This window comes from Neopsephotus bourkii, unplaced genomic scaffold (genome assembly GCF_033783945.1).
Source record: "Neopsephotus bourkii isolate Nb327-2 ecotype Australia unplaced genomic scaffold, CSIRO-AGI_Nbou_v1 NB_1780, whole genome shotgun sequence".
NCBI lineage: Eukaryota > Metazoa > Chordata > Aves > Psittaciformes > Psittacidae > Neopsephotus > Neopsephotus bourkii.
In genome coordinates, this window is record NW_026902254.1 from 6,075,724 (window position 1) to 6,137,988 (window position 62,265).

General features: G+C 38.0%; 1 protein-coding gene across 1 annotated transcript; it reads right to left on the bottom strand.

Annotated features, from left to right (window-relative positions):
- Positions 1 to 1,719: 1,719 nt before the first annotated feature.
- ADGRA3 (adhesion G protein-coupled receptor A3) lies at positions 1,720 to 57,291 on the bottom strand. Its single transcript, XM_061379940.1, has 19 exons — positions 56,696 to 57,291; positions 41,205 to 41,276; positions 33,545 to 33,616; positions 32,165 to 32,236; positions 31,254 to 31,325; positions 29,540 to 29,700; positions 28,503 to 28,716; positions 27,244 to 27,408; positions 21,976 to 22,177; positions 18,720 to 18,869; positions 15,800 to 15,961; positions 15,293 to 15,496; positions 14,036 to 14,249; positions 13,671 to 13,879; positions 9,187 to 9,311; positions 8,520 to 8,643; positions 7,412 to 7,557; positions 3,497 to 3,592; positions 1,720 to 3,303 (listed from the first exon to the last, which is right to left on the bottom strand). The coding sequence occupies exons 1-19, from the start codon at positions 56,965 to 56,967 to the stop codon at positions 2,061 to 2,063; spliced, it is 3,975 nt and encodes a 1,324-aa protein (XP_061235924.1). The 5' UTR covers positions 56,968 to 57,291; the 3' UTR covers positions 1,720 to 2,060.
- Between the last annotated feature and the right edge of the window lie 4,974 nt (positions 57,292 to 62,265).

The window sequence follows — 62,265 nt, forward strand, 5'->3', positions numbered from 1 at the left end:
CAGCTCAGTCACCTGGTGCAGGAGAGCCTCCACCAGGGAGCACCCAGTGCAGCCCTGCCCATTGTGTACCTTTCCCTCAGCAGACCAGTGCAGGCACTCTCTACACCCCGAAGTCTGCACTGCAGCCTCCCCTCTCATCGGCTCTGTCTGAGTGCCTACGGTGGCCACCGCCGGGCTAGCCAGAGCAGAGCTCCCAGACCGGGCCCTGCTCATACGGCGAGGGCTCACCATCCCGCTCGAACTGCCTCCACCCGCTCTGTTCACCGCGCTCCTGGTCTCTTGCGCTCCCTGGGGCAGGTTTTTAACCAATCAGGGCTGGCGCCGATCCTCCTGGCTGCGCCCCCTGCGAGTCCCTGCTCGCGTCAGCTGAGCTGCCGGCTCCTGGGCAGGTCCTGTCAAGGACTTGAGGCTCCCTCCGTGGCTCTTGTCCTCACATTATAAATTATTTAACACATCATTTCAGTACTGAGAATTAACCCTGTATCTGTATTCAACCAGATACACTTAACTAAAATATCCAACAGTGACAAGTCTAAAAGAAGTAACCAGGGAGTCATACAATCCAACTCCCCTTGTTGCTTAAAAGTTATCAGTATTAGATTACATAGAAATATGTTTTGCTATTTAATACATATGTTTTTATCAAGACAGGAATCAATACCAGAAACAGACACAGCATTTCCCTGCAACTGCAGCCTCAAATTTGTCACTGCGGCAGGATGACATAAAATATTACCTTGCTTACATTACGGTGTCAACAAGTATAGAAAACTATACTTGTAATTTAAAAAATAATTCTGTAATATTTCATTTTACATGAAAATTTGACCTTGACACTAATTTTTGTAATTATACTACTATTAGAAATTTGTTTTTAAACTATAACTTTTACTTTTCAAGATTTATTATAATTTAAACATTACATGTTTTAGCTATTCCTAACTGCTGGGATTCACATGCTTTTAAAAACTGCTAACCTTATTAACATAGCTCTGCTACTGGAACTGTTTTGACACGGATGCTGTATAGCATGGGAGATTATTCTCCAAGTTGTCACATACAGGTGAGTAAAAGTGAACTTGCAACTCAAAACACAAGAGTCAGCCTGTACAGAGACTGAACCTGAAGCCTCTGATTTTGCACACTGATCCTACTCCTAACAGATTAACTCATTACCACCTAACAAAACACCTGTGCTATTATTTTTTCCTCACCATTACAACTGAGCTTTTACTGGCTGTTTACTGCTGATGACCTTTGAAAATTAACACCTATTGTCTGTGAACACTCATAATCTTCTCAACTATGAATTAAAACAAATTAACAAAAACACCCCAGGCAGATCACTTATGAAGGCAAAATAAAGTATTATTCCAAAACCATTACCAAGTACACGTGCATTAAAATAAACTGCAGCCATCTGAAAATACAAGTAACTTATGAAACAAGTAGCAAACGATTATTTTGGCATTAACAAATTACTTGTATATTAAAAATATCTTTAAAACATTGCTTCATTTCCAGCAAATTCTAGGACTTAGGCAAGTAATTGAGCTATTTCCATTGCCTATTTGAGTCACCAAGTATTTTCTTTAGTAACTAAAACTCCTAAGTTTCAAACACTGAAGTAATAAGACCAAGATAATGCTTCAGGGCAGTAATCCTCAAAAACCCAATAAATAAATGAAACACTGGGCAGATAACCCTTCTCATCGGGGCTGCTGGGGAAAATACTATTTATTATACATTTAAATACAAATTTGAAATGTGTTGTGGACACATCTGCAGGGTTACAGGTAAAAAATAAAAATGTACAAAGTTGTTGTGTTCTGCATCCCTCAAGACTGATGCTTCCAAAAAAATGTCAGAAAACACCAAGAGTTCATCTGTGTAAAAACAGCAAAGAGAATAAAGCATACAATCTCTTGCTTGGCAGATTATCTTTGTTCCCTCCCTGCATAAAGTACCTACAGTTTGTAAACAGTCTTCAAAAGTGTTAATAGCTTTAAGGAATGTGTAATCACAGTTCATATGGATTCATCCCTCAATGAATTATGCCTCTACACAGTAGTTTCGTGTTTCCATAACCCAGTTCTAATATTCCCGGTACCATCTGCAGTGAGCAAGGGTCCATCCTGTCCACTGCTTTTAAGTGGTCCATTCTGAATGGCTAAATTTAAGCCGTAAGATTTTTGTTGATTTTCAAGTTCAACCGCTATGGGTTTCCTTAGAATATCTTTTTTGTTATTGGTAGCTATTGCTTTTTCAGTATTTCTGCTACTTTTTGGAAGAGTACTGCAAGCATCACTGCTGTCTTGTTGGGACTGGTTATACTGACGTTCTCTGTATGCCAAGTAGGCTCTTCGGCTCCTTGAATGCCCTTCAATGTTGCTTTGACGACTTTTAGGTAAGCCATTTTGCACACTTCCTTCCACACTTGTGGGAACATCATATGCGTATTCCCTCAACACAGCAAGCCTGCTAGCACGATGCCCCTTGCTTCTGTTCTTATGGTGCCGACTTTGGTGTCCGTTTGTCCGGAACTGTACCTCTAAGGGAGCTACATGCATTTTGATATCATTATCCACTGAATGTTCAGTGAGACTGTTATCAAGCTGAGGACCTGTGTTCAATGGCAGGGAAGTAGGGTGGCACTGAGCTGCTGCAGCTTGCAAGTTAGTTAGTTTACAACCTTGAGAAGAATTTTTTAGGCTTGATGCACTTTTATTTGTGCACGAAGATTCTGCACTACTGTTAGTGCACTTAGGGGCTTCCCCATTGGGTCCACTGGAACTGGATGGCTGCACATTTACTTGCACTGAATATGTACTTCTTCCAGGGCAGCAAGTCATTATCCAAGCATGCCTGACATCTTCCCTGTTAATGCAATGATGCACCATAAGGAAGGCACTGAAGCTTAAGCACGTTGCCCCAAAAAAACAGCTGAAGACCAGGTCCATGGGATAATAAAGGGAAACTGACATAGCTCCAAAGACCCACAGAGCAACATATAAAAGCAAAGTAAGGCCTACTCCCAGCAGCTGTGACTGAAAACTGTGCTCATTCTCCAAAGCGGATGTGGAAACTAGTGACACCGACAGTGAATCTTGATGAGCCAGTTCTCCGTGTTCATTGGTGGCCAGACGCTGCTGCTCCTCAACAGGTTCCTTAAGTTCGTATTTACGTTCAGGGTGACGTTTCAGTTGTATGAATATACTCAGAAAATACATACAGTTTATGAAAATTATAAAGCTCGCTGGTCCATAAAAGGCTCCTAAACTAGGCTCCCACGTCATCCAGCAACTGGAAAAGAAACAAACCAAAGAATCAAAATTAACATCACAAGTCACTTACGCTTTACCAGTTCATAAAGGTACTTTGAAATGCTCTTGGCTGTGTTACATTTTCTGGAAGAATCAGGATTAATGGCAACAAGTACTAAGAAAAGGAAACCCATGAAATCTTATGACAGAGCTCCCAGTTATTTGGTACTTACTAAGGAGCATTAGGTCTGCTGCCATAATTTCGGATGTTTGCTGCTGCTGTTATTCCACAGACTATGATAGGGATCCCTCCACCAATAAGGTAGAACCTAAAAAGTAAAAGTCAGTATATTAGCGGCTGCTTAATGGCAATGGAATTTATTCAGCACGAAGAAAAGTAGAACTTTCCAGGATTCTGAAACTCATAAAGTTCTTTGAGAAAATAAGTATGTTTGGGCTTTGGCAATATGATTTTTTTCCTAAGCCTTCCTCACTACAATTCATTCCTCCCCGGTAAACCACCTCTCTGACTCACCTCCCTCGCTGTTGCTAAACAGAGGTACACACAGTTAGAAGGAAGAAGCAAAAGTTGGCAGTCAGAAGTTGTAAACTGCTGGAAGAAAATATGGAAACTTAGAAGGAAAATAGCAATCTCTTGTTCCAAAGATAACTTGCCCATATGACAGACACTATGTTCAGAAGATCAGCTGCAAGAACTCTTGTACCTTGAGGTTTTTTGGGGTGGAGGTGTTGGTGGTGGTCATATTTATTTGGTTTTAATAGACCCTGTAATCTCAAAGTATATACCCTCCTGCTTCCCTGTGGTAGTGTTAATGAAAACTGCCTTCACAAGCACGAGGGCATTTGTTGTTGGAGTATCTTACGTTTCATTCCAATTTCTATGAATTCACATTGAGTTCATTAGTGCAGATCAACTATTATTGATAATTGCTCCAATTAATGGCACTCTGTCCTGGATCTTATGCTAATCCAGCCCAAATTCAGATCAGAACATGCAGTAAAACCTACTACTGTGACATATAGATTCATAGTTTAGTTTATCATCAGGAGACACCTATCCCTATGATCCTGAAGCTTTCCACCGTGTTCCAGATTATTCACCAGGAGTTACCACTGTCCCCCTTGAGACACAAAACAACAGTCACATAAAACCTTTTTCTTAGAAGTCTAGGTACACTAAATGTATTACTCAGTTGCTGAATCCTACCGAGATCAAATACCATGATGGGTTTATTCCACATCTTGATGCAGCAATCAGGACCTGGTCAAGTGAAACAGATCTTTGTGGCAGATTTTACTCTACTTCTCTTTAACTAAAAATAACTAAATCATTGCCTCAGTGACACACTGCTACTCTAACATGGACAGGTGAAGGTGGTTCTACACAAGGCAAGTTGTTACTGGTGGGAGAGTGAAGCAATATGGATTGCTTGCAGCTGTAGTTCAGGTTGCTGTATTGAAGGAACATGTTTACAGCTGATCTTGGACCAAACCAAGACACCAAGCACCAAAACAAAAAAAAACCCCAAACCCAAAAATAAACCAAAGAGAAAAAAAAACACCTGTGCAATTGTGTGTTGTTGAGTTTAAGTCTTCAGCAATTCCTAGGAGTCCAAATTACAACCCCAAATTATAAGGAGGTCTATGAACAGAATAGTAACCAAAAAACATACACAAGACATGCTGCAAGGCCAGGCTGGATGGGGCTTTGAGCAAACCCGGTCTAGTGAAAGGTTTCCCTGCCCATAGCAAGGGAGTGGAACTAGATGATGTTTAAGGTTAAGGCCCAAACTAGTCTGTGATTCTATGATCCTCTGCTACAGGATATACTATGACTTGGAGGTAGAATGCTGTGTGAACTAAAACTTTTCTTTAAATTAGATCAAAAAGAGAAAAACAAATCCAATGACATGGGTACACAAGAGATGTTATGCTGGCAACAAACCATTAAATAGCAAAATGTGTTCCTAAGTAGAACATTCACCCAGTATTTTTATTATAGTAATACAAATATTTATATTTATATTTTTATTTTATGTCATGCTTTACATGAAGTACCCCATTATTAAGATCTTCAGTAAGATAATTTGCAAAGCAGTTCTTTTACGTAAAAGAAAAATTGACACTGTTTTCTTTTGTCCTGTTTGGGGTCCGTTGAACAAATGCTATTTCTGCATGACAAACTCCATTTACTTCTTGTGACTGGCATCTGAGGACCTCAGGTTATTTTTACACTCTCTTGCCTGGCATGGCAAGGCAAAATATTTAGTTGGCATAGATTTTTCCCAGTTAAGAAAATCCAGCTGGTGCCAACTGTTGCACTATCTTCTCCACTTGGCTACAGTGAGCCACAGCAACTCCTCTTTAATGTCTATAACAGCTTTCTGAAGAAAACCAGACCCATTTCAAAGTTTTCATCCACCCTGTTTGTGACCTGTGACATAGTTCCATCAACACTGAATGACTATAATCACTACCACCAAAACTACCTCAGTTCCAAAAATAAAGAAAAAAGCTTGTCTATGCTAGAGTGGAAGGAAGCTAAGAGGTATGAAGTGCACCTTCAGAAAATATATATAGAAAACTGAAGATTAGTGTAAAGATCATGCCTACCTATCACCTGCAAGGTGGACTTCTTCAAATCCCCAGACCACAAAGCAGAATAAATCACATATGGCACCTAAGTAGAAAAATGTGTACTTACACACGCTAATCAGGGCTTTTATTTATAATGGTCCAAAAGACCTTTTGTAATTCTGAAAAGGCATATAGAAGAGGAACATAAACAGCGTGGAGGCAACAGAGAATTGGTTGTTTTGTCCCTCCAAGTTCAAGAAATAGGAGACCTGGTAACAGTGGGTGACCAGTTCTTGCACAAAACTTTGTCCTATGTCACCACAAATAGTTTTGTTTTGATCATAAATTTAAAAGACAACTGAATTTAAAAAAAACCCAAACCAAACAAAAAATAATCCTGCTGTGTCTGTTCCATGCAAAAACATCACACATCACTCTGACTGTGGAAATCCCTGATCTGAAAGAAGTTGGACACTGAGAAAAATCTGAAGAATATGAAGCCTTGCTGCTCTGATCTGATACTTGTCTCAAGGGTCACTGCCGTTGTCACAGATGAGGTGTCCAGATCTTAAATGGTATGTACATGTAGGTGTTAAAAAAGCTACTCAGTACCCTGCTAGAACGCACACAGGTGGCAATGGGCATGATACCCTACAGTGAATACAACAGATTGACTTTTCCTTAAAAAAAAAAAAAACAGTAAAAGTTAAGCAAAGGGAGCACTTAAAAGTGGTATGAATATTAACCTTCTACCTTTTAACTTATCATTTAAATATTTCTATACACTTATATGTAATAATGCAAATTTTATGATGTTCAGAATATCATTTTTGATTTTCTGCAATCTCTGTACTTGGAAATCAAGCTTTCTACATATTTGACTATAACTAATCAAAGTTAATCGCCTTCTGCCACCTTGTGGAGGACTCCAGCTTAGCAGTTCTTAATTAACACCCAGAGGCTCACTGAGCTACATGAACAATGTATGTTACTCTTTTCTATCAAAAATACTTTACCTAGGATGAATTTCACAGATCATTAGTTTGTCCTATTTTGGTGATTTCAGAAGTAAAATTTCTAAGAGGAATGCTTCATGAAGAACACTTTTCATTTGATAAAGACTGACATCTATTTTTCAAATTGTTTGTAAGGAATCTTTGGAAAACATATTAAACTTTACTTAAATTGCAGTGTTTATTGTTAACTGTGTGACAGCAGTTCTACACATTCTTTTTTCTCTGATAATTTCGTAGGAACTGTTGCTGTCTCTGATAATTTCGTGGGAAGTGCTAATCAAAGCCCCACTGATGATGCCAAAAAGCTACCAATTTCTTATTTTGCAAATCAGACACACAGCACCATAACAGCAATAGTCTAAGACCAACTGTCCTTCACCTCATCCTCTTTAACACAATGCTGAGGAACAGAAAAATCTAGAACGAACTTTATGGAACTTCTGGAAGGAAAAGGAAGCAATGACCTGTTACATTCTCTGGTCAGAATATAAACTCAGCAATCTGGGAAATAATGAGTTGCAGAAACAGTCCCACCTCAGCATTGGTCTGGGTGGAGGAGGTGGCTCATCAGGATCTTGACATCTTTTTGCTTTTTTGGTTACTTGCTTGTAAATATTACGAGAAGTCACTCCCAACCACAGTACTGTTGCAAGAGTGGAATAATGAAGAATTATCCCAACCTGAGAAGAAAAACGTAAATGAATGCCTAAACATTTCCTTAATAAGTTAAAAACTAATCATTTAATGCGCAACTCACATAAAGCCTGAATTTTCAAAAGCTCATTTCAAGGTGAGAAAAAATTCCTTATTGTGACTGTTCTAAATGCCAATTCATTGTGAAAAATAAAGTACGTTGTACAAACCCGTGTTCGTATCAGCTGAGTCTGTAAAGGCTACATAACTGCAGCTGCCTCTAGTGGAAGGAAAACTTAATAACACATGAAGGAAAAAAACCCAAACCAAACCAAAACCAAAAAGCACTATCGAGTATTATGGTGAGGGATCAGAAACTCCTATGAATCACTGGACGAAAAAAAAACAACCAAACCAAACAAAAATATTAAAGAAAATTTCACTGATATCATTTCAAAGTGGGAGCTGTCATTATACTGAAACACTGCAACTGAATTAAAGATGGTCAAATCTTAGAAGAACAAGTCATTAATAAATGATGAGTCTCAATAAAGCTAGTGATTGTCTAGCGAAAGCATGGGTCTCTGACTTTAAACACTTGTCTCTCCCTCCCTTTAGGATATACTACCAAGCAACTGGAAGTAATTACTTTAATACCTGTGCAAATCAGTTTTCACATAGTCAGTAAAGGCCAAATAAAGGCCTATATATGATAATGTCATAGTAAGTTAGTCTCAAAAATAAAACTAATCACTAAAACTTGGGGTTTGTGACAGCAGTTTAGGAAAAAAGAAATATTCTAGTTTTCAAGTAATAAACTAGTTTTACCTCCATGGCTGACTGAAAATACAGAGAAATCTTAAAAAACCCACCTATTTTTTGTCTAAAATTTTACCTTCTGATAATATGTCTGTATTGTACCGCTCTGCAGGCAGAAGAAGGAGTGTATACATATGTAGCAGCATGAAACCAATAACTGATTTTTTCAAGTGTTTGCATGTTTACTCACTGCTTGGCAAATGCTGGCATTCCTGGTCTGAGTTATGCCTCCAATAAACATCACGCATGTCAGGAAAATATGAAAGCTCAGGTTAACTAGCATATGCCAGCTTTTCACACTGATCCTGATCACACTGTTAAAGGAACAAATCAGACAAAGTAAAACACAGCTACGTTATAGTCTTTAATAAACTAGCAAGATTCACTTGTGATAAATAAGCTGTAATTACTATGAATGATCATTTGACTACCACATACTTTGTAATCAAATAGAATCTGGTCTTCATCACAAGAAATTATAACAACCTCCTATTAACTAGCTTTATACAACTATTTAAGGCCCGATTCAAAAATTTTAGCCTTCAAGTTTTCACATCAACAAAAATGTGAAGTTGAACAAATGAAGAGTTTGTTAAATTCTACCAACATTCTTGAGTGGTCTCTTCTTTCATCCTGAATCAAAAGGGAGATACATGGTTAAAAATATTAAAGAGATACATGGCTATGAGAGCTAAACTGTCAAACTCAAGAACAGATAAAATGGCTACTTGCTTAACTGTTAGTTTGCATCAACAAATGTTGCAGGGAAAAACCTCAACCAAATGCAAATTACAGTATTGTGTTTCCATCAAAAAGTATGTATGCAACTAATTTTTCAGTTAAGTTTTGATTCATACCTGTGATGGTATATGTAACTGACTATGATCATCAACAGACACATTAGCAAAACCATGGCAGTGGCATAAATTACTGGATGCAGAAGATCAGCTGGCTGCGTATATAATTCAGCTCCCGTCAAGTCCTGACAACAACAACAACAAAACTAGTATTAGTTCACCATATCTATTGTTATTCTGAGGGCAGGGGAATGGCAGAAGAAACACAGGTAGTAACAGGAACCTTTTAGGTGAAATATGATGCAATATGATCTGACTTTGAAGGCGATTAAACTTTGAGCAGGTAAATGGACCAAATGACACCCACATATTCCTACCAGACTGTTATTTTATGAGTACTGTTTGACCAGAACAGATAGCTGATAACGCAAACAGAATTCAAAAGCTCTTTAGCATAGTTCAAGTTTTCCGAAGCCAACCATCAAAATATTACTCAAGGAATAAGCATGAAATGCAACCTTGGACTGTTAATGCATGGAAGTGTTTCAAACAACTAAAAGGTGACTTTTTCATTTACTAACAACAAGAGTAAAAAAAAAAAAAAAAAAAAAAAAGAATTCTGTTTGGATGCTGTTACAATTTACTAGAGTTCCATTTCCATAATGGTAATGGACACTGGGAAGTAAACAGAGAAACAGAAAAACACCCTTCAGGCCATTCCAGCACAGAATAGGCTTTGCTACTGATCACAGGGTTGCAAAGGACCTTATGATCATTCAGTTCCAACTCCTAGGGACACCTCCCACTAGACCATGTCACTCAAGCCTCTGTCCAACCTGGCCTTGAACACTGCCAGGGATGGAGCATTTATCACTTCTTTGGGCAACCTGTTCCAGTGCCTCACCACCCTCACAGTAAAGAATTTCTTCTTTATATCTAACCTGAACTTCCCCTATTCAAGTTTGAACCCATTACTGTCCTGTAACTACAGTCCCTAATGAAGACTCCCTCTCCAGCATCCTTGATAGACCCCCTTCAGATCCTGGAAAGCTGCTATGAAGTCTAACCCCGATCTTAGGCAAATCTTATGAAAAATAATTTTTCAGAACAGACAGGATACAGAAACTTCTGTCACATATAACTGAGTAAGTCACTCTAAAACCTCTAGAGCTGGCAAAGTTCAAAAGCACGCTGGTAGAAAGGAGAACAAATTTGGCAACCATAAAGGAAGGTAGAAAATTAGGAGGAAGCCTCAGTTTGTTTTGAGAAAAAGCACAGTGATGTAAAATCTGTTGTTATGGTTTAAGATGGGTAATCTTATTTCATGGAGAAGAGTTCTTGAATCAAGGCTTATAATTAAATTAGAGTCAGCAGTCTCTTCACCACTCCTTTAACTATTCTTTCATCAGAATATAAATTTGTTATTCCTAGCTAACTCACCAACCTCATTTCATACTAATTTAATCAGATCATCAGTTTCAGTTTTATATACTTGGTTTGCTTTGGCACCTGGAAAAAATACCGCGGGAAAGATCATAAGATATTATGCCTCAGGCAGCCAGTCTCACATGATTTCAACACTACCTGTAGGTTGGCTGATATACAGCCAGAGATCCCTAGGAACTCACTGCTGTTACAAGCATGAGCAAATATACTGCCACACAGTCAGTGAGTATTGAAGAACTGCAACTTACAGAATCATGGAATGATTTGGGTTTGAAAGAACCTAAAGATCATCTAGTTCCAACTCTGCTGACCAGGGCAGGGACCCCTCACACTAAACCATGTCACCCTAGGCTTGAACACTGGCCTTGAACACCGGCAGGGATGGAGCATTTATCACTTCTTTGGGTAACCTGATCCAGTGCCTCACCATCCTCACAGTGAAGAACTTCCTTATACCTAAGTTGAACTTCCCCTGTTTAAGTTTAAACCCACTGCCCCTTGTCCTATTGCTACAGTTTCTCTCCAGTATCCTTGTAGGCCTTTATAGTATTTTGACTGCTGCTTCCAGATCGGTGACAGGTAACAAGATGTGATGCATGTACTGGTGCGAACTTTGAGAACAAGATCTACAAAATCACAAGATTTACAATAGTCTTCTGAAACACCTGAGAAAACTCAGTATGCCTAGCCTAGCTAGCACAGGCCTTGACTCAATACCCACTAAGCCAATGGAATTCTTACCAATTGCATTCACATTTTTAATCTGACCTACGAAAAGGCGTGAGGGGAGCTAATAATGCTACTTATAAGATAAACTGACCCTATATAATATTTCAGTTAAAAAAATGACAGTCAAATAACAGTAGAGTTGGCATTAAGAACAACACTGGGGCATTTACAGCCAACTAGCAGAACTCTTGACTACCAGCGCTGTTTTTTTCCTCTGCTACCGTCCTATAATAATGAGACTTCAGCTGAGCCTCCTTGTTACCTTATCTATTATTAAACAGTGGTTAAAATAATTTACAAATTAATGCAAATTTTTACAACCCTATCTTCCCAAATCACTAGATTAGAAAACTAGGCACTCCGTTACAAGTTTCCTCATGAGACAAGACTTTATCTTATGCTCTAAAACGTATGAAGACAGGTCAGTACATTACAGCCTGCTTTCTTCTACACACATACACACTAAAGTAAAGTAGACCAAAAAAAGAGTGACATAACTCTGGTTAACTCATTCACCATCCAGCCAGGATGATGAAGCACTGCATTCAGGTCTCTCCTGACACTAGTGTTCACGTATCTGACATCAATGACAACTGCTGAATTAAAAGCCAAACGTCTAAAACAGAACCCAAAAGAATCTCTTACGAGCCAGGAACCAGAACCCAGACTTTCATAACATTGTAAGATTTTACAAATTAACTAAGTTATTACATGTTTTTTAATTACTATACGGATAAGCATTATGAAAACCTTTTTCAGTAGCCACTTAAGACATCTAGAGCTTTTGCAGTGTATTAACTGTGTGCAGGAAATATCTATTGGATGAGTATTACCCTGTTCTACTTCACCTACCCCCTCTACTCCAGCCCCTACAGCCTAATTATTTTGGAAATCCGTTAAATATTTAGGGAATACTAGTTTTTAGCAAGCATAGAATGAGAGCCACACACAGAAAAGAAAGCTGCCCCTACCTTTGTTTGATTTCCGATTGTCAATAGTTCTTTATGTAACTCATAATAAAATATTGATATAATCTTACCATCTATTAATTTACAAGTATTCATTTATAGCAGCAGACTGAATCTGCTTTTCATTTTATTTCCTCCAGATGACAGAAATGTGACCAACCTAAAGCATAATCTCTTTAATGCATACTACATACAAATGAAGTTTAATTTTGAATTTTAAAGAATGATGTTATGTTTCAGAAAAGGATTATATATTTAAAAAATATCAAAGAAAGTAACTATAGGATTATAACAGTTTGAAGTCATTTAAAACAGTACCTTCAAAGGTAAAGTTGCCGAGTTCTTTTTTGAAGCTTGGCATGTAAATCTTAATATATTTATGCCTAGCTTTTAGGCATTCTGTATGTAATTCTCTTAAGAGGAATATTTTTGAAAACTTGGGTTACAAAACGAAAAAGTAGCTTCTAATGCACTGATCATCATAAAGGAATCCTCTTTCTTCCACACACAATTACATGACAATATGTATTTAATTCCACACAGAGCATATTAACTACAACAAACCCCATACCAAATTAACACTCCACAGTATTTCCTAAACCTCTTACTATTTCAGTCAGCTTTCTACTAGCCCACCATTTTTAGGTATCACATTTTATCATTTAGCATCTGTGGTGATGACTGATGAGCAGGATAGCAGACACCATCTGTAAAAGGGAAGCTTCCGGGCCAAATTCTGAAACGAAGAGCTCTGCGAACAGAGAGAAGTAATCCTGCTTCATAACTGACAAGCACGAAAAGAAGGTGTCTTGTTCCCTTCTCCTTTAACTATTACTACATTTTAGAACTGGTTAACCATTTTATCGACATTGATTTTTTCCTTTTTCAATTGATGTCTTCTGGTAACAGACTTCTACACTAGTGAATGAATAGCTAATTTGCAGTGAAATAGCTATCTCTGCTTATAGATCACAGAAAAAAAGAATACTTGGGAAAACAACTGTCAACAGACAAAGCTAACAACTTAAAAAAAACCTATCTACTCTGTGTTAAACTTTTTCAACTTTATTTTAAACTGCCATTATTAGACTTAAGTTCATAGAAGCCCATTTGATTAAGCAGCTCATTAAAATGGCTTCCTACAATACTTTTAATTAGAAAATTCTTTTGTATATTCAGCAATTAAGTGCATTTTAACAGATTTCTATTTAAACCTCATCTTACATCAATATTTGTATCAATGCGAGCAAAAACTGAACATTTCTTATGCCCAGTTTTGTGAAATGAAACACAGGAATGCTTATTTCCTTTAATGCAAGTAAAAAAATCAAAACAAAACCAGAATTGTATTTTGAATATTTTTAAGTTCCAGAAAGAGACAAGTAATTCTAACTGTCATACCATTAAAACAGCATAGTTGCTGAGGGAGTAGCACTGAATGGTGGTAATGTTTTCATCGGACAGAAGAATGCGACAACCATCAGATTTCCATCCCCCTTGTCCGTTAAGTAGATCAAAGTCCCACTGAGCTGCAACAGCATCTGCTCCATGTGCAATGCGCCGCAGTGTCACATTTATAGGAACGTGGTGACTGGCTAGGTTTAAACCATCTGTTACAAAAGAAATGCATTTGCATGTAATTTTCTCAACACATAACATACGAGATCCTAAAAACCTTTTATAAGATTGACACTAGCTGAAACAAAGAGGTCAAAAACGTTTCCTACTTTTTAAAGATTATAAAACAGTAATAATAAAAAACAAACCTATCTTGGTAAGAATAACTGGTGTTACAACTGTACGACGTTTCCCATCGTCAGCCAGGTTTGTGGAATTTCCTGTTGCTGGAAAAAGCTTTCCATTGCGAAATGCAATAAGCTGAAGCTTGTAGACAGATTCATCTGCTGGTCTGATTTCTCTTTTTTGCTTCTGGGCGAAGAGGGAAGCTGGCAACTGGATAGAAGCCTCTACAACTGTGTTCTAAAAATAATGAGAATTTAAATTTTAAGAGAAAGTGAAATTCTTTGCAGAGATTAAATTAACAACTCCTCTAACTGCATTTAGCAGACTATGTGTTGTGACAAACCTATCTGACAATGCTGCCAAATAATCCACAATAAAATTATTGAATCAGGTTACTGAAGTCTTAACAGTTTTTAAGAAAGAAAAAGAAATTAAATTAAAATTCTGCAGTTACCTTACTTATTAACTTCAACTTTACTCTCTGTAACATCAGAAAAATATTACCAGTTTTCCAGATTAGACTACTGGCAACTAGAAGTAGCAACCAAGACAAGCAAAGAGAAGTGCTGTAACTGTGCATTAGTACCATTCAAAATGAAACACTGTGTACAAACAGGTTTTGACAACTTGTATATAAATTATACTTGGGTAGAAAAGCATGCATGTAATTTCATAGGATTATATAAATATAATTTCAAATAGACACCCTACAGTGACATTCAAGCAAATTAAGTGATAAAAGCAAGCCAGTATGTTAGGGAATGTAACTGAAAAATTACCTTTACAGAATATGAGGAAGTGTTTCCATTCTATACCCAGCCACAAATATACACTCACACACATTCAAATAAAATTAACCTTTTAGTTTCATTTTCTACTTCATACTTAATTACAGCATCACTCTGAGCAGAATACTTCAGATATTTAAAGAGACTGCTAATATTTTAATATGTAATGAAGGTGAATACACAGCAAAATAAACACAAATATTAGTATGACCTAGGGAGTATTCCAATTTCCGTACTTATGAAAAGGCCTGAAAGCATCTTTCAACTTAGTAAGTTTTAATAAAGGAAGCCACACCTGCTCATTAGAAATCATGCCCATTAAAAAATATTCTATAATTCCTTTGACACTTTAATTATATATTGCCACAGTCATTCTGAATTATGTAAAAATGCTACTTTAATATTAGAAATAAACAATATAAGGTTGCTTTCCAAATGACTCATATTTAAGGTATTTTTCCGGAGTCAGTAGGGAAACAATGAGTATACAACCTTTAAAGCCAGACTTGACAGTGTATTTGAAACGTTGCACTTAAAGCTTAATTGTTTATCCAGATTTCCATCTGGATCTCTTCTCCCATAATCATTGAGTCCCGTACGGTCTGATGTAGCCACTTTCTGAAATACAGTGCATGTCATCCCAGTGAAACCAGCAGCCTTTATTACGTAAGCCTCAAGAGCAATATTTGGAGAATACTGTGATGACAAAAAAAAAAAAAATCAAACATTAAATAACTTTACATATCCCAGAAATAATAATAATAATCTTAGAAGGGATTCTCTGCCTTAACAAAATAAAAAACCCTCCACAAAACAAAACAAAGCAAAACCCCGTAAAACTGTTTATCTGGCAGAGATAAATCTGTTCAGAGTATTTCTCTTCTCCCTACAGAAACAGTAGGCATTTCAGATAATGCCAACATCTATTAAGAAAAATAAAAAGCTATTGAAACTCAAGAGGCAGCAAAATGTCTTCTAAATAAATAAATTTATACTTACAGTAGAATAAACTTGAGCTCCATTTGCAAGCCGATACATAGCAATTTTCTGTAGACACTGTACAATTCTAGTGCAAGCCTTGGCTTCCCTTTGCGCCATCCACAGTACACGCTCATCAGCTAACATAATGTTACTTGCTATGTCCACCATCACGTCACCAAGCTAGCAGAAAAGAGAAATAAAACTATTTTATATCTCTGAAAGCATTCATCAGGTAGGATCATTCTAAGAAAATTCAAAGAGACTTGTCAGCGCAAAAAACAAAAGGAAATTGGTTGTTCCTATTTCGATCACCTGCTTATCACATTGAGATATTGAAATTCCTTTGACTCAAGCATTTACCTTCTTTCAAGAAAAATTTTATACTAATGTGATTTGTCTGTTTATATTATACTTAGAAAACAAAAATGTGAGAAATAAAGGTATTTTATTAAAAGCGAAGAGTGTAATACTTCACATTCTACTGTAACAATTACTTAAAAGGACTACTTATAATCTACTTTATATATTTATTAAAATAAAATTAAAATAAAAAATAAACTATAAGTCAACAATAAAGCAGTTTGCATGTATGGGGGAAGATAAGAGTAGTACAGGCAAAGATAAGGATGCAATCCTTCTGCTTTTCCTCCTTTTGCTGTGTCTGCCTTTTCTTTTACTGCTTCCTTACTTGCCTTCATTTTTGCATGACCTGTTTTAGGTCACAGGTTGTACATGAGACAGCAAATACCCATAGACACCAGAGCTGCTTTCAAGCCATCAATTATATTGTTGTAAGTTTATGCTCACAATTCCTACTCTGTCTTCTGTATGACAGACAAATACAAACTATAAAGGGAATTTATTTAGGCCACAACTCCACCAAAATTAATGAGCAGCTACACTGACAACACTGACCTTCACTGGATTTTCATGACATTTAAGAAACAGTGGCAAATACTGGACAAAAGAGAAGGTGAATGTATTTTCTAGCTGAATGGACTGAAATGCAATTCACAGTGACTAAACTTAATGACCACGATTTTCTGCTTAAAGAGAAACAGGGTGGGGTGTGGAAGACAACTCCTTTGCCATCCAGATCAGTTTCTTTTCAGAATATTACTAGTAGGGACAGAATACAGTCAGTTGTTGTGATTTTTACATCTTTAAAAATAAAGCAAGAACTAAATATATTTACTGTTTTAGGAACTGCCTCTTGTAAAGGCAGAAACTAGTCAGTAAACACTCTCAACAGCTAACAGAGCCTCAAAGAGCATTTGCAGGTTGTAGCCCTTTAAATTCTCAAGAACAAATCAAACTTAAATTAATTGAAGATGTTTATTATGATATAATGACTTAAAAAGTGGTAATGGTTTACACATCAACAAATGGTGGGTTTACAATAAAGTATCAGTATTAAGATCCTGAAGTCACAGGACTCAAGTTGTTTCATACTGTTAAAAAAATAGATTACACATTTCTTTCCCAGCTTATCAAGGTACAGACAAGTTTTTTTGCCAACTCTATTCTAACTTAAGACTATCTGCCAAGAGCTTTCTGAACATTTGTCTTCAGTTTGCTGCTTCTGACATGAAAAAGCTATTAAATTAAGCTTTTCATAAATTATAGTATTTATCTTAAAAGAATATCCACTGTAGCACAAACTAAAGAACAGTAACATGTTATATGAATACAATAACAAGAAAAAGTTTGCAGAGCAATACTCTAATAATAACTAAGTCTTATTATAGATACTAAAAATTACATGAAATGGTATTCATGTTCCTTGAATATACCAGCAAAGCAAAGGTTGACTTCAAATCAAACCAATTAAGACCAAAACTACCTAAGATTTTTTTCATATCATCGATATACCTTCAGACATGGCAATGTAATGCCAGATTGTGTCACTCTACAGCCAACAAATCACAGCCAAGAATATCCCTATAATGTAACAAATCATGCAGCAATCTAAAACAAATTTCTATTTTCAACTGGGTACAAAAGCAGCCATTTAATTAACTGCTTGTATAATTCCAAAATAGACCAAAAATCCAAGCTTCGATTGTAAAAAGGAAGTATGGTTTGACAATTCTCCAAGGAGTTCTACAAAGAATTTGGAATTAGCATTTATGGTTTGCTGGGGATAGACAGGAAAAATTTGGTTGGGTTTTGTCTGGGGTTTTTTTTTGTTTGCTTGGTTGTGGTGTTTTTTGGGATTTTTTGTTGTTGTTGGTTTTTTTTAGTTATTTTGGTTTGAGTTCTTTTGGGTTGTTTTTTTTCACAGATTTAAAATTGAGGTATTGTGGTCTCCAACTTCCCAACATGCACTGTACAGTGAGATCAATATAACCTCTGTTCAGCAGTGAAACAGAGAGTTCCTACCCACAAGTGGTACAACCACTTGCATTTTTCTCCCCAACAATGAGCGTTCTCTAAGATTTTATTTTAATGTCTTATATCCTGCAAGATAGAGGAATACTGAAAACCTTAGAGATACAGCTCAATACTGAATAAAGCCAGCCTACCGTGGTGGGAGGGGAGAACATAAGTCTTGTTTTATTCATTATTGAGAGGATCTCTGAGGCTTTCATTACTTGTACTTTTATTAGATAAGAACACACCAATGAAAACCTGTGTGACCCACTCCATATTAAATAAAAACAGACTTACTGTACCTATCTCCCTGCTCCAGTGCTGACCAGAGGTGTTACTCACATTACAGGTCCAGTGAATGCTGGATCACCTCAGCGCGAGTGCAAAGTCTGTGACCATGGGTCAGCAACTTCAGGGACCTACTAAACAAACAAAAACATGGAATAGAATCTGATAATCCACTAACTCAGTGCCTGCATCTAATGTTGAGAAGGTTTCACTGCTCAGAATACTTAAGGACAAATGCTTTGATTATCTTTAAACTGATGGCAAATTATCCGGTTACCTCTTTATATTTTTCAGCGAATCTTCCAAATTTCTCTATCATTTCAGCCACAAAAATAACATCCATCTTATCAGAAAAATTCGCTGCTTCAACAGTGTAAGCCAAGAGCTGTCTTGCTGTTGCCACTGCATTAGTAAGGTTGAGAGGCATCTACATAGAGAACAAACAACCATTTTAAAGAAGTGAAAATTAAGTGCAAGATAAAGACAACAATTCAGTAATTAATAAGCATTTTCCCTGAAGAGGACAGCAGTTCCCACAGGGATCACCGTGCTTTGAAGTAGCTGGGGACTACCACCTCATCTGTTGGCAAAAAATACTTCCTATAACCCAGGGAATCAGCACTTGTGCCAGCACCCAGAAACTGGGTTTTGTCCTGTTGCCCTAGCAGGGCAAAAGGTGTTGCACCAAGAAAAGGAAATGGGGGAAGCTATTACTGTAAAGTGCTTATTTTCCCTTTTACCTGAGCCTAGGCAAGACAACACAAAGCTCCTAAAATACAGCATTTTATAGCAACAGAAACCAAAAGACATTCAAGCACACCATTGCTGTAGCATTCACTCTTGATTCTGTAATTACAGAAAGTATTCGGGATTCATACATACAAACACACCACAAACAAGACAGATCCTCTCTATGGCAAAGCTCATTATTTCATTCCTGAAACAAGCACCATGCTGGAAAATTGTTCACTAAATATCAACATGACTGAGCCAGCAGGGCCCAAAAATGGGATATTTCACACAGGACAGTAGAAAGCTGCGTGAATGTTATCAGCTCATATTCAGATGCTGTTTATCCATGATAATCCAAACCAGAGTTGCTCCATCTCTCTGTTTTCTGGTGTACAGATATCTGGTCTGTCCTACCAAATTTTTAATTTGCCACATAAGCACAACTGTGTATTTGTTCCTGCTGGTCTTAGCACTTGTATGTAGATTTGAATGCAATTAATGGAAGATTTTTTTTTTCCCCAAAGCACTAGAAATCACGTATATAAAGAGTAAACAAAGTTCAAAGTCATAACACACACTTTGAACAAAGTAAATTTTCATATTCAGATATTCTGTATGATTTCTTTGAACTTCTTTTTTTAAACATGAATTTCTTTTCACCTAAAACTTTATCTGTATGATACACAAACAAGAACAGTGAAGTGTAAATGCTCTTGCATAACTGCTACAAAGGTTTTACTCGATTTTAAACTTAGACCTCTACTTCATTTAAATTACTTGGCAGAGTTCTAATTTTCAGAACAGCTCAACTACCTTTGTGTTCAAAGGTGTTAAAGGTGCTTATAATACTATTACATTTATTATTAGTCTCGAAGAGACAATAAATTTCTCTGCAGAATACTGTTAAAAACTCTAGGCAGACTACACATAAAAATAGGAAGGGTCTAGTAAGTAGAAACAACTAAAACAGAAACATGCCACTTCTTTGAAAATAAAAAATTAAATCTATATTTCAGTGTAGCACCACTGTATGCATGTATTTTTAATGACTGCTTCACACGTGGAAATTATACTTCAGCTCTTTCTGAAGATACTGATCTGACCCTCACCTTTTAAACTTAAGTTGGCAACATTCTTTCACAACCTGATAAATGCTGGCTAAACAAAAGCAGTTAAGCCAGACTTAAGTAATCCAGGCTCTTGAGCAGTTCCGACTCTACATTACATAGCCAGGAATAGTTATATGCCCTGACAATAAAATTACCAGGTGAGGAAAAAAACAAACCAGCAGCAGCAAAGTTCTCAATAAGCAAACACTCAGCTATTGCAGTCTCCTACAAAGGGATGCCCAGCATCATCTCCCACTTGATCAGTCATTTTGCACTACCACTCTCCAGGCCTCAAGTATGTTTCTTGGAGCAAGCCACAGCATGCACCTCTAGTGCCTAGAATGTAAAGCAGCAGAGAACAGTTACGTCAATCCCTAAATTTGTCTTGGACCAAAACAGTTAGTCCTTTCCCCTTCCCTCTCTCTCCCATACTTTTGATCTTCCTTACACCACTGCTCATTGGTCCTCAGGGAATCAGAGCATGAAGATAAAAAGCTATGGCTGCATTCAGTAAGTAACAGAATACAAAGGAAGCAAGTCAGCAACAACCTATCTACACAATATGCAGTACAATGCTTTTGCCTCAAACAAGATATAGCCCAAGCCACTAGATGTCAAGACCTCACTACATGTATAAATCAGAGACATCCAAGTGCAAACATCAGTTCAGATCCAGATTGTCTCAGAGCATATGGCGCCTCTGATACAGTGTGAAGTTTTCTCTAAAAGTATGTGAACTCACACCCTGATCACACGCAGTAATCCTACCCTGAGATCAGACAAGCACCAGAACTTACATTAAACATGGGCAGTGCTACCAACATCAACTCAAGTGGCATAGGTGTATTAGTAAAAAACAAACAAACCAAATTAAATAAACAAACAAAAACCCCAAAACACAACAAAACCCCCCAAAACCCAAACCCCCAAGACACACCATACCAAAAAACATTCTCACATCTCTGTAGTTTCATCAGCTGCACTGACGCTAGTGATCTGACAGCATGCAGTGGAAAACATCAAGCTTAAACCAGAGGCTCAAAACTTTGTGGAGTATTATACACCTATACATACAAGGCTGGATATATCACTGTAAAAAAGCATTTGTGAAAGTATGAGTTAACTAGACATAAGCCTCAAAAGGAATCTGGAGACAAATTTTGTTTCATACCTACACTTAAAATCGAGAATACCCTCCTGTATCCCAGTAAGTACTACCAGATTACAGTAACTACTTAATACTACTTTCACTAGTTAACCGTCATTGCCCAAACCAAGTCTATTAGAGGTTTACATCAACAGAGGCAGAGTTTGACTACTCTCTGTTATGATAATGGAAATAGCTGTTCCACCTTACAACTTCAGCCTGCCTTATTTCTTTATAGCCTGTGGCCAGGACAGGGCACGCAGTTGACAAAACCAATAATGACAAGTACCATTCTCCCATGCTTTACAAAAGTACACCAAAGCATAAAATTTCCTTTGCACTTTCAATCTGGGGGTGCTCAAAACAGATATTAAACCAAGCTCTTAACATAACCCTACAAATTCTAGTGTTGCATTCAGAGGCATGTGTTCATCAGAATTTACCTACACCACCAGCATTACCAGCTTAAAAAAACGTCCTAGAAACAGACTTCAGAGCTTTTATTTTCATGAAAGAATTTGATTTTCTAGAAATGCAAAAATTACCTGATTGAACATATAAAGGACTCGAGTCACATCATTTGCATACTGGCACCTGGAGTAGTCCTCATCGGCCCAGTACCCTCCCCTGTCACATCTGCGCCAGGCTCTTCTCTCATCTTGTGAGTTGCCAGGATATATCCCACTGCCAGCAGAATAGCGTGTGCACAGCAGGTATGCTGTGATGCCTGCCAATGTTCTAGGCCACCTGAGGAGGTAAAAGCAAAAAAAAAAAAAAAGAAAGAACAAAAAACCATATTAGACAAATTTACATGACAAGTAAATAAAAGGATTAAGCACCACAACGTGAAATAAAGAAAATAATGAGACACTCAAAACTAAGCATCTCTAAAGTATTTAAAGGGCCTCCTTGGCTCACATTCAGTATTGTCAAGCTGTTCATATTTGTGTACTATTAACAAAGTAGTTCTAATGCTAGCATGCTTTTTTAAATTCTTTTATGAAGTTGCAGGTGGAGAGAAGGTGCTTATAGAATTACTAAAAATAGCTGACTTTTTTATAAGAAGCCTTCCCTACTTCATGAGAAATTACGTATTAACACTATAAAACCAGTTAAACACACAGTAAAAGCCCGGCAAGCATTCTACTTGTCCTGTTCACATGCATCAACGTAACTTTCAAACAACAGAGTTAAGACTAGAAGAGAATTCCTTTCCACGGGAGGCATGTGGAACTAAGCACTTTTTAAGAAAACTTCTACGTCTCTCAGCTTTCTCCTCTGTAATTTTACCACATATTTTATCAGTATTAATATATGCAGAGATAAAAATGGATTAAAGAATAAAAACAGAAAATTAAGTTGCAATACAGCTTTAGTGCCCTGATCATTCATTAGATCAGAAATGATTTAAAGGAAACTTAGGAATAGAAGGCAACCATGCCTAATCAAGCTTCAGTGCTGAGAACAGAGAAAGACAGGGACAAGGAATGCCATTCTAGAAGGAATGCCAGCCAGTCTGCCTGCCCCTGCTTCTGGCACTCTCCCTTGTTAATACATGGATAAGCAGTAGTTTATCATTCAGTAGAGTAATAAATTTTAAAAGTAAAAACGCATACATACCTAAATTGCAGAATGCTAAGCATCTCAAATACAACAACCCAACATACAAGGTTTAACTAAAACTGACAGCAAAACAGAGCTTCATTTGATTGTACCACACTTTCTGTACCCTAATTAAGCCAAGTTCCTTGAACAGTCTTCAGAGCTAACATACTTTTTTCTCAGTTTTAAGTCTTTCAAAGGGCTTTGCACAAAGCAGTTGTCTCCAAAAACTGAAATGGTCAAACAAAAAATTCCATTAGATTAGACTGTGATTTAAAGTTTGCTTTTTGTATCTGGACTGCATTTCACTAAGTGGCCATTTAGTCACAACTACCACGTATTACGGTATGCCCCAACTATATCTGTATTTGGAAAAAAAGAAAAAAAAAAAAGAGAAACAAATATCTGTGTTTCCAGAAGGATGGAGTAACTGCCTAGAAGAATGTTCCATCTCAGGAAATTAAAATCTAAGTAATATTGCCAAAACAGTTAGCTCCATTTTCCACATGGCCACATGGCTTTAGAATAGCTTAAACTCTGTGGTACTGACAGATGTTCTATGACAGCTTCCAAAACAAATATTTTCACAGAAAAAAATGGCACTCACTAGTCACACCTAGTGCTAAAACATTAGAAAACTAAAAAACAGAGTGGAACATCAGAATTTAAAGAACATGGTTTGCAGGAGAGCTTTAATTACTGTATTTTTAAATGAGTATAATTTATATATATATATATCTGTATCTTCTGGAACTTTGGTAGCCATTGAATGGAAAAACTGAGAGTTTCAGTGTTGAACACTACTTCAAAGGTTATTAGATTATCACAATATTATTTGCCTTCTGTCCCTACCACTTTCCCTATTTTTAAATCCACCTCTTCCCCTTCTGTTACTGTCCTTTTATTCCTACTGCATTTACTTTTCATTTATCTCTCTACACAGCATTTTATCTTTTACCACATTCTCAAAAGTATATTAGCAATGCCAGTCACAGTCTGTACTACATTTATAAAAGATATCTACAGAAAGATTTAACTAATAAAATTCATATATTATTTGTCTTGTTTTAGAAAGCTTCCCACTAAACCAGATCTAAAAGGTGGAAAATTTAAAACTCGCATCTTTCTACTATAATCTCGCATCACAAAAACAACATAGGCAATGTCACCAAGAGAAGTGCTTTGTGGGGAAGTGCCCCTTACCCTCTTTCCTCTCCCATACACAATACACCTTATGGAGTTACACAAGTTTCTTTGCAGCCCAGTGGTGAATGAGACAGAGGAACTGATTCCAGCTGCAACTACATTCACACTTCCCTTATTCTTTATTTTTGCTAAGAACGTTAACCTGAGTCTTTTCCAGCCATGAACCGTTTCCTCCCAATACTTGTATGAGATGAGCTGATGAGGAACTCTCTGCTTTCCATGAAGCTAGAAAGAACATCAATCCAGCAGGGCTCAAAAAGATGACTAATAATGTGAAATTCTCATTATTCAAACAAAGGCTACTTCAGTTTGGCTGTATTCTTATGAGCTTAAGCTAGAATGTATTTCGCAGTTTATGTAACTGCTAGGAGAAGTGCAAATCTGGACTGTATTAACACTCTTATTTCACTGCCATTTATAATTAGATGCTCAAAATTTATCACATGTACATGGGAGTAGACAGCTGTGCAGAAAAAGATAGTTCATTTACATTTAAGTACTGTAATTTCATTTCAGGGAAAAAAACCCAACATCCAGACCATGAGATTATAAAAGAATCCTTTTCTTCATGCATATTCATTCTGTTTTGAAAACATTCATTTATTTAAATTAACAATACTTTCAGTCACAATGAGTTCTTATGTCATCATTTCATTAGCTTACAGGTAGTCTAATATTTTTTCTTATTATACTTTAGCAATTCTCTAAATTCAGCATGACAATTACAGTTTTAGGATTAAATACGTCCAGTGAGTAATAATTTTCAAAAGGACAAGTCTTATTTAAGAAAGTTTTCTATCACCTACCAGCACAAAATTATTCTAAACACAACAGCTGGAGGATTTACTGAAATAGAAGCATTAGGTTACATTTTAACATGCAAGCTGTGTTTTCAATTTAATCATGGATTGTAATATCAGGGATATTATCTGAGTAAGACTTAAAAGAATACTTTTTTTTTTTTAAATTGGTTCCATGAGGAAGACAGTTTTTGCCTAATCTTTGTAAATTCATGCTAAACTACTATTACTGCCAAAGACATTGAAGACAAACATCCACCTTTGCCACACTTTGCTATCCCATCTCTGAAGGGATAAAAATCTAGATGTCAGTTTTGAAACAGATTCCAAGATAAAATGACTAACCAGTTCCAACTAAAAAGCTATAAAATCAAATTCACCTAGGATCATTTACAGCCATCTGCTCAGAACCATTTTCTCACTAGTCAAAACCTTATTTCCATATGGTCTCAAAGGTGAAAAATTACTCTTTATTATTACGCTACCTAAATTACAAATGGAAGTCTGTTACAGTAAACCCAGACACAGTGAACTTTTTGATACACTGAACATTTCCTGAAATCTTATTTCTTTCTACTGAATTCCAGAGGGGGTAAATCCTATTACACTGAACAGTCACTGAACAGCACAGGTTAATTTAATGGAAAACACTTTGAAATAAGCCTTCACCATCTGTTTTCACCTCTAATGGCAAATCAAAGAAGAGCGATTCACACTTGTATCATTAAAAAAAAAGAGCATAAGTGATTTAAATAGATGTGTTCTTTGATGAATACAGCATGCATCTGTTTGACTTTCTTCACCTTTTATCTTATGCAGGAAGTTCTCATTTTCTAATGCTCATCCCTGCAATTGAAACCACCACGGTGTAAAAAGAGGATATGCACAAAGTTTTTTATACAAATAATTCCTTACAATGTCAAAGGGAAGTTCTTCGGTAGCTCCAAATTGCCTCTGTGGAGCAGGTTATCTTAACACTGCTTCCCTTACTAATAGTTCCACATACTGGGCTACCCTTCCCAAATTGTCCAACTGATAAACATAAAAAAGATGAAGTCAGAACAAATGCTCTCGCCCAAGACTTTACCCGAGTTCTTGCTACAACTGGAGAAGACCTTCTGTACTTGAAAACTCATCTTCTCTACCCCCAAAACTATGTACCAGCAACGTGCTTTAACTTACTTTTAATTTCTTGAGACAAAACATTTATGCTCTTAGATTAGCTGTATAGAAATAAGGCAACTTTAAAGAACTCTAATGTACACAGGGAACAGAAGAAAAGTTTGTAACTGTAAATAGAAGATAAAGTAGAAGATCAGCACAGTCAAGCAGCATAAGGAAAGTGAAAATAAATAAGCGTGTAAAAGCAGTTATTACAACATTAAGAAATCCTACAGACAGTAGTGAAAACACATGTTATGACATACACTAATTCTCAGTAGGAGCTACTGCAGGGAGGTACAACACAGAGTAGTTATAAAGGGAATTACCTTACAGATAGAGAATCTATACAGAAGCTATCTGTTACAGCTGGCACCTCCAGGAGTAACGTGTTGTTAGAGTGACCAGCAGCAGAAAGATCAGAAAAGGGAAAACAGGTGAAGAGGTAAGAACAAAAGATAAACATAATGGAACATCAGAGCTACCACTACAGTCTCAACGATCATTAAAAGCAGCACCATTCACCTTATTTATTCTAACACACATAAGGTGTGTGTGTGTAGAATATCTTGTGTATATTTATGTGTGTATATATATATATATACACACACACATAATTTTTATAAAAATATATATAGAACGTTTTTCTTATATAGTGATTTTGTCATACAGGAGCAGGAGGGTTTTAAAAACAGAATGATAATCTGATGGAAAGCCCCAGTCAGTACGCAGTCCAACTCTAGCTTACAGGTCATGTATTTCATTCATATATTCAAATTTATATATTCAACTTCATATATTTCAAATTCATATATTTCAAATACCGTCACTTACTTTCCATCTCTTTCAAAGATGTGAGCTAACAGGCTCAAAGTCTAACATCCCATGGTATAGTTGTGGGCACTTCCTCCAACACATACTAATTTAGTACAGTTAATAATCTATTACACATCATTTACAATATCCACATAACTGCCTTTAAAGCATAATACTAATACCGTAGTTAAATAAAAAAAAATAAAAAAAATAATGAAGTTTACAAACCTGAAATCCCCTTTATTGTTCACAATCCTCTCTGGAGGACAGTACTGCGCAGAACTTTCTAACACCACAATGTCTACTGTCCTTGTGTTATTCCCACGTCTGGTTTGTACATGGCAACCCCAGTTTCCTGTGGAGCCAGCCTGAATGTTTGAGATTGTCAGTGCACTGGGAAGATAAAATAAACAAATAAAACCCAAAAGTCTTGCAATAAAATTTATAGGAACTTTTACCAAAAGATATAAGGAGGAAATTCTTTCCTATTAGGGTGGTGAGGCACTGGAATAGGTTGCCCAAGGAGGCTGTGAATGCTCCATCCCTGGCAGTGTTTAAGACCAGGTTGGACAGGGCTTTGGGTGATGTGGTTTGGAGTGAGGTGTCCCTGCCCGTGGCAGGGGGGTTGGAACTGGATGATCTTAAGGTCCTTTCCAACCCTAGCTATTCTATGATTCTATGATTCTATGAATAAAGTACAGAAAGACAATGGAAGAAATAACCAATTACATACAACTGTGAGCAATCTTACAAAATGAGAGCTATCTATGAATCCATGTACTGTAATTCACAGAGAAATTTATACTTCTAGCTTTCATTTTTGCCAAGGTAGGAAAGGAAAAGCACAGCCATGTGAAAAAGTTCCTTGACTTCAGAAAGAAGTCCAAATTCCCCAAGTGTTATTAACATTGCTCTCCAGCACAATTTTTTTCTAGTTGTTCCAGAGAGGCCAAACTAAAATAACTTCCCAAATGCATAATTTGTGATAAAGTTTAGAAGTCCTAACTTACTAATACAACTACAGGATATATAACACTTTGTAAATGCTGAATGAGTCAAAAATCTGCTGCAGGGAAAATAAATTATACTTACAGATCTCTGCTGGAGATCTTCAATATTACCAGCTGTGGTATGTTCAAAATGAATAGGAAAAAACCCATGAGCAGTTCAATTAAATACCTTTCTTTCATAATTGCAATGTTCTGCAAGTCTCCTGGGTAACTTGTTCTAAGCAATCCTGTTGTAAGCAGGTGGGTTTGACTAATCAAATGACTAGACCTCCCTCCACAAACTTGGTAGTTAGCAAAGGTGACCAAATCCAGGCAATTTAAGAGATGTGTGAAGTTAAAAGACCACTTCCCTAATTGGGATATTTCTGTCTACATATGTTCTCCCAGCAATGATATAAGAGGGCCTTACTTACGGAAAGAGTCACTAAACCAGAGCAGAAAATGAGTGTGAAATGCATTTTCTCTTTATGGATTCACCTTGCAATCAGTGAGCAGTTGTGAATCATGTTCTTTTCAACAAAAATACCCTGGGACTCATCAGTTTCCACTATCTTTCCATCCTGATACCACAAGACTTGCATGTCTTGATCAATATATGAAGCCATACACTGGAAGGGTAGGCTATCTCCTTCAAACACAACCTGACGGTGAGATGGAGTCATATAGAAAGATGGTAATTCAAGTGGTGGTTCTAGAATTCAAGAAATAAATGAACAATTAATAGCAAGAATCTGTCATATACATGATTTTTAAAAAAGGAGAAAAATACACTGAGTGCAAGATTTACATAAAAGCTTTCCTTCACACACTGGATATTGAAAAACACAAATTCTCATCATATTCTTCTTCAAAACATATATTCCTTTAATGTAATACGCTTCAAAAAATCTTTTGCTACCCCACATCCAAAAGAATGAAGAACATAAATTTGAATGAAAAATATATGTATGCATTTTGTTTCTTTGTAATTTCTCACTATTAAGATTTCAAAGCCACAAATACATGCTTTATTCTTTTGGCAGAGTAACTCTAAAGCAGTTCAGCAAGTTGGTCATTGTTTCATCAAAACAAAAAGGCTAATCAACAACAGAATCAGCATGTAGAAAACTAAGTCATAAAAGCAAGACCTTTAAACTTCAGAAATTTGGGCTTGGAATAATTTACACATCTTAAGTTGGATAGCTAGGCTTTGGAACAGAATTTTCAATTTCCGACTCCTCTTGTGAAGTTTGGGTAAAAAACCCTGAAAAACATGGATTACCAGGAAAAAGGAGTTCATCTCCACAGAGTACTACCCATCCCTAGGTTCTACAAACTGACATCCACAATTACCAATTTATATATTTCCAAAGCAAACACCACTGAATCACCACTAAAGATTCAGCCTTTGAAAAAGAATCACTATTACCACTATCATATAAGTGCTGCATTTTAGGGAAACAAAGTTTGTTCACTGATATTAGCAGAATATGGAATATATTAGACAACAAGTATCCATTGTCTGGAGTGCTTACCGCAGGTTAGAAGCTCCTGCTTAACACCAGTCACTGTCTGTGACTGAAGTGACTTGGGATATGCACATTTAGTTTCACGTACAGTTATATTTCTTTCCTTTAACCACTGATGCATCCACAGTATGTTGCAATCACAAAGAAGATAATCAGTCTGAAATTCTCTGGAACACAAAATAAGTGCTCACAGTGACAAAATGCAACACTCAAAGGTCTGAAAGCTTGACATCAACAGCTGTGCGATGCATATGTCACACATACAGAGTCCATCAGTCTGACCCCAGAATAGCCTACCACTACATATATATATACATATACTTCTGAAAACTGTGGTCTAAGAACAAAAGTACACACTCCCCGAGAAAAGGAATCTTCTCCATAAATATGAGCAACATCTGTGCATGAAAAATTTTCTATTAATTTCTTTCATGGAGTAAGTTCAAGTATTTAATTGAGCACTCACAGGGAATTGCTTGAATACGCATCAACATAACTTAAGAACACATTTCATCACTTCATTTTAGCAATCAAATGCTTTAACAATAAACAAAAATATAGTCTTTCACATATTTCTCTTTTCAGAACCACTATTCACATGATTTTAATGATAGCTTTATTCTGCTTTATACAAAAATCGTAAGCCTTTTTCACTGATTCTTAAAGTCTTCTCTGTACAATTTAATACTTCCTACTAAAAAAACATCAAACATCCCCACAGGTGTCTGATGCAGTCAGATAAAGTAAAAAAGAGTATAAATATTTTCTCTGTTTAGAAACAGTTAAAAATTTATCAAACCATATGGCTTTGTCTATACTGTTTTTTATTTCTAGTGAAAACATAATTTTTCTTTTTTGCAAATATCTAGAGGATAACACAACATCACAGACAGAACACTTCAAAAATTAAATCAACATTCCTGTGAAACTCCATTTGGTCTTTGTTCACAGGAATTCCTCCAGACACACTTTTAATAGCAACAGTTATACCCAGGCTCTTGTCAGACCTGTGATGTTCTTGGACAGCAACCTTTCTGTACACAAATAAAATACCAGGAATAACAACTTAGGAACAATTAAAAGAAGCTGAAGGAGGGAAAGAAATATATGCCTTTATAAACAAGAAACTCAGTGTCAAAGCCAAAAGAGAGCTCTTGACAAAGTCCCAGTACAGTGAGCCAACTGTCATAAGTATCAGGGAAAAATGCAAGCTACTCATCAGCACTGGTAACTTTTTTCATTTACTGTCTTCCTTACACAACACTACAACTCTCATGGAATTAAATGAGAGAAAAGTAACATGAGGGTGAGATGTACACACCGTTATATGCAGCAAAATTACTGCTCTAAAGGATTAAGATCTTTCTTAAAAGTATTTGTTTCCTTCGTCAAAAAAAGATGTGAACACTGTATTTATTAAATACAAAGTAATAAATGATGCACACAGAATAAAGCTTTTGGAAGCCCAGATGCAGTTACAGCTTTGTTCTCTCAGAACTAAGTTACCAAATATTGAGTAACTTTTGAAGGAAGTTATATAAACATACAAATATCTGTACATACATTTCTTATGCGCTTATTCAGATAAAGAAATCACTGTTAAGAGACTTAAAAGTAAAAATGCAGAAATGTAGTACAAGCAAGTATGTGAAATGGTTTTTGTTAAGAACACAAATGATGATGTAAATTAAGATTAGATGCAGTAGATGTAAGGACTTACAGAGACTTTAGTGAACCAAGATGATCAAACGTTCCCTGTGTAAGCGTAGAAAACAGATTTCCAGAAAGATTCCTATGAAGCAAAAGCATCATGATTCGAACTCATGCTCAAGCAGCTGACATTTGAAATTAAAAAACCCTCTTCAAGATAACATTATTTTAAAACTCACAAGATACTATTACAACACTGTTACAAGACCGTAAGGACAATAATGAGGTCTGATAGCCTACCAAATCCCCAAATTATATGTTCCCTAGTACTTTTTTAGCTGAAGAATTTTAAGATTTGGAACAGGGATTGAAAACAAATACTTTATTTTTATTTAAAGCAACAACTAGCACATGTTGAGCATACATTTCAAGAAGTTTAAAATTAACTTTGTTGTTCACAGTGAACTGATGCTGCCATTAACATGCTATTAAGCAGTATGTTAGAGCTAGCAGAATGTTTTTTAAAAATATTATACATCCCACGTTCTCTGTTATCAGTGACAACATTGCCTAAGACACTAACAACCAGGGCAAAGAAACATTCTGTGATCTTACATGTTATCTCCTTAACTTAAATGAAGAACTACAAACCATGCAAGAGAGCCAGCAAAACACAATCACATGGATGCCATGGTATAAGGTGTGGATTTTAAAAGATTCTATAACCCTGAAATATTTTTGTAAGGAAAATACTTTGTACAGTCTGCTAGTCCCACCCCTTTGCCCTGCTACAGCTAAGAAACTGGGAAACGTCTGCAAAGCACACAAAGCACTGAGTAGCATGGTTTGGGTTGCCCCTGCTACACACTCTCACGGTCACACTGCTTGTCCTTCAAGCACATGCTTAAAACAAACTACTCCCATTGAAGAATGTTAATACATATAAGACTAAAGAAGGTATATACATCAAAATATACTTACAATCTAATTAGATTTACAAGTCCTCTAAATATGTCTGCATTCAGGCAGCCTATTCTGTTATTAGTTAAGTCTCTGTAAATAGGAATAAGCAGAACAAAATAAAGAAAAACCATTTTCTTTCCCATGACATAGTCTGCAAACAGAATCATGAATTTTAGTTGAAATACTTAACAGACTGAACTGCATTTACATTTAATCTTTTTCGGCAAAACCCAAATGGTACTGCTGTATGGGTGTACGCAGGCACATAAGAGTCCTTATTCCATTTCTACAGCAATAATGGCTTGCCCATACACAGTTAAATGAGCCTTGTCTGACCAGTAAATCCCCTTAGAACAGGTTTGGCTTACAGCACTAGAAGTAAATTTTCATATTTGTACAGTATATTCATTACATGTACTACATCACTTAATTTAAGATGCCAGAGACCCCTATAATGGTACATTTGTTGTACATAAGTTTAGGACCACTTCTATATTTACACTTACATAAATATTTAAATATTACATGTTTTACAATGTAGGTCTTAAATCAAATTGACAAAAACATTTTAAAGGAATAAAAATTAAGCTTGCAAGCAGTAATGGTCCAGAATTGGTCCTTCACCTTTACTTTTCAGGTTTCCAGAAGTGCAATTACCAATAAAATTTCCTTTTAAGTGAGGCAAATCATCTAATCAGTGACACATGAACACATACACTATAAAAACTCAAGAAGGAAAGCTGTATGCTGACTAGAGGAAGCAGAGGAGGGGTAAAGCAGCAAAATCACTAAGACTTAAAAGCTGTCCCAGATATTCTGAAAATCTGGAGTGAAAGGGGGAGACTAGATGAGGGGAGGCCATCATGCCAGTATCTTGTTTTTCATGTTTCATCTGGGACAGAATTTTTACAATGAAGGTATAAAACCTTAAACACAAAAAATGTGTTAAGGGGAATGCTGGCACAACCTTCAATAAAGCAGCATTAACAATGCTATAACTCAATGCAGTATTAATAGCAAGGGACAGTATTTTCCACCATGACCTTTTGGGGGGAAAAAAAATCATAAGGAGTTTAACATTTAACAAAGCAAGACTCAGTGGCACCAAAGCTCTGAATGAATGTTCACCCAGTGACGTTTCAAGTCACAGAAACAACAGAAGAATAAAACAAGACTGTCCGTAAGAACAAATAAGACTGCCAAGCCATAAGCAGTGGATGTTCTTAAGTCGTAAGACTGAAAGTAGACTTTTTTAATACATAAATATATGTATGTGTATAGACAGCAAATACATACTCAACTTTTAATATTTAATAGCTTAGCTATCTAAATTTCCAAAACTTAAGACTTACTCCTCAGTTGTTTTGTTTAGACTGACTAGCTATATATACTACTTACAGTCTTTTCAGAGATGAAAGCCCCAGAAAAGCTCCTGGATCTATCGTACTAATAAGGTTGTTCTTGAGGTCTCTGTGGAGAAAAATGAAAACATTACATTTACCACAAACTACCCTTTAAAACAGATACACAGGCATGAAGATACACTTGTTTGAAAACTGAATAAACAAACACCCCAACCCCCTCAAAAAACAACAACAAAAAAAACAAACCAAAAAACCCAACAAACCAAACAAAACCAAAACCCATGCAACACATTTCTACTTTTTCTAACAGTATTTTTCGAAATTCGAAAATCTGTGTTTTAATTAGAAAGAAGACTATAAACAGCATGTGTATTTCATTAAATATTCTACCAGTTCCTATCACATGAAAGATTATAGAGATAAAGATACTTTGCCACAGTTTCACAGTAGGTTACAGCTGCTCAGGGTGTAACATTTGCTCATCACACAGTACCATACTGTTTAGCACAGTTGCCTTCTTCAGCCTACCCACCCATTTTCAAATACTTTAGCACTGCCCAACACCTACCAAAAGAAACAAAACGAGATCCTAAAAACACACCAAAGACACAGCATCAAAAGTTACTGCTGGTTACTGGCACCAAAGCAAAGCCCTGGCTGCAAATCCCAAGTAAAGCTGGTGAAAAACTCAGAGCACAGATTTTTAAGTCTTAAGTTTCCAGACTATGACATTTTAAGGATAAATCTGAGGTAATTATGTCATTAAACTGCTTAATTAATTGTGTGATACAGAAGTTTTAACTCCTAGTTCAATGTATTTTGCAGATACAGCTTAATTTGAAAGGTCACTGAAAGTATCTGTCAGCTTCTCCAGTTTTGAACAAACGTTTATCACTGCACAAATGTTAAAATTATTTCAACTTCCTTATGAAGCCAAGATTTTTACTATACTAATATCTGAAACTTTGCAGGCACTTATTACTACCAAAAAAAAAAAAAAAAAATCATTCCTTGGTAATATCTGAATGTTCTGCATTTGAAAAGAAAAATCAGTAATTTCAAATAAAGTCAATGTTTTAGTATGCAAGAGGGTAGAAAGTACATCTCTTAAACCTACCACAATGTTAACAATTCTGGCCAAAAGAGAACAGTACAAGATTATGTCTACCATCATACAGATATGCATGAGTGAAAACATAAATTCATCCCAAGATTTCACAATACCAGTTCCTGCTGACAGATTAAGAAGTCATGATAAAACAGTCATGTTGTTCCATGTCATGTGATCCATGTCATGGCACATGGATCACACTTACATGCTGTGCCTAATAAACATTTTTAAATACTTGAAATATGTGAAACAATTTAGATTTACCTTGCAGTACAGTAAATTAATTTTCAATAATCACACTCATCTCAACTTGATTTTCTTGCTCTGGGACTGCCAACTATTTACAGAGCAGTTTTAGGAGCCTGAAGAACTGTCATGCTTTTAAGCCTCTTTCTGCAGGCTTATAAACCCAGTACCAAGACCATGACAAATCTGAGAATACTAAATGTTATTAATCTCTTATTTACCATCAGTGTTTGGGACACAAAGAAAAATAATACTTATTCTGCACATTCAAAATTTTAGTTTAAAATCATGTAACTCCCACTTAAACGTAAATTCTCACTGTGGAAAATACTCAGGGAAGAAAAACCTGGACAACATGCCTTGGAAATCCACTAGCCTATAGATTATCAGTGAGCATTAAATTAATTACTTAAATCCAAAGCATACACCCTGATACACCTCTTTCTTAAATCCACTGCTTCAGTGTAAAGTTTTAAAACTAAAAGCAAGAGTTTTACTATTTCCACAAACTGTTTATACATTTTGTCAGATTAGTTTATAGTACTTCCTACTCTCTTCTTTACGTAATTTTTTGCCTTTTTGTCTCCTCCTTAATACCAGTTCTAGAGGGATAATTTCACTAGAATGTATAAATACTCTTTTAAGAAGAAATTCCAAAAAATATGTGTTTACAAAACTCAGTGTGTATTCTGTATTTTCAGATAGCAAAGCACTAATGACGCACCATGCTAAAGTAATTGTTAAAAAAAAAAAAATAAACATCCTGAAAGCCCAAATTGTCAGCATTTTCTCAATCAGCATCCACAACAGTTGAGGAGTCTCTGGGGATTTTCCAGCCCTCCCAGCAGCAGTTACTAGTAAGCACTAGCTATGTATTCATCTATCAAAAAGTATTAGCAGATGAATACTGGGAAATAAGATATTTAAAGACCTCAAAATCAACATCGAGCTGACATGTCTGGCAGCTCTTCTGAAACAGTAAAAGCTGTTGATACACAGGCTGGTGTAACTGCCAGGATTCCAGATCTAGGACTGTTTCTAAATGAAGAAATGACAAACGTGGGTAAACCAACAGATGGAGAGGATTCTCATATAAAAGGGAGGTGGGGGAAACAATCTCAGAGAGTTGTGTTTGGCTTTCTAGTTTCCATTGGTTTTAACACTTGTAAATACATTTATACAAACTATTCATTTTTAGCAATGGGACTTTAATCAGTTTTCTTTGGAAAGCTCAACCAACAGGATACAGTCACAGATACCAATTTCTCCAAATAAAAAAATCTGTCCAAAATAAATCCATTAGAACAGTGTTTCAGTTAGGGTAACATTACAACTCCACAGTAGACAGTTCTGGGACCTGGACATTTTCCAAATGGAAATTAAAACATCATTATTAAAATAATCTCTTAACTTTCTGAATAGTTCTTACATACGCTTCTGAAATCCCCTAGCATCTAAAAAATTCAACAGCAACTTAGATCACTTCATTTTGCTGTTTTGTGCTTACCCCATCAAACCACCTGTGACATGCACTGATGATCTACAAAAGTAAGAATTTCTTCAAGATGTAATGCAAAAAAGTTTTAAAAACGGAAATGTTCAAGCTGTTTCTACAAACTAAACGAAAGCTAAAACCTAGACCAAAAAACCTTTTTGTTTCCTTCAAATAATTTCTGTAATTACTTCCAACAGTACAGAATACTCCAAAGCATTCAATTTCACAGCACAGAATTTTTTACCAGAGACTACAAGCCTATTTCCCACCAGCACCACTCATCTTTTGGAAATTACTGAGAAGGTGAGGATGGGAAAAGCAAGTATTTTGTTAGCCTAACACTCTGGGTCTTCTCCTGAAAGAGCCACAGCTAACAAAAAGATGGAGTTTTCAGAACCAAAACCAGAACTAAAGTTAGAGCAGAAAAAAACTTCATGAATATTCCTGAACTGTTTCTCTGCTCAGTAAAATTCAAACAAGAAATACTGATACTTTCCAATCTCTTTTAACAACTTCAAAAAAAGAAAAGATTCAGATAAATCATTAAGAGAACTCAGGTCTATCTTTTCACATGCTCTGCTGCACTGTCACAGAAAGAATTAAAATCAGAAATTATTACTCTCTGAAAAACTATTAGATGCTTCTATTTTTACTTAAAGCATCCATATATCTGTAGACTGGTGCTGTAAAAACAGGAGACAAAAATAAGACTGTCTACAAATAACCTTCCTTTCACACTGCGTATTTCCCCTTTTCAAAGGTATATTAGTATATCCTAAAAATACTTTGGTAAGCCCTCACCATTATTTATAGTTCAATAAATACCAAACTCCTCTTCTGCTATCTAAATACCTTACTAAATCCCAAGCCTGTCTCTTCCTCTCCCTCATGTATGATTAAAAACAGTACCTCACAAATACATAATCTTCCTTACCCTTGGAAAAAACAACCGGCAGCATTGACTAGCTTCCAGATGGAAAGACAGCAGTTTGCTTCTAAACTGTTGAAGCTTGAATAATGCTGTATACATTCAAGTATCTACTAAATGAAAAATTAGCTGTCATAATTCAGTTGTGCAAGAAGTTACTTCAGCATTTAAACTGCAGGAAATTCATAGCAAAACATAGCATTAACAAAGTCAACGGAGAATAAAATATTTAACATCTTTTTGTACAGATACTTTAATTATCGGTCTTGTTTAACATCTTCGTCGCTGACATGGACAGTGGGATTGAGTGCACCCTCAGCAAGTTTGCCGATGACACCAAGCTGTGTGGTTTGGTTGATACGCTGGAGGGAAGGAATGCCATCCAGAGGGACCTCACCATGCTTGTGAGGTGGGCTGATGCCAACCTCATGAAGTTTAACCATGCCAAGTGCAAGGTCCTACACTGGGGTTGGAGCAATCCCAGGCACAGCTACAGGTTGGGCAGAGAAGAGATTCAGAGAAGCTCTGCAGAGAAGGACTTGGGGCTGTTGGTCGATGAGAAAACAAACATGAGCCAGCTTCAGTGTGCGCTCGCAGCCCAGAAAGCCAACCGTATCCTGGGCTGCATCAAAAGGAGCGTGACCAGCAGGTCAAAGGAGGTGATCCTGCCCCTCTACTCTGCTCTTGTAAGACCTCACCTGGAGTACTGTGTACAGTTCTGGTGTCCTCAACGTAAGAAGTACAGGGAACTGTTCAAACAAACCCAGAGGAGGGCCACGAGGATGATCAGGGGACTGGAGCACCTCCCATATGAAGACAGGCTGAGAAAGTTGGGGCTGTTCAGCCTGGACAGAACAGAAGGCTGCGTGGAGACCTCATAGCAGCCTTCCAGCATCTGAAAGGGTTCTATAGGGATGTTGGGGAGGGACTCTTCATTAGGGACTGTAGTGACAGGACAAGGGGTAATGGGTTAAAACTTAAAACAGGGGAAGTTTAGACTGGATATATGGAGGAAATTCTTTCCTGTTAGGGTGTGAGGCACTGGAATAGGTTGCCCAGGGAGGTTCTGAATGCTCCATCCCTGGCAGTGTTCAAGGCCATGTTGGACAAAGCCTTGGGTGAGATGGTTTAGTGTGGTGTCCCTGCCCATGGCAGGGGGTTTGGAACTTGATGATCTTAAGGTCCTTTCCAACCCTAACTGTTCTATGATTCTATGATTCTATAGAATGGCAGTTAAGATCTTTGATCTGCTTACTGTTATTTGCATGATATTTTCCTATAAGAGTAGATGTTGACATAGGTGAAAATGATTGTACTATAATTAACAAACATCTCACCCTCCAGTAAAACAAAACTCTTGTTTTGGTAATCTTATCACCCCATTTTCAAAATAACCTATTACCAAATTTTACATCTTAATAAATTAACATACATACACAAAAGTAAACAAACAGATTTGAAATTCTTACTTGGGGGCAGCATTTTTAATGTGCTTCCATATAATTTTGGGCATACAAGCAACTAATAAAACAATGTCTTCCTTGCAACAGTATCAGTGAATAATTGTCAGAAAGGGATGAGGTCAGAACATAACATGTTTGAGTAAAACAAAAACCTAAAGGGCTGCAGATATCATATCCCCAAGTTTATTTGAAGAACTGATAACAGAAACCATTTAAAAATACATACGGTTTCATTAAGATCCCCAAGAACTAAACAGGAAAAAAAGTTTAGTGTGTTAACACATGAATTATGAAATAGTGAATGTGCATTTGAGGATTCAAATACTGATTAAAATGCAATTAAAAACAATTATTATGCTGATACATGTTCCTGATAATAGTATGATTTATTTTGTTTTAAAGGCTTTGGTTAAATATATCTGTACATCTAAACTCTATCCGAAAACCACTAAAGAGAAATGGCAAAAAATATTTGTTGGCAAGTATAATGTTACAAGGAATGAACAAGCAAGCATTAAATGCATTCAGAATCTCTCCCCTAGCAAGTAGTAGTGTTAAGTCACAATGCTAATGTCCGAATGAACTATTTAAATGCTGAGTGAACTTCTTTATGTCTGTTTCCTCTTAAGAGTGGGGAAAAGAGCGTATCTACAAAGGAAGAAAACACTCAAAGAAACAAGGGGAAGTATGAGTAGTAAGAGAAAAAATAAGCAAGAAACTGGCAAAAAACTGCAGTTTTGAAGGCATGCAAGTTATCACCATGTACATTAACGAGCGTAATTTGAATCGGCTTAATAATGTTAAAATTTAAAAGAGTTACAGTGGCTTTCAATTTTTCTTCTAAGGATTAGCTATTTAAGTTTGAAAAATTATTTTAATTACAGTAGTAGCTTCTGTTCAGGGTCACAAGAACAGTTAAAACAGAAAACTTCAGTTTACTGTGGTTAGATACTGTGTTTAAATAAGTTACGCACTCACAAAAAAAAAACAGAAGAGAATGTCATTAATGACTAATGTAATGCAAGTTATTCCCTTTCTTCATGATGAAGCTGCCTGATCACTTAGAATCATTTGTTGATGTATTAACTCTCATGCCAGTGTACATAAAGCATGTTGTCTCCTTCAGATGACAGCACCACACACTAAAATACTATCAAAGATCACTTTAAATGCTCAAAACATGGTAACTGCCTTACTGTTTTTTCTTCATTCATAAAAAGGGAAGATATTAAAAAAACCTAAAAAACTTTACAAATGACAGGAGTTAAATGGAACAAAGGTAGGTTCTTATGATTTTAAAGAAAATTAAGATTTGGATTCATAGAGCAAATGTAAATTCTCACCTCAAACTAATTAGAGTTTCAAGTATTTCCTGTCTGAAAATTGCAACGAGTTATAACAAATAACAGCTGTCAGCAGATGCCTTTATTACCTAAGCAAGGATGTCAAAAGAATGTGTATAGATCTATAATCCCATCACTCTGATAACCTTGCTTCTCTGGCATGCTGGTTTATTTCTACAATAAAGCTCACCTGCTAGGGCATAAAACAAATCTTTCTTCTGGCATGTGGAGGATGGAGCGGTGTAAGTGTTTGAATTTACTTAGGCCAGGTGACCAGGATTGCAGCCTTCAAGTTTTAGAGGAAGAATAAAATACTTCTAATCCCCTGAAGCCAAATTTCATTTGGAACACTTCCTAGATGTTGCGAGATGATTACGAAGCTGGCGACTTTCCCAGTCAAATGGCCTAGAAAAATCCTTATCTCTAAAGTTTCTGCTTGCTCCCAGGTAGATCAACCTGCCAATCCTGACCTTCTACCAGCTGAAAAAAAAAAGCTGACTGTAACAGAAGCTAAAATGCTTCTTATGCCATAGGCGATATATCATCTGAAAGGAAAAGTGAAAACAGGAAGCAAAACATGTCCAAAAAGTTACTCCCATCAGATTTGCCCCCATTCTCCTCCCCCATGCATTCAGTATATACTGAAGTTGTGAAGAAGCAAAACTGTTAAAGTAAACGTCAACAACAAAATTCAAATGAATTTAGCCTTCATCTGCTTCCCATGCAAATATCCCTTACTATTGTTCAACAAAGGGTCTGACACTTCATAAGAAATTAAAGAAATTGTTCTCTTTACAACATAAGGTTTCATGTTACAAGACCAACAACAACGAAGCACATCCAGTCGGTGTAGCATTTCATTGAACTTCCTACAGAAAATGCCCTAATCACACCCACTGCTCAGATTATCCCTTTATGCTGTTACATGACATTCACATCCTTGAGGAGAGAATACTTAATCTGTGTTAACTTTTCAAATACAGACGAATGAAAATACATCAAAATAAAGAACACATCTCTTAAGACATCTTTGTTTTCAGAATTATTAATGAAACATGAACAGTATATCACTTATTTTTAAAGTGAAAGTAGCTTAAGAAGTGCTTACAATCTTTCAAGAAGGTGTAATCCAGAGAAAGAGCCATTCTTCAACTCTGTTATTTTATTATTACTCAGGATCCTGTAAACAAAACCAGACAAGAACAACATTTTAAGTTTGGTAACAAATTATTTGCTGCAGCTTACACTTCTGGGGTACATCTTTCTGTTTAACAGCCTTTACTACAATGCCTGACTCATTATGTAAGGTGTATATAATAGCACTGACTGTGAATGAGGATTTTCTGTTATGTGCCCCAAGTAGCATGCAACTTTACATAATTAACATATGAAAGTGCCCTTATAAAAAAAAAATCATAATAAACCACCAGAATTGGCATAATAAATAATGGTACAAAACATCCAGTCTACACATTCAACATTCTGTTCTTTCATGCCCATTCTGATTTTCAAAGCCATGTAGCATATTGCCTGTTTCCCCTCTCCTCTGCTGCCACTCTCAGCCGCTTGCACAAGTTCACTTCTCCTGTCATGTCACCCTTCCCAGCCATCATCCCAGCACATTGATCCTTCTTCTCAATGCAGTCTTCTTAAAACATCTGAAAAAAGAACTCTGCAAGCACTCCTCTTAAGTATCATTTTTTCTTTTAAAGAACCACACAACTGCAAATTCCCTCTTCCAACAAATAAGCGGATTAGACCCATCTAGACAAGTCATTCTCCAGTCACAGCTGTCTGAAAATGCGAATTATCCTGAAGTTAGGAAACCCCCTGTACAGCTGGGCACTTCCATACTTAGGACCTGCTTCCTATACACCTTCACATTTCTCTATCACAGAAAAAAAGAAAAAAAAATAGCATGTCTTTTTCTTTTGAATCACAAAATTTTAGCATCCACAATTAAGTCCCACAAATCTCTGCTCCATAAAGAGTGCTTCAGCTCAATACATTTTGAGCACAGCTCCTGCTATCTTCATTTGATGCTCTACATTTCTTACATTGAAACAAGCAGTAATCAATTTCTACCTACCCTCCCTTTAGTGTGTAATTATGTAGAAACCTACATGGTCTCTTGCCAGATGGAAGACTCATATTTTACTTAATTACTCTTCACACAGAAGTAATTTTGTGCCACCATAATAATTCCTGAGCTTTTTCCAGCCTTATTATGCTAAAAAAAATCTGAGGTTAAGACCAGCTGAACTCAAACAGTCTTTAACAGACAAGTCACAAATCTGCATAATGCGATAATAATGTTCTGTTTCCTACTGTTTTCCTAGCAATTTTTAATACCTAATATCTCTTTACCACTTGTACTAAGAATTGAAAATTCCTGGTCAGCTCAGTGCCCATCATGGTATATATGAAGACAGAACTGTCATCATCCCCGATACAATTTTCACTGTACTGCTTCTGACACCTTACTGCCCAATTATTAGTTTCATAAACGTCTCCCAAAATTCTTCACTTAACCCTCTTCCTTATTATATATCAAGCAACTCATACTCAGTGTTGTACACATTATTAAGAAATATGTTGTGCATTTCAGATCTCTCAAACTCCATTCTGAGAAGGCTAACCATTTACTTCCTCCACTTCTTACTCTCCAGCAAATCAGCTGTTCCTACAGTGATTTTCCATTTCAGGCTGACACACCATTTTCATCAAATACTTTGGAAAGGGATGGAGAGACAGCTTTTGGAAAAGCATCTGTCCCATCATATCAACTCAGGGATCATCCCTGTTTGCAGATTCTGAAAAACTCAAAGTTTGTGGGGAAGAGCTTACCATTACAGAAGATGTTAATATTCCAGAGTACATCTCTTTCTCTTTGTCTAGGTGTAAAGTATATTTATTATAAACTGTAAATTTATTATAAATTCTACTGATTTGTTCAATATAAACATCAGACTCAGAAACATATTTCTCCTAAACTCCTGATGCGCTTATGAACATGTGCATTTGCCATCCCACCAGTCGCCAGAAATCAGTTGCATTCTAAGCAAGACTTCAGACATTCACCATCTAACTTCTTCAGCCTTGAGTTCTCCAGAAGCTCCCCCATGCACAGCATCATGTCCTGGAAATTTATTCACTCTGTCAGATTGTTGCACAACTTCTGCTACAGTCACTTCAATTTCAGACAAGTCCTCTGACAAACGCATCTTACAGATCCATCACATCCATGCACTTCTTCACTTACACCAATTACATTTTCAGGCACTTAAAACTGCCACTAGGAGATTGCTTTCCAGCCTACTACATCTTTCAGATATCCTTTAAAATAGCCATAAACTATATACACACAACACTCCTTTGTCCAATACATAAAATTTATTAGCTAATGACAAGTATTAGTACTTAAAAACACATCACGAATAAGGCAGAACTAAAATACAGAAATACCAGTCTATGAAAACAGCGCCATTTTGACACAACCATGTATTAAGCTAAGTAGTTTTCTTTCCCAGGTTTTTCAAAGATTTCCTCAAATCTCTGTGGCTCAGATGAACATAGGGCAGGCTTTTTTTCATAGAATGATAGAATAGTTAGGGTTGGAAAGGACCTTAAGATCATCAAGTTCCACCCCTCCCCCCCACCCCCCCGCCATGGGCAGTGACACCTCACACTAAACCATCTCACCCAAGGCCTTGTCCAACCTGGTCTTGAACACTGTCAGGGATGGAGCATTCACAACCTCCCTGGGCAACCTACTCCAGTGCCTCACCACCCTAACAGGAAAGAATTTCCTCCTTATATTTTTTGGTCTCAAAGCTCTGATTTTGCATAAATCTCTTTCAATCTCACATACACAGAAGAGATCTGAACAAATTATTTGAAAATCTTTCAATTTCCAGTCTGACAGACAGAAGTTTGAAAATTCTTTGAAAAAGTACAGATTAAAATATTCAACTAAGGTAACAGTTCTGATGCTAAAAGGAGAGATCCCATTCCTTCTCCTCCCCTTACAGTCATATCATGTATTTCTGCAACTCATCTTCAGTCATCTCTAGTGCCAACTGCTCTGCAAGCAACAAATGTTAAACTACACATTTACCCAAGGCATCTTTCAAGAGATCAGTTTGTGTCAACTGTAAAAGTGTGATCATCATAGTATGCTACACAGTCAGCTAATCCCAGGTGAAGGCTGATCACAAGAATGGTAGAAAGGATGAGAAAAAAATTAGTTAAAAGTATAAAGAGAATTTGTTGTATGTGCCTATAATGCCTATAACATCCACTAGAGTGTCAACTAAGAAAACATGCTCTTGTGAAAATACAGTACTAGTCAAATACATTAAGCTACCTTATAGGAAGGAAAGAAGGAAAACTGCCCCTTGGCTGCAGCTGTGATAACCTAGATGACCAAACAAATGAAACAGAGTATTTTTAAAAAACAGATGTACAAATCCAGGAAGCCTGGGTAATCTTTAGAAATCTACATGTATTTCAAGGAAACTCTGCATCAAGGAAGGCCCAACATTAACAGAATACATATTTGCAAGGCCTCAAGTTTGATAAGCATAATAGTAATAATCTACAACTTGGAATGCCTGCAAGCCTAGTAAAATTTCACCAAAGCATTAAAATCACATATCCTGAAATCTTTGAAAATACTTTCACTTCACTCAAAAAGGTTTTAACCTAAAGAGTAAGTACTATTATAGAAATCACAGAAATTTCTATTATAGAAATGGTAGGTACAGGATTCATTCTGCAAATCAGATCTATTGAGAGCAAAGTGTAACTTTATTTCAGCACCCTCCCTGGTTTCAGAAACGTCAGCAGGAAGAAAAATAATAACATATAAAGAAATTAAGCATGTATAAAACCCCTTATTAATAGTTAATGCAAACTGAACATAAAGCATAACAGCAACAGCAAGAAAAAACACAGACCAATTTCAGACTTATGGATACAATAAGAAGAAAAATATGAGGTTCACAAAACATCCAAGTTGACAGAAGCAAGCACATGTGCTACCATCTTTAGCAGCACAGAAATAATTTGTATTTTGGTTATAACTGACTTCATCTTAACATTTATTGATTTTATCTGTATTTTTCTAGGAAAAAAAGAGTTACACAAAACAGAGCAGAAACTACTTCAAAAGCAGCTATAACTGACAGAACTAAATTCAAACCAAGTAAAAATTAGTTCTAGAAAAAAAAAATTATTTTTCTGACATTGCCTATAAAATAATAGGCCTAAAGTAGAAGCCTTTGAATATCTGTGCACTAGGTAAATTTCTCTCTAGAGTGTGATGTACAAATTATAGTCAGCCTGATTTAGTATTTTCACTGCAGAGGCTGTTAGTTGCTCAACCATAAAGGTTTAGTACAATAAATGGTAGATTTTACAACACTCTATATAACCTAAGACATTTCATCACACTTAAAAATGTTGTAAGTGCAATCTTTAAAAAAAACGCAGTTTAAAACTTGCTATTAATAAATTTAGTCTATACATTATTTGAAGTGTTAAGGGGTGTGGCATAAGATGACAAAATACAGTGAAGCATTCACCTCAAAGTAAACTTTAAGTGATAGTCACTTTCAAAATTTCTGTGCATTAACATACAGTGAACTGATGGACTCCTATGTATCACTTAGACACAGCAAATTATTTGTGATCAGTAATAATTCTAAGTTACTAGCTTAAGACTAATTTTTTCCTAAGAAGCAAGTAATTCTGAAAATACACAAGCTTTTCCATCATTAAGAAATTTAAAGGGAAAACCAGAGAGAGCAACAGATCTCCACTCATCCCCATCCTGTTCAACTCTTCTTTAACAAGTAACTTTGCAACCTAAGCTATGCACTTGGAGATTTCACAAAGGGGTTTCTGTAGCCCAATGTCACTGTTGCTTCATATGTCTTACAAGCTCCAGAGCAGATTTCCACCACACCCCACAACCCCTCTTTTAAACGAGCAACAATACTTCCTTGGAATAACTTCATTCTGCTTGCCCAACCTTTCCATAACTGCAAATAAAATATGGAACAACCACATGCAAAGATGCAGCCACAGAAATTAAAAAACTTTTAAGAAAAGGCAGCTAAAAAGTAGGTTCTAGAAAGCATTATTAACATCTCAAGCCACCTTAAAGTAACACAAACAAGCAACAAACTCTCCTTTGATCAAGCAGAATGGTTTTATAGACTAAGAGGTAAAACAGTGTACCTCAGAAAAAAAAAAAAATCCACAAACCCCCCCCCCCCAAGAACAGCTCCAACCAAACCAACAAACCAAATACCATCCCAACTTTTCACCCATTCCAAGAACATTGCTGAAATGTTCCTTTGTTGAATAGCCTTTATTAAGCGACCCTTTATTAATAGTGATTCTTTCTTTGATCCGAAAGCCCTGTTTCCATTTTGCTTCATAAAGTGGCAGAAGAATTTGGCAAAACTCTGCAAAGAAACTCAACTCTGTCTCTGAACTTATTGGCAAGACCTTTAGCTATTGATGCCCAGTTTCTAGCACGCAAAACATAACTATGCAGTCCAACTCAAAGTCTGTCCTTTGCACTACAAGTTTTAGCAACATATACTAAAGGTGATGTAATCACTCCTTTCTTTTTGATACAGCAGGAAGAAAAATAATCAAGGCTTGGTTTGTTTTTATCATTAAAGTGAAAAGCACTAAGTGAAAAAAGGTTTTATTCAATAGAACAGTGTTGGCTTCACTACGATAGCAGTCAACTAGACAGGAATTTAGAATGCATCTGCGAGCTCACAAATTAATCCCTTCATAGGATACCACTAAAATACACCTGCATTAACACTATTACAAAATAGTCGAAATGGCCACCAAGAAGGCTGTACAAAGCCTGGGAGACAGAGTAACTTTTAGCTGAATGCTGAAGGAACTTCCAGAAAACATTTTAAGAGACTCAAAAAGAGATCCAGGAAAAAAAAAATAAATCAAATCGTTACATGATGATGGCTGTATATACTAAGGACTGGGAAAGCATCCACCAACAAAAATTGGACTAAAATAACCATCTGTACAACCAAGAAAAATGCTTTCTGCTGAAAGCTGTGAACATGTAAAAAGAAACACATTTTTCAAAGTTTATCTTGTAGAAGCTGTGATTTAACAAGGATATAAAAATCAATATTTTTCAACAGTTAGTATTTTGCCTTCTAGTGAGTTACTGGTGTCAAAGGGAAAGAAACATAAATAATAGACTGCACAGAACATGAACAGGACTTGCATAAAAGTAACCCGAAAATGAAAACACTCCACAAGCTACATATAAAGAATTACGAATCTTTCCTGAGCCTCTAACAAAAGGAGACAGTATTTTCCAATTTAACAGAAGCATTATAATTTTGGAAGCTTAGCAATGAAACATTTGCAAAGTACTTTGTAACAGAGAAAAGATTTCCTGTACTATTTCATTCTTATGCATGTTAAACAATATTAAGACTGTAAACTAAAACATTCAGATATCGCAAAATTACAGAATTAAAACTGTGCCTATTTATACCGCTCCATTTGTAACTGGGAGTGTCCTAACTTTGTATCATGTAATGATGGACCTTTTTTTTATTCCTACATGATCCTTGAACATTCAAGCATCCAATTTCTTCTAACACTAACACTGAGGTGCTGCTTCTAAAGCTAACCAGAAGGACTGCAATATTACGTTCTATGAAGCTTCATTCAAGCTCTCTCTCCCTTAACTCTATGTAAGTTTAAGAGAAGATTATGACTTTCTTCTGTAGTAATGCTCCTAACTTGCTCCCCTCCTTTCTGCTCCCTCCTGAGTTCAGAGAATCATAGAATGGTTTGAGTTGGAAGAGACCTTAAAGATCACCTAGTTCCAACCCCTCTGCCATAGGCGGGAACAGACACCTTCCACTAGACTAGGCTGCTTCAAGCTCCATCCAACCTGGCTGTGAACACTTCCGGTGATGGGGCATCTACAACTTCTTGGGGCAACCTGTACCAGTGTCACACCACCCTCACAGTAAATAATATCTTTCTAATATTTTATCTAAATCTCCCCTCTTTCATATTAAAGCCATTCCCCCTTGTCACTGTATGTTCTTGTAGAAAGTTCCACCTTCAGCTTTCTTGTAGGCCACATTTAGGTACTGTTATGCTGCCCTAAGGTCTCCCCAGAGCCTTCTATTCTCCAGGCTGAACACCACCAACTCTCTCACCATCTGTTCATAGGAAAGGTGCTCCAGCCCTCTAAGCATCTTTGTGGCCCTTTGAACTTGCTACAGTTTGCTCAAACAGGCTCAAGTCCCTCTTGTGTTGGAGCCCCAGGGTTGGATACAGTACTCCAGCTGGGGTCACATGAGAGCAGAGGGGGATAATCTTCTCCCTAAACCTGATCACACTCCTTTGATGCAGCCCAGCGTACTGCTGGCTTTCTGGGCTGCGAGAACCCACTGCTGGCTAGCTGGTCTCACTGAAAGAGTTGTGGTCAACATGTTCAGTTTCTCATCAACCAACACCCCAAATCTTTCTCCTCAGGGCTGCTCTGTATCACTTCTCTGCCTAACCTGTATTTGTGCTTGGGACTGCCCCAACCCAAGTGTTAAGACTTTGCACTCTGCTTTTTTGAACTTTATGAGGCTGTGTTGACCTACCTTTCAAGTGTGTCAAGGTCTCTCTGGATGGCATCCCTTCCCTCCTCCATGTTGATAACACCACACAGCTTGGTATCACTGGCAAACTTGCTGAGGGTGCAATCCCACTTGCCCATGTTGCCAACAAAGATGTTAAGCAGCACTAGTTACAGTATCAAACTCTGAGGAACACCCCTCATCAGCAGTCTCCATGTGACATCAAACTGTTGACCACAACTCTTTGAGCGAGACCTGCAGCCAATTCCTTATCTACTGAGTGGTGCATCCATCAAATCCATGTCTCTCCAGTGTAGAAACAAGGATGTCATGTGGAACAGTGTCAAAGACTTTGCACAGGCCTGGACAGGTGATGTCAGTGGCTCTTCTCTCATCCACCAACGCTGCAGCCCCATCATAGAAGGTTATCAAATTCGTCAGGCACGATTTGCCCTTGTGGAGCTATGTTGGCTGCACCCCATGACCCCTTTATTGTCCATGTGCCTCGGCATCGTTTCCAGAAGGATTTGCTATGTTATCTCACCTGGCACCACGGTAAGACCAACTGGCCTATAGCTCCCTGGGTCTTCCTTCATTCCCTTTTTAAAAATGGGCACTATGTTTCTCCATTTCCAGTCAGTGGGAACTCGATGAACTGCCATGACTGCTCAGATATGATGGACAGTGGCTTAGCCACGTCATCTGCCAGTTCCCTTAGAATCTGTGGATGCATCTCATCAGGTCCTTGTGCACCCTTCAGGTTCCTTAGATAGTCCTGAACCTGACCTTCTCCCACAACGGGTGGTTCTTCACTCTCCTAGTCCCTGCCTTTGCCTTCTGCAACTTTGGCAGTGTGACTGGAGCACTAGCCATTGAAGACTGAGGCAAAAGTTGTCAAGTACCTCAGTCTTTTCCACATCCTAGGTAACCAGCTCTCCCATTTCCTTCCAAAGAAAGCCCACATTTTCCTCAACCTTCCTTTTATCACCAATGTATTAGTAGAATCTTTTCTTGTTGCCCTTGAGTCTCTGGTCAGATTTAATTCTATCAGGGCTTTAGTTTTTCTAATCCTATCCCTGGCTGCTCCAACAATTTCTTTGTATTCCTTCCAGGCTACCTATCCTTGCTTCCACTCTCTGTAGGCTTTCTTTTTCTGAGTTTGTCCAGGAGCTTATCTACCATATGTACACTGTTTTGGATTCTCACTGTCTCACAGTTAAGTGCGAGTTTACCCCACCCCTCCATACATACATGAAAAAGAGTAACTTGCTTCACAGAACATTCTGCACACATAGATGCCTAGCCAGACTCTCCTAACAAGCTGTTACAGCCAATACGTTCTATTTGTCATATCACAGTAGTATTAATTATAGCATAGGCTGTCACACCCAGTCTCACATTTATTTACATTTCCTGTCAGGTATACGTGCTCTCTAGAAAGTGCTTTGCCTAGACATGTTATCAAGCTCTTCCTCTTAGCTGCTGGCACACGAAGATTTTTCACAAAAATTTAAATCCTAATCCTATAGATGTAAACTGGTTTTGGATAGTTTAGCTCCCTGAACTGACTAGGCATGGAGCCAGAGAAATGCTAGTACAGCAGCAATAAAGGTGGGGGAGGGGGGAACCCACCCACACCGTGAGAAATTAGGAGGTGAAGGTACAAACACACCAGTTTATACCTTCAGTTCAGGCTAAAGCTCTATAGGCAGCTGGATGCGGATGTAACTTTTACTCAGAGGAAGAGATCTCATCTCCCCTGCCCTTGCTTCTCATCGTCCCTGTGTCAGAAAGAGAGGGTAGAAGGGGACCTCCCTTCTCCAGCATAAAGCTCTAAAACCAGCTCACTGCATCTACGGAAACCTGAATGAGCCTAACAACACACAATTCTGAGAAGTCTCTCTTCTCTCTTAGAGAAGAGATTCAGAGCAGCCCTGCGGAGAAGGACTTGGGGGTGTTGGTCGATGAGAAACTGAACATGAGCCAGCAGTGTGCTCTTGCAGCCCAGAAAGTCAACTGTATCCTGGGCTGCATCAAAAGGAGTGTGACTGGGAGGTCAAAGGAGGTGATCTTGCTCCTCTACTCTCTCTTGTGAGACCCCACCTGGAGTACTGTGTGCAGTTCTGGTGTCCTCAACCCAAGAACATGGAACTGTTGGAATAAGCCCAAAGGAGGGCCACGAGGGTAATCAGGGACTGGAATACCTCCTGTATGAGCACAGGCTGAGAAAGTTGGGGCTGTTAGCCTGGAGAAGGCTGCATGAAGACCTCATAGCAGCCTTCCAGTATCTGAAGGGGGGCTATAAAGGATGCAGGGGAGAGACTCTTCATTAGGGACTGTAGTGATAGCACAAGGGGTAATGGGTTAAAACTTAAACAGGGGAAGTTTAGATTGGATATAAGGAAGAAGTTCTTTACTGTAAGGGTGGTGAGGCACTGGAATAGGTTGCCCAGGGAAGTTGTGAATGCTCCATCCCTGGCAGTGTTCAAGGCCAGGTTGGACAGAGCCTTGGGCAAGATGGTTTAGTATGAGGTGTCCCTGCCCATGGCAGGGGGGTTGGAACTAGATGATCTTAAGGTCCTTTCCAACCCTAACTATTCTATGATTCTATGATTTTATTTTCAATAAAATTAAGATTTTGCAAATTAGTATTTAAAATTCATTCCTCATCTCCCTGCAGAAAGCAAAACTCACAAAAACACACAGTTCTCTTAAATTCTGAAATTTAAAACCATTTATTATGACTAAGGAAATGATCAACTCTTTTTAATCTTCATGGATTAACTAACTACTGGTACAAAGAAAGTATTCAAACTGTATAGATTCAAAAATCATAGAGACTATTATGGTGAAGATAACAGACTAAACACAATAATGACAAATCCATGAACCTGCAACATATCTGGCCCATGCAAAGCACATATGGGAACCATTAAATTCTGAAAACTCTAATCTTGCAGTTCCATACTGACTTTAAATCACAAAAAAAACCTCTGAAACACAACAAACTGCAGGCAAAGAGGAATGAGACATTCACTGTCCATCACTGCAGCACAAATTCTAGTTCAATTTTTTTAACTTAGCATTAACTTTTAGATTTGACATACAGCAAAGGATGAATCTGTTTCTGAATTTTCTCAACAAGGTAAAAGACATACACAAAATCTGACAGACTGAATAGGTGTACTAGAATACAAGCTTACCAGAAAAAGAAACATCACTAGTAACTTTTAGGAATTAGATGCCACTGGTAAAAAGGCAAGTACAAGTACCCGTGAATTACTAAATGGTGGACAAGTACTGGTGAATTACTAAGTGGTGGCCAATTCTATAGTTCTATCTCTGTACTACCATGTCTCCATAAGCAAAATACATTTTGCATAGTCCGTGTATCCACTGACCAAAGAAAATTAAAGATTTAATGGGAATTATTAGCATTTCTGTCTTAAAAAAAATGGTATCCTTGCCCAAGCTATTAGTGCTGAGCATTTATAACAGTCTAAGCTAGAATAATTTAACAAAAAGGCACCAGCTGCCAAGAATACCTTCAAATTAATAATGGAAATGTACCTTAAAAGAAGAGGCAAACTGCTGCACTTACTATGCCTACTTCCTGTTTGTCAACATTTTGGTAAAGAACATTTTTCCAAACATAACAGAAAAAGGCTGGTATACGAAAAACAAAGGAAATTGAAACAGTTTAGCAAAGCATTAGATCACACCCCAGAAAAACACTATTCACTATTATATATCATAAATATAAAACACTAAGTAATAGTAGTTTTCTACTTCAAGTTTTCTTCAAGTTTTAAAACTTAAAGACTTGAAGAGTTCTTTTTATATAAGGGGAAAAGTTATGTAATAACACAAAATACATGTAATTATAATATAAGCACAACATAACAGACTGTGATACAAGTTACTTCTTGCAAAACTAGTGATCTTTTGCTATGAAACTTTTGGAATTTAGGAACTTGTGTTACAAATGGAAAGGTTGTGTAGATATCCAGAAGCCCAAATATGTATGCCTTTCACAGCATGCCTTTCAGCTGCTCAAATCCCATGACATTTTAAGATGTTTCTCTACCACAATCCAGTTAAGTGTGTATTGGAACAGTTCTGAACACAAATCCTGGATGATGGCTTAGAAATTCCAACACTTAAGTGCAAACACTTACATGTTACTGTCAGGATACATATGTAAGCAAAGTTGTTTTCAGACCAGTATGGATCCAAACTCAGAAGTACAATTCTTTACTGAATAAATATGCTTTTCCTCTGTTTAATTAGACTCCTTTTCCTATAGCATAACCTATGCATAACAGGAAACTAAAATTCTCATCAAGTAGCAAGGATTACAACTTCATGGTCTTGTCTTCAGTAGGATTAGACATTCTCTTCCAAAGAATGAAGTAATGGCTAATATCCAATTGGTTATAACATCATCATTAGAGATTACCTCAAGAAACACAACAGCAATTAATATCTTATCTCAGACTGCTATTACAAGAGTACAGTGCATTCCTTACTTAAATGTGAATCATGGCAATTACTTCAGTTATCTACTGAAATACAGAGCATGTCATACAAAGTACTGAGTTACATTTACGAAGTTATGCTATCTTCACACCAAAAGCATCTCACCTGGCTAGTTAAACTACAAAGTTCAATGCCATCTATGGTGTTCACGTAGATACGCCCTTCATTTGCATCCCAATCGGTTTTTATTATATATGGCTTGAAAAAAGCCCTTTGCTTAGCTGTAACTATACTTGAATTTACCTTGGAATTTAACCAGACTCTCAGTAAAGCACCAGTTAATTCCACCTTGATTCTAAAGCAATTTCAATTTACAGCACTGTCAAAATCTTAAACATTACTTATTCTCCCACAGACATCTCTCTATAATACTTTTCTTTCAGTATTTGCTTTCCTTCCTCAATCATGTAACAAGCTCACTTTGTCCCTTACCAAGTGAAATCAAGTTTTGATTTTTATTTTTTTATGAATTATAACTAAAGATTTTAAATCGTACTGACCTAAATTACTAGGACAATAAAATGTTTTCTGGCAAACAAAGGCCAAGACATTTCATAAATGAGGTGACTTTGCTCAATTTATCAGCATCATTGTTAACCACTAACTACAATGGGTGCAAGAATGAAAGAACCTTGCCAGCATTCTGGCAAGTATTAATTTATCCTCATTTCCACTACTTATTTCCTTCCTTTTTTGAGGCTTTTGTCTCAAAACAATTTAACTGGGGAAAAAAATAAATAAATTGAAATGCTAAATGCTCCATAGCTGATCTACTGAAAGTCCCAGAATTTGATCAGGGATGAGGATGGAATCAGGATTTCCAAACTTAATATAAACACTTAAGTCATTCCTAGCTTACTTGAAAACCAAGATGTTATGCAAAACTATACACGCCCTCATATTTAAAACAGGTTTGCACAAAATAAGAGTCAACATAAAAAGAAGTTAACTGAACTAAAATGCAGCTGATCTACATGAGAGTGATCTATTTTCAACTACTTATCTCTGCAGTGATCCACTAATCCAAAAAGCTATAACAGAACTCATACTTATCTTAATAACAGAATCCCACAAGAATCAAGATTCAAGATAACTCAGGGCACTCTGACTCTAATCAGACAGCCTTTCACTATCCAAGTGCTGCAATTCTAAGTATCAGCTTGGGGGGGGAGGGGGGTATTTTTTTGGCAAAAGATTAGATAAGGATTAACCCAGCCACTATTAATCAACATGCTAGTGAAATGGCACCTCGCAACACACCCCATAAATCACCTGTACTTTCTAACCAGGTTAACATGGGCTCAGTAAAAACTCTCTCAGTGATACGGAAAGTCATGCCTCAAGAATCAACAAACTTGAGAGATCCTGAACAACAACAGTTACTGTGTTCACTCTCTTAGAAAAAGCAGAAGCATTAGTTTAGTAGTCTGCCTTATATTTAAGAAAAATTTCAAAGCCTGTGTTCATATTAAATTGTATCAGCACAGTTATGATACTACAAATAACAATGAAAATAATCACATTGGTTATTGCTATGTTTATAAAAAAATTAAAAGGGAGAAATAAATATTTTGGAAGTTATCATAAATTTCAAAGGTCAGTTAAAACTGAAAGCAACTAATTAGTGTATGTAGACATGCTCTAGATACACTCTAGATAACGAAGGACTATGAAAATCAAGATGAAAGATGAACCATTCTTCCAAATTCTTCTGTCACTGCAATTATGACCAAAGGCCCATACACGGCAAGGCCGCTGTGTTTGATATCTTTTTGTCAGAGCTGTAACTCCAAGTTTTCTGAACCAGAAGATCCCAAAGTCAAGCTCAGCATAACAACCATACTAATATTTACTGTTAAAAATTATAAATGGATGATACTATATTTTTAACAGTTATTCAGCTGCAAAGCATTTGAGCCTAACAAAGACTGAAAAACATTTGTTGACCAGTCATCAGCACCTACTTTCTGCTTTCTTTTCTATTTCACATATGAATATTTCTGGCCCCTTCTCACAGGTAACACAGAACCACCTTCTGAACCCTTGCAGTGTGCTAAGTGAGAACAACTACTTTAGCCTTAATCACCTTCTTTTTGGCCTTCCCTTTTCTCTTATGTCCGGATCCATCCATCTGCCACTGACTGGGTCTACAAAGTCACTAAGACTTTCTGAAGAAAGCCCCCTCCTTGGTGCTTCAGTGGTGCTGTCTTAAGTTCACAAAAGCAGCAGTCAGACTGTTGTTCTCATGACAGAACTATAGTCATACTGTGCTTATTGGCAGACCTTTCAAATCTGTAATTTCTAGTGAAGTAGATGCATATCTTACACTAGACCACATAATTCAGTTTCTTTGCATTGATTTTCTTGAGTACAACTTGGCTGCTCGAGTGTTTTCATGGTAGAGCAAACACTTCAAGACTCTAAAAGAACAGACAGGGTTCCACTTTCAGGACCATCTGCCAACAAAATCCAGTACTACTGATGTCAGGGGGGTTGGACATCTTTAAAAATGCCTTCCAGCCCAAACCATTCCATGATTCTATGAACAACTTCTTTGTTAGAGTGACCAGTTAATGTCTCAACAAGAAAAACAACTTGCAAATAATTTTTTTACATGTGCACGCTCATGTCTTAAGTAAATAACAACCTATTTCTTACTTTGGAATAAGCTGCATATCCTGTTTGAAACTTGTTATTCAAATGGATGAGCTAGGACTGCCTCCACATAAAAAGAGCACACCTACTGCTACATGGAAGTAAACTGAGCTTTTTCCAAAGAAACAAAACAAATCCCTTTGGCTGGTTTTATTGCGAAGTGCAACAAACAAGTTGCTGTTTGCTACCGCTAAACTTCAGGCCCACCTAGCCGACAACACACTGAGCAGCTCGTACTCTGTTAATGCTCAGTTGTTAGAACTAACTCAAAGCACGGTACTCCTAAGCCCCGTTTCTCCCGAGAAATTAAAAATAATTATAATTTAAGGAAATTTAGAACAACCAACAACCTCCTCCTCAATAAACAAACTGTTGAATTAATTACTTTTAATAAAGAAACACCTAAGCCTTCTGACCAGCCCGAACCCTTTGATGGAGAGCAACCCGAAGAGGGAAGAAGGAGCAAGGTGGACGGATGCTGCTCCCGCCGAGCCGAGCCCCCCACCCCGCCAGTCAGCAACGGGATGCTCTCCCCAGATCACCATCCCGGGAGAGTAAAGGAAGACATGAAAAGCGTACGAAAAAAAAACAAAAACACCAAACCACACTTCTGGGGCTTTTCTCAGCACCAGCGGGGTCAACCACGCTTCCACACCCCCTGGCTGACCCCATTTTACCTCAGGCCAGCACTCCCTTCCACCTCCCCATCCCATCCACGTCTGACCAAGGCCTCTCGCCCCCATCCGGAGTCGGTACTCACAGGGTGACCGTCCGGTTAGGCAGGGTCTCGGGAGGCAGAACCTGAGCGAGCTCTAGGTTGCTGCAAACTACCTTCACCTCCACCGGGGCACCGGCCGCCGCCGCTTTGCCGGCGCTCTTAGGGCGACCATCGTACTTGCAGCCCGGGGGCAGCGCGGCACTGCCACCGCCCCCCAGCGCCGTCAGGAGAAGAAGCAAGGGCAGGAGCTCAGCCGGGCGACGGCGGCGGCGGCGCGGTGGACGACAGAGAACGCGGCGACCCGGCGGCAGCATGGCGGGGCCGTGTAGGGCCCCGCTCCGCTCCTCCCGCGGGCGGCGGGGCCGGACGGGGTCAGTCGGGCCGGGCGGCAGAGAAGCGAGCAGAGGCAGGCGCCGCGGTTCGCCCTGGCCTAGCTCCGCGGAGGCGGCACCAGGCGCGGCCGCACCACTACCGTCATGTGGTGCCGCGGGGCCGGTGGGTTGCGGGCGGGAGCCGTGACCACCACAGCCGCCCTCCTCTTTGTGTGGGACCGAGCGGGCTCCGTGCAGCTGCAGCAGCGCCGCCTTCCGCCGGTGCCGGAGCCCCGCGGCAGTCAGCACGCCCGGCGGGCCTCGGTCCTACTGCGCAAGCGCCGCGGTGGGGACCGGCGCTGCTGGCGGTAGCGCGTTTTCTTATCGGGGCGTCGGGGGTTCTGGGGTTGTGTTATGGCTGCCCTGCGCCGTGCCCCAGCGCAGGGACAGAGCTTTTCTGAGGAAACATGCTCCTTCCTGATGGGGAGCCTCTGGTCCGTTCCAGTCGCCGCGCCCTGCAAGGGCTATCGGCAGCGCCAGGCCTGGTCTGGGTCCGGTCTGAGTCCCACCGCACCCTGCAGCAGCGGCGCCGCGAGCTGTCTAGGCCTTCCTGCCCTTGCCTCCTCCGGCGGGATCTCCGTGGCTCAGCAGTTGCCTGTTCCGCGATGGCCGATGTCTTTGGGCCCTGCTTCTTCGGCTCTGTTCCGTCACAAGAACAGGAGCAGTTCGGTTCTCCTGCCATGCCTTACCTATTGTACCCGGTTCCGAACCCTTGGACTGAACTGGAGGAGCTCTTGCCGTTCATGCTTTCATAGAGGAAAGATCATCCCCTGCTTAGGGGCTCAATGACTTTCAGTACTCCTGAACACCAAGTATCTTGTGCTTGTAAGACATTTGTCCTCAAATCATCCCTATAAAATGAGGTAACCTGTTATTCTCACTTGGCAGCCAAAGAGCCAAAGGATGGAAAAATATCAAACTGAAATGTAAAAAAAAAAAAAAAAAAAAAAGCCCCAAACAAAAAAAAAAAAAAAAAAAAAAAAAACCAACAAAAAACCCACCCTTCCTCTTCCTACAATGTGCCTTTTCATTTCATGCTTGGGGCGGCTTTTCTGGGTGTAGTTCGGTCATGTTCTCACATTTCAGCCAGGCGCAAATGCCTTTTTGCCAATGACAGCTGAAGTTCTCAATATGTTCTTTGCCCCCGGTAGGTGTGAGGACAATAAAGTAACTGTTACCTGATCGCAATCAAATTACAAGAACTGGCAGTGCCTACTTTAAAATTTTAGGCAAGACTTCAGAACCCATAGGAAGTTCTGGTCCCTAACCAAGAGCTCGTAATGCCCCATTCTTACAGAAGATCACTGCAAATAACATCCTGCAAAAATACTACACAGCAATGCAATTTTAGGCATTGGCAATAACAGCTGCCAAAATTAGTCTTACAAAGTCATTAACCTAAGGTGTCTTTGGATAATACTGAACACTTGGGTTCTGACACAGTTTTAAATGTAACCTAATGAAAGATGCTGGCAAGCAACAGGAATTGTGGACTGGAGCAAGTGGAACAAGGTTAGAGTAATAACTTCACAATTATCAGGGCATGTTGTAGGTACCCTTTACCCACTATCATGTTTTCTCTCCTCGATTGTATGGCCTCTTACAAATGAGGATGGAACCTGTCCCGTGTACTGAAATTGCTGGCCAGAATGCAAAGAGAACACAGGTCCTTCAAGTCTAATATTAGGTTTGCATGCCACTGAGTCACTCAGCAGGACCAACCTGGTCTGGGAGAAATGTAAGGCTGCTACTACACTTGAACTAAATTAGGTCAGGACACAAAATACAAAGTTGACAATTCCTTTGTGCTCCTATGCTGCTTTTGTGCCATCTGCAAAAGAGAGATCTAGTTAGCATAAGTTCACCAGTTGATTCTTCCATGTGGGGCTTTGTTTAAGAGTGAATTTGTATTGGATCAGTGCTTTGTAGTATGGAGCCCCATCAGTTTTGATCTGGCACTCGGAGTTTTAAAGCTGGAATGACAATATCAAACCAGAGCCTAAGATACTTTCCCCCTCAGAATTAGTGCCGGGTTAAACAGTTTTTCCCTTTGGCTGCTTTCTTCCCATAACCTTCAGCTACATCAATAACATGACCCAATTCACTGCACAGCTTCCTAAAACTTTTGTGCTGGGTTAGGGATCAACACTGAGATAAGGCATACAAGCTACCTCTTCTGGCAGTGGAGCTGGTTTGTGCCAGTTTAAACCATTGATCCCACCAGAATTTTGGCTTGGCATCACCACAGCTTCAGCATAGCTAATCAAGATTGCACTTCAGTGCTACTGGTGGAAACATTCCCAAGTTTTTCTGAAGCTACTCGCTTCTCTCACATGTGTGGCAATGTGTATGTTTTGACACCATTAGTGTCCAGTTGTATCAGTGAGATGATCCCCATAGTCGCATCACCTAAAGGTGATGACTGAAGTGGTGAATTGTTGCTTCTGGTGACTGTGATCATAGACCAACTTAAGTCTTGATTTTCCCATAATCGTGGTGAGACACATTCTTGCCACTGGTTTTCATCTTAATGTCATGTCAAGCTCTTTTCAAGTGTGTTACTTGCCCTTGATGTTTCTGAGCAATCATCTGCTCTGTTCTTTCCACTTCACTGAGACCACCCCTACTCAGATCTCTAACTGTGGATCGCAGTTGCAATGCCTGCAATTTTAAGTGTTGCCTCCAAACTGCCACTATTGAAACCTGGAAGTGGTGTTCTCTATTGTTTTATGTTGACTTAGTTTGTCTGCTTCCACAATGAATCTGATTCCAGGGCATATTGTTCCTCACCTATTTTCAAAATGTTTGTAGGCTTCAAGCTACAAACTGGGGCTACAGAACTGATGGACAGTGGTAGAGCAGTTGATGTCATCTACCTGGATTTGTGTAAAGCATTTGACACTGTCCCACATGACATCCTTGTCTCTAAATTGGAAAGACATCAATTGGATAGAGGGACCACTCAGTGGATAAAGAACTGGCTGGATGGCCGCACACAAAGAGTTGTGGTCAATGGCTCAATGCCCAGCTGGAGACCTGTAACGAGTGGTGTCTCTCAGGGATTGGTGTTGGGACCAGTCTTGTTTAACATCTTCATCGCTGACATGGACAGTGGGATTGAGTGCACCCTCAGCAAGTTTGCTGATGACACCAAGCTGTGTGGTTTGGTTGATACGCTGGAGGGAAGGAATGCCATCCAGAGGGACCTCAACATGCTTGTGAGGTGGGTTGATGCCAACCTCATGAAGTTTAACCATGCCAAGTGCAAGGTCCTACACCTGGGTTGGAGCAATCCCAGGCACAGCTACAGGCTGGGCAGAGAAGAGATTCAGAGCAGCCCTATGGAGAAGGACTTGGGGGTGCTGATCGATGTGAAAATGAGCATGAGCCAGCAGTGTGCACTTCCAGCCCAGAAAGCCAACCGTATCCTGTGCTGCATCAAAAAGAGTGTGACCAGCAGGTCGAAGGAGGTGTTCCTGCCCCTTTATTCTGCTCTCGTGAGACCTCACTTGGAATATTGTGTACAGTTCTGGTGTCCTCAACATAAAAAGGAAATGGAACTGTTGGAACAAGTCCAGAGGAGGACCACGAGAATGATCAGGGGACTGGAGCACCTCCCATATGAAGATCAGCTGAGAAAGTTGGGACTGTTCAGCCTGGAGAAGAGAAGGCTGCGTGGAGACCTCATAGCAGCCTTCCAGTATCTGAAGGGGGCATATAGGGATGCTGGGGATGGACTCTTCATTAGGGACTGCAGTAATAGGACAAGGGGTAATGGGTTAAAACTTCAACAGGGGAAGTTTAGATTGGATATAAGGAGGAAATTCTTTCCTGTTAGGGTAGTGAGGCACTGGAATAGGTTGCCCAAGGAGGTTGTGAATGATCCATCCCTGGCAGTGTTCAAGGCCGGGTTGGACGAGGCCTTGGGTGATATGGTTTAGAGCGAGGTGTCCCTGCCCATGGCAGGGGGGTTGGAACTTTATGATCTTAAGGTCCTTTTCAACCCTAGCCATTCTATGATTCTATGAAGCAAAAGGCTGTTTTTGAAGGATTGTGCTTTTGCCCTCATCATTCTTCTTTCATGCAAATTACTGCAACTTCTATTCTGTGCCAAAGATTTGAAAATGTATTTTCTTACATTGACTCAGGAAAGCTCTTAATCCAAAACATATGTCCCACAGCAGTCACTTAACAAATTTCATGTGTTTGTTTTTTTTTTAACTGCCATATACATTTGTCAGGTTTAATAGATCACTACCTTTATTGTAGTTGTAGTGGTCTAAGTATATAAGTGCAAAGTTACATTGCATGTTTGCTTCAGACACCAGAAAGTCCTCCTCCTAGCTTTCCAACAAACCCTCTACCTACTGATTATGTGCCCTTGCTCTTGCTCTACCTGTGGTAGTCGGTTGTTCAGTAAACCAATTCAACAACTAGCCTAACCTTTTATATTATCTTTCAGTTTAGTTTTCTGCCATGTTACTGAGTTGAAGGGTTAAAGAATGCCAGAGCTGGAGGAAGGTGAGGGCACTAGGGAAGGGAGAGGAACCTCTTGCCTGGGCAGCAAAGTAAGTCATCCTATGTAACTTCAAGAAAGACAAGGTTTGTAGAGGGAGGCAGTATCTTTTATTATGGTAGTTGGTATTGCAAAAATGGAAGCAAGCTGTTCCTAAACCTTTCTGGACATAGCTGCATGAATATTACTTCTTCCTGCAATTCTTGCTTCTTTTTCTGTATTGAAAAAACCCCTCAAACTTACTTTCTCTTAATCCCCCTCATTCTCTATCAGTTTTTGTAATCTTGTTGCTGCTGGTAATGCTTTACTGGAAGTGAGGCATGTAAGCTGAACTTTTTTGAATGTGCTTTGCTTCCAGATTGCAAACAAGTAGACTTTGTCCTTGTCTGTTTTTTCCCTTCCTTACAGAAAATATGGCACTAGTGCATTCATTATTGAAAATTATTTTTTCCTCTCTTTTTCCTCCTCTACTAAATACTAAATTCTTTATCGAAGATATTAAGAAGAAGGGTGTGGGAAAGAGGGCAAGGCAAAAAAAAAAAAAAAAAAGATCTTACAGTGTTTGTGTAAACAAAGGTAGCTTTGACACAACTTCAAATCCTTCATTTGTCCTCAGGTCAGAGAGATAAATACGAGCTGTTAAGTGATTTTTGTCTATCTGTTAATTCTGTTTCTTTGCTTACTCCTGTCCTTTGTTTTTATCAGCTCAGGTTTCACATCCGTGC

Bases quoted from the DNA above. Each gene is read 5' to 3' on its own strand.
- ADGRA3 (XM_061379940.1), bottom strand. From the start codon at position 56,967: ATGCTGCCGCCGGGTCGCCGCGTTCTCTGTCGTCCACCGCGCCGCCGC. The intron at 33,617-41,204 runs GTAAGCACTTCT...TTTTCTCCACAG, and splicing joins TTACACCTTCTTGAAAGATT to AGACCTCAAGAACAACCTTA. The intron at 14,250-15,292 runs GTTGTATACTCA...CATTATTTTTAG, and splicing joins TGTCAAGTCTGGCTTTAAAG to AACACAGTTGTAGAGGCTTC.